Source organism: Diorhabda sublineata, chromosome 5 (assembly GCF_026230105.1).
Source record: "Diorhabda sublineata isolate icDioSubl1.1 chromosome 5, icDioSubl1.1, whole genome shotgun sequence".
NCBI classification, from domain to species: domain Eukaryota; kingdom Metazoa; phylum Arthropoda; class Insecta; order Coleoptera; family Chrysomelidae; genus Diorhabda; species Diorhabda sublineata.
This window is the reverse complement of record NC_079478.1, coordinates 17355606-17427694: the sequence shown is the minus strand read 5'-3', so window position 1 is coordinate 17427694 and position 72089 is coordinate 17355606. Positions and strand designations below refer to the sequence as shown.

General features: G+C 32.9%; 1 protein-coding gene across 1 annotated transcript; it reads left to right on the top strand.

The window, feature by feature from the left end:
- Nucleotides 1–30777: 30777 nt before the first annotated feature.
- LOC130444113 (homeobox protein Hmx) lies at nt 30778–50702 on the top strand. The gene is made up of 4 exons (XM_056779124.1): nt 30778–31112; nt 38141–38289; nt 49685–50151; nt 50237–50702. The coding sequence occupies exons 1-4, from the start codon at nt 30778–30780 to the stop codon at nt 50582–50584; spliced, it is 1299 nt and encodes a 432-aa protein (XP_056635102.1). The 3' UTR covers nt 50585–50702.
- The last annotated feature ends 21387 nt before the right edge of the window (nt 50703–72089 follow it).

Here is a 72089-nt window from a genome sequence, read left to right as displayed (position 1 = left end):
TGTAATCATCTAACAATTAACTATGCATACACCAGAGGTAGTGCGAGGCATCAGCTTGGATCCATTATTGTTTAATAACCACCTTAACAATTTATCACTCTGTATTCTGATAATTTGAAACCAGACAAAAACGTATAAACTGTTCTTCTCTTATTTAGTTCTTAGATGGTAAAAATACTTTCGCAGTTGCTAACAAATGTATGTTTTTAGACATAAGCCTAAGTATTGCAGATGTATAATGTACATTCAAAGGTAAAATATTCAATTAATTCATAATAAGATGAGAATTTTATGTTTCTAGTATCATCTTATATATATTATCCAAATATTTATAACAAACCAAACGATTCCTAGTTGGTAGTTAAAAATAATCTCGACTACTTCCATGAAGTTTTGATCCGATACATTTATTCCGCTCATCAGTTGAGAACAAATAATGGGAATTTGTAAAGTTCGAGCCCGCTGGTATAAGAATTGGTTCTGTTTTAACTCCAATTTTGCAGGTAATAGGAAGTAGACTGAGGATTACCGAGATTATGGTAAATGTTCATTTTTCGGTAGTTGAACACAATTCTTAAGTGGCGCCATCAGTTTCAGACTGTCTGTCGATCTCTACAAATCTTGATTTCAAAAAATACCTAAAATCAAAAGGAATCTTGAGTGCCGTCAAAGACATACACTTGATCACTTTACGTAATGTCAAAAATCGTACCTATAACATTTGAAACTTTAATATTTTGAGTACTGGATTATCTGTATTAAGAAAATTTCAAAGTGAATTTGTAAATATTGTATACAGAGTTATATACAAGGTCGTCCTTTAATGACATTCTTGCACCACTTTTAACTTAAAAATGTCAGTTTTGAGGTGCCGTTTGTGTTACTATATTTGTTGGCCAGAAATCTCAAACTATTTGAAATTTTGATTCATTACAGGATCGAATGGTAACGTCAATTTTGAGACAGTAAACAACCCCCCGCCCTAAAAAATACACGTGTCCTTTGGAAAAGATAAGGTGTTATACCGTTCCACCTGTCATAATTAACGAAAGAGACTAAATAAATATTAGAAGACTACGAATCGGACACACTAATCTCGCGAAGTCATTTAATACTTCGGATCAACATATTTTATGCCTTCATTGCAAAAACAGTCAAATATTGCATTGCATCCAATATAAAAAGAAGAAATCTGAAGTAACAAGCATGGCAGAAATTCGCAGCTCATCGAACCAAACAAACAAAAATTTATTCACATCTATTATCACCCATGAGTTTAAATTTTTTTCTTTGTTCAACCTATTATGGATGTATATAACGTAATTAATTTTTGAACTCGTATACTATTGTATATATGTCACTGGCCCATGATATGTCGAGACACATCAATTCCAACCACAAAACACAAAATCTAACGAAAAAAGTTGACAGTTGTAAATGATAAATACTTCAATACCTTCCCAGATACGAGTTTGATGAAAACGGACCATCAATCCTTTTCAAATCGCTAAGTATCTAATCAACTTCTCTCTAGCGTACTTATTGAATTTCTGTCTAGAGTAAAATTTTCAATTAGTAGATCTCTCGCCGAGTTACATAACATAAAGGCTACATTCAACGCTTGCCGTTAACGACTAACGGTTAAGGCAAACCGGATTGGTAGCCAATGTGATCCTCTCGGTCGCTTTCCGTTTTACTACTGACCTGCAGCAATTGGGTTCAATCAGCGGTAATTGATTAAGACCACGAGAGAAGCTTTAAACTATTCATTTTATCGATTATCCTAGATCTATTCTGCTCCAGTTAAAGATCAAAAGCAAACCCGTACTGGAATGAAATAATTGATAGGAATAGAAAGTACAATTCTTGTGGAACGATCATTTGCGTGTATTATATTGTAGTTTTTGAATAAATGACGGTTAAATGATTTTAATGGCGTCCTTCGGTGAGTGAAGAGACAGAAGCTCCATCTAGAAGAAGCATTAAAAAAAGTTGTTGCTATTAACTATAACATAATTGGGTTATATAAAATTATTTCAAAATCATGATTTCGGCTTCACTGTGAATTTATTGACTAATTTCGAAAGAATCCGACCATTAAGAAATGAAATTAATTTTTGTGCCGCGCTTTTGGCAACCCCGGAACAACTAAACTGAAACCTGTCGTGATGTAATTTCGTAGGAAATTAGGCAATTCGTCGATCAAAAGTATTACAATTGTTTTTTGATGATTCTATGAGCTGTGCACAGGTATTTTGTTCGGATACCTATAATGTTGAAGGATTGCATGAAAATGTGGAAGACGGAGCGTGAGAAAGAAGACTGGTCGAGCTAAGATCTGACACGACGGTATATCGTTTATGTGGCTTTATCTGCTAAAATCTTCGCTTAATGATTCGGCTGATAGCAGATGAACTAAATATCAAACCATCAGGCAGATTTTAACTCAACACGACAAAAAAGTTTAGTGATAGAATGGTCTGTGAAAAACTAAGAGCAAAAACAAAGTCGAATAGCAATAGTATCATACTGGGAGAAACAGGGAGAAAGTGAGCCCATGTTGTTCGATCGAATTATTACGGGCGATGTGAAGTAAATTGGTTTTTCTTAGAGCAACCACTAAACGAAGCGCTAGACTCAACAGGGGCTATCCCTAATTGAATTCTAGTTAAAAAAAGCTCATGTGAGCAAATCTAAAATAAAATCGATGCTTATCTGTTTCTTTGACAGCTGCGGGATGATCAATGAAGTTCGTTCCACCTGGAGCATATCGTGATTCAATTATTCTATCTTGATGGGCTCCAAAAGAAGGTCATGAAAGTGAGGTAAGGTATCATGAACAATTGAATAGTGCATCAAGATAACACACTCATCCAGAAAGATTCCAGTATTACCACAGCTTCCCTATTTAATGGATCTATCACCTTGTGACTTCCTCTTCTCCAAAATAAAATTCTGACAAGGGTGCTGTCGTCGATTCCAGCCAAAGACTTCCAGAATTGCTTGAAAAAATTGCAAGTCTTATTATTAGTGTCTAAGGTAATTACTTTTAATGGGATTATGTGGTTACCGAATAACTCTATAATGAATGATTTTTACGGCAACAGTCGTACTACTTAACAATATTTGACGAGACAAGATGAAAAAACTGGTGACGAAAGGAGATCCAAATAAAACGAGATTTGTTTTCTATTCAACGATACCAAGATGACGGTTTTAAAAGTCGATAAATCGGTAAAAGCCCTTTCAAGCTCTCAACTTCTCCAAGTTGGTGAAGTTAATAATAACGTAGTGGTGCACCGGTTGGGTCCTTGATTGCAATTGAACTCCAAACTGGCAGATGTAGAACTGCGAAAAAAATAAAATGAAAAAGGGGACGGGAATTCATAGGGAAATAACTAAAGAGGAAACGAGTAGGTAGAACAGATCTAGATAGAAAGTAGCTTATGCTATATTTTTGAAATATAACCATACAGGAATCTGTTCCATTCTTTTCGATCTGTTTTTCAAATAAATAGAAAAAAATTTGCTTCAAATTATTTTCAAGGAAATCATAGAAGCACTACATATAAAAAGAAAAATTGAAGAAATATTAGAAAACTTTATCAGCGAATATAAGGAATAATGTCAAAGCAAACTTACTAGGATTTACTTTGATTTTAACCTTTGGTAGGCGTGGATAGAGGACGTTTTGGAATCGATACTGAGATTTTATTGAGTGGGAGCTCGGCAGCCAATTAATGTCTTCAAAACTTGAACGTGATTATAAAACAGAACTGACTGCTAAGCCACAATAAGTAAACAACGGTATAGGAAAAGTAACAGGCTGATTGGCATTTTCAGAACAATCAGGTACACATTCCCGCAGAAGTTGTGACCTCGCACCATTTTGCCTCAGTTTTTCAAGCCTTTAAATGGTCTTGGTCTCACTTTTTTTACCACACCCAGTCTCGCACATCACTTAAGTTAGTCCGGCGATCGCTAGTTTAGATCTTTTAATGATCCGTTAAAAAATTTTATTGAACATACTTAATGGAATATGCATATTATTTTATTTCCATTATCGGAATAAATTGAATCCTTTGAGAAACCCGCCTATGTATTTCCTTCCATATACGTTTGCTAATCATTTTAATTTAAACAGGAATTTCTTAATGTTCGTAATTTACGAAAAGCTGAGAGAGTAAAATGAGAAGATGAAGATGATCTTCATTTCCGCGCAGAGGAGAGCTGCTTCTCAGTGCCATTCAAACATGATCAAAGACTTTCAAACGGACGACGATTCTCCGTTAATTTTACTTTTGATGTCTCCTCCTTACTTCCTTAGTTAGGAAGTTGACGAGTGACTTGAAAAGATATCTCTAAAATCATCTCCTTAGATTCTCATTTCATGGGATTTATTTCATCGGTCACTGTAAGGAAAATATTTAGTATAAATGAATTTTATATATATAGATTGGATAAACTCATGCCCTTTGTGAACAAAATTACCAAACGTTAATAAGTCGGCTCTCTTTGAACGTTTATTACTGCCTAGAGAAAATTTATCAAATTGGAAATAGATTTTATACTGCGAAATAAAATAAAGTGAAATTGAAAATAGTATTAATCATATTAATTCATAAGAAAATGGTTTCTGGGAATATATTTTTTGAATGAAAATAAGAAACAATAATAATGATTTCGTGTTATCGTGATTCCGCGATAATTGTAACTAGATAGACAAAACAGAAAGACTTTAAACAGCTCAGCGAGATCGAATAGTAGATATGTCAGGCTGGTGTATCTTTTACAGAGTAAATACAGTAGTAGATTATTGTCGTCCAAGAAGTGGTGATACTACATGTTCTGTCCAACTTCCTCTTCCAATAACACCATGCACAACCGCATTTAGTCGGAATAGCGAATTATCATTTTGAGGAAAATCACGTCTAATCAAGAAAAGTAAGTCAAGATGCAACAGAGTGCATTCGATTCAGAACCTCAGCCTCAGGAACATTTGTGAACAAAAATTATAAATGAGAAATGGAAATTGCATTTGTGCAGGAGAAAACTGCATCTCGAATGGTTATAAAATGAAAAAATTATAACTCGAAAAATATTACTCAATTTACTACTTAGGAGTTTTTCAGATCGTTGAACAAGAAAAGATCTAGGGGGTACCAGGTGCTTAGAATAGTCGACATCCACTTCATCAACTGGAGTCCTGTTGAAGTCTTTGCCAACTAGTTTATAAACGTCGTTATTGTGGGACTAGGAAATCAGATACCAAAGTGTAATCTTTTTTTTCTTGGCTGGTATAGAAAACAAAGAAGGTCTGGACGATATATCAATTATGACACACCTACATAACACTAAGAGTAATTCAATCAAATAGGTAAAAAATAAAGTCCTCAACATTTCTAATCTAATATTTCATGAAGTGAACTTGAGAAACTGTAAAAACTTTCGCATGAAATATTGTTTCCTTTCTTTATTTTAAAATGAATTCTACGAGGATGTACAATATTTTTCGAGTATTTTAACCATTCGAAATGCACTTAGCAAAATGCATTTTGTCTTTTTACAAATGCAATTTTCATTACTTATTCATAATTTTTGTTCACAAAGTTTCTTGAGGCTCTTACGCATCAAATGCACTTTATTTTTGTGCTCATAAATTCCTGAGCTTTGTCCTTTTATATGTTTTATTCCTTCGACTAGGCGATTTAACACCCCCGCCACATAAATAAAATGAAATTACTCCATTTATCCTATCCTCCTTAGATCTGATGTACAAGTTGTCTTGGATGAGATAACCCAAGAGGATACAAGGCAAACTTAGTAGAAATATATTATTTATATATATATATATATATATATATATATATATATATATATATATATATATATATATATATATATATATATATATATATATATATATATATATTTTGGGGGGAGGGGATTAGGAATCTGCTCTCAGACATCTAGGCTGATCAATATTGTGCCTAGATAGTGTCGGGTTGGCTATTGGCTGTTGTACTGCCGACCGACTAAACCCTTCCCCCTCATACGTGGATTCACCTACTGAGAAGAGTGCTGGAACTACCGTTAAGTATTAATTCAGCATTCCGAGCGTTGCCTTACACTTATTTTAGTCTGTGCTTACTCCTATCTTCTTCTTTTGTCTCTATTATTTTCTGGATCATAACCGATACTATGTTCCATTTTTTTTCATCCTGTAACATATGGTGTAAAATATTATCTGGAGTAAGTGTTTCTCCTACACATTGTTCAACTTCAATTCGCTGTGGGTTCCATTTTGCACATACGAAAAATGTGTGTTCCGCGTCATCCATTTGGCTACAGTACGTGCATTCAGTTGTATTACTGATTTTAAACCTGTGGAAGTATGCTTCAAAACAGCCATGTCCTGTTAACATTTGACTAAGATAGTAGTTCACCTCTCCATGTTTCCTGTTTACCCACGTTCTAATATTTGGAATCAGTCTTCTAGTCCATTGTCCAGTTACTGCTTGTTCCCATTTGTCCTGCCACCGATTTAATGTTTCAGTACGTATATCTATCTTCTCATTCCTTTGTTTGCCTTTTGTTTTGTATCGTTCCTCAGCCTGCAGTTCTATAGGTATTATTTCTGAAATCACTAACAGCGCGTTTGTGGAGACTGTGCGGAAAGCACTACATACTCTCAAAGCTAACTTTCTTTGCACTTTTTGGCAAATATCCCTGTATTTGGTATATTTCAGCGTTTCATACCATACGGGAGACGCATATAACAAAATCGAGTGAGTCACTGCACATAATATTTTTCGTTTACTTGCTGTAGGCTCATTTTTTTGCGGCGTTATTCTACTTAGAGACAAAGCAGATGCTTCTGCTTTCTTGCAGACGATTTCAATATGTTTTTTCATTGTAGCACCTGTGTCTAGGGTTACACCCAAATATTTAATTTGCGGTTTTGTAGTGATTTCGTTATTCAAGACTTCGATGGTGAGTCTTCTTGCTTCCTTTCGATCACCCAAAAGTACCGCCTCTGTTTTTTCAGGTGCAAGATCAAGTTTTTTCAAATGCATCCATTCAGCTATTCTTTGAATAGCGATGTTAGCTTCTACTACTACCTGTGTCTTTATCTTTCCTGTTACTACTACTGCAAGATCGTCAGCGTAGGCCACCAATTTTACGCTACTTGGCATATCCAGTTGCAACAAGTCGTCATAATATAAGTTCCAAAGGAGAGGGCCAAGTACCGAGCCCTGTGGGACACCGCAGATTACTTCCATAATGGTATTACCTACAAGTAGTGTCCGGTCCGTTAGATAACTTGTGATCATGCGCATTAGGTATGGCGATATGTTTCGCTTTTTCAAGCTGTCAGCTATTCCTCTCCATGGTGCGGAGTTGAATGCATTTCTTACATCTAACGTTACAAGTAAGCATATCTTACGGTTTGCCCATGCCACATGTTTTGCTTCTTTTGCGATTTCTAGAACTCTAGCTAGTTCATCCACAATGGAAATACCTTTCTGAAACCCAAACTGAGAGTTGCTAAAACCTCCTCTTGCTTCTATTTCTGCAAGTAATCTATTTTTGACGAGGTGTTCAAGAATTTTTCCCATGCAGTCCGGGAGACATAGTGGCCTGTATGACGTTTTTAAATCGTCCGTTTTTTGGGCTTTTCTATTAGCACTAGTTTCGCCACTTTCCATATTTTGGGAAATTCCCCCGCATACAGTTGTCTGTTCATCACATCGAGGCACTTTTCTGGCAGGTATTTCACTACACACTTAGTTATCTCTGGTGATAGATTATCTGGTCCAGCCGCCTTCTTTGGTTTTATTTTATTTGCTGCCGTTACAAGTTCTTCCTGTGTCCATGGTATTATATCCGTCCTCATCATGTCAATATGTGGCCAGGTGGTTATTTCATATTTTGGAAATAGTCCACTTGCTTCCTTAAGTATGATATCCTGTGAGATTTCTGTTTTCGGTCTTAGTAGAAATCTTTTTGTCACTATTTGGTAGCCTTTTCCCCAAACATCGTTTTGAACTTCCTCTATAACAGTTTTCCAGGAGTGTTTCTTCGCGTCTTTTATCATTTTTTTCAAGTAATTTCTTTTTTCTTTATATTCGGCTCTTGCTTTCTCTCTTTCTTCGACTGTGCTTCCGGATATTCTGTTTGCACGTGTCATGTATCTCTTTTTACAAAGGCATTCTTTTCTGGCCTCACTGATCTGACCACCAGTATACTGGTTTTCTCTCTCCACTATAGTTGTATGTGGGCTGAAATGTGCGTTGACAAGCCTTTTTAATAGCCGCCATGAGACCTTGAGGGTTTAGGGTGTCTGTTTCTTCTCGTATTTTTTGTTTTATCTCAGATATGAAGTATTGGATTTTCTTTTCTTCTATTTTCCATCCTTTAATAATTTTTTCAGGAGCTACTTTTTGTGTTTCTAAAGACGGTATCTCAAAGAAGATGTAATTGTGATAAGACAATGTTGCTTGGTCCAATACTTGCCAACTCCCAAACATTTTGTTTATATCATTTGAGACAAAGGTGACATATATATGTGATGAACTGTTTCCTCGGGAAAAAGTAGGAGTATTTCCATGATTTAGTGAAACCAAATCTAGGCCTGCGGCCCATTCAGACAATATATCACCCCTTTTGTCATTTTCAATCGACCCCCATATTGCCGCCTTCGCGTTAAAATCTCCAGCTATTAAGCATTTCTTATTGCGCGTTCCAATGGCGTCTTTGAGTTGGTTCAGAATTATTCCGAATACTTGTAATGTAAGGTTAGGTGATATGTGACAACTAAAAACGACTAATTCTGTGTATTCAATCCACACGAATCCCTTGCCTCGTCCGCTATTTAGGACACGAATATCGTTATTGGTAATGCCTATAGCTGCATCAAAATTTTCATCAACGTACCATTTTGAGTCTTTTATGAGTATTTTATTCGGTTCGCTCACTATTGAAATGTCTATATTGTTCACTATTATTGTTTGCTTTAGCAGATCGTGTGCAGGTCGCCTGCGACCTAGATGTATTTGTACAAATTTAGCCATTTCTTAGCCTGTTCCCACGATATCGCCTTTTGTGATATCTCTTCGGTATCTTGGGCAACGCATGGTGTGTGGTCTGTGACCAGATTCACTACACATTAAACAGTAAGATTTCTCAGTGCATTTATTCTTTTGGTGTCCCTCCTTTCCGCAGTTTTTGCAGCATTTGGATCGATCAGGTCCGCTACATTGCCACGTCGTGTGTCCAATACCCCAGCATTTGTAACATGTTAGCACATTAACACTCTGCCTAACGGTGCAGCTTACAAAACCTATTCTTATATTTCCCTTATCCGTAAGTTTTTTACCAGTTTTTTTGTCAACTAGAACGGTTGCGATCTGAGTCTCTCGGAAACCAGGACGAAGATTACTGACTGAAACATAATCTGTTTCGCTTCCGGCCATAAGTGACTTCACTGCTGTTTCAATCTCTTCTTTACTTGTGACCGCGTCGATATTTCTGACGTGTAAGACCGCTCGTGGTTCCTGTCCCCCAAGTTTTCTTATCTTCCCTTCTCCGTTTATATCTTTTAAGCGTTAGCTATGTCGTCTGCTCCTCCGCTATTTCGCTCCATTGTAAGTAGCAAATCTCCGGCCTTTGTCATTCGGGCTGCCTTTACTTTATTGTTCAAGTTTCTATTATGTACTTCTTCTTTAACTGCTTTCAAAAGCTCCGCATAAGAACGATTTCCTCTCTCGATATATAAAGCTTCGTCCCTTGACTCTCTTCGTTTATTTTGTTTTTTTAGTGTCATACCGTCTGAGACAAAAATTTCTACATTTAGTTCAAACTGCATCAGAGCAATTTCTACTGCTTTACGTATTTCAGATAAATTCAGTTCCTTCTGAAATATTACCGTAAGTTTCTTTATATATTTTTTCTGCGCAAGTTCGGCTATTTTTGCCGTTAAGCAATATATTTCAAAAAGCACTTCCATTGTTTCTTTGGATTCGTCTATTCCGGCTACAAATATACTCTTCACAATTTCTTGTAGTTCATCGGTTTCATCAAAGTGTACCTTACTAGTAGACTCAATATAAGCTACTTGTTGTGGTTCTGGTTTGTTCATTAAACCCAGTCTTTTAATTTCAGGCACGGCTTCTGCAACTTTACGAATGGCCATTGATTTTCCTGCCGTTTTTGGGTCTAGATACACTACAAGGTTATTTGAAACCGCTATCTTCTCTAGGTTATCTTGGATAACATTTGTATGGACAAAACACTTTTCGTCCCAGGGTACCTCAACAATGCTTTGCAAAGAGTCTTTATTTATGCCAGGAGCAGATATCTCTTGTATCTCTTGTAGCGTCATTTGTTTTTCTTGGACATCCATATTATTAGTCTGCGCTTCCTTGTTCTGCTTCATTATACTAACAGTCTGTACTCCTATATCTGTGCTACTTCTAGCAGCTGGTTCTATTTTAGCCTCTTCGTTGGCGTTTTCTTTTGTCTGCTTTTTATACAAGAGGCTTCTTAGGGCCTCCTGAATTTCATATCCTCCGAATTGCTCCGTTAGGCGTAGTATTTTCGCAGATATTTCCCTGATTTCCTTCTTAGTATTAGAACTTTCATGGACAGTGCGATTTAGAGCTTTTGCTTCCTCTGCTAAGTTATACGCTATGTTCAAGATTTGTGCTCCGACGTCTTGAGTAGTTTTCTTTGCTTGTTTGGTTTTAGACAAAAGGCTCAGAGTGCTCTCTTCCCTTTTTCTCTTATATTTTTGTTGTATAATCAGCGATCGATCTCCCAGTAATCCCGGTGGGCTGAGATCAGGTAAGGATAGAGTTCTCACCTTCGATGGGGTGTCCTGTCGATCATAGAACTTTTCTCGAATAGGTTTTTCTCAGCTCTTCCAGTATCAGTATCCAGCAGCCCAGCCTGGTCGCCCTCTTGGGTTGCATAGCGGTAGTTGGCTGACGGTCGGTAAGAGCCCGCTCTCTCACTCTCTACACCGACCGGTACTAGGGTGTCCCTCCCTTGCACCGTAAACTTTGTTTCATTGGGTTGACTCATATATCACATTTTCTTTTTCTTCTTTCTTCTTTTTTTTGGGAAGGATAGAAAGAGGAGGCCCCTAGCCCTCGTAAACCTAATAGCATCGGGGAGGATGAGAAAAGGGAAATTTGAAGGTTTTTGGGAAGGATCACAACTTGGGAGTGAGATGTGAGCCTAGCTAGAGTACCTCGGGCTTGCCACGCCCGTATTCGCAGTGCGACCCCCTGAGGTATATATATATATATATATATATATATATATATATATATATATATATATATATATATATATATATATATAATATTCATTCGTCATTTTTTCCTCGCGGGTGAATTTTTATCAGATTTTTATCGATTACTCACTTTAACTCAAGAGAAATTTATATGTGATAAATTTCTGTTTTCTACATTGTTTAGTTTTTATGAATAACAGGCAATTTTCCAAATGTTTGAGTGAGCTTAGCATTCAAATTTAAGAAAGCTGCCACAATCATGTTTCAAAAATTGCAAATTACCAAATAAATACGTAATTATTAGACATCTCGAATTTGGTGTTTCGGCTGCTTATTTCATGGTTTTTAGAATAACGTGAACTACGTATTTCCGATTAAATTTACATTAAAATACTATCCAAAATGTTGGAGGTATGGAAAAGATTTTCTTCGCTCTAGTCGGTAATCATCAAATTCAATTAGACCTTACTTCCCCGGTAGAAGACTCTTTCGCAGGAAGTAGTATTCGGGCTCAATTAATTAATCAATTAATATAAAATTGGACGACACCGACTTTTTAACGAACGACTTTAACAATTAGTAAAAAAAGACGGAAAAGCTGGAAACACCTTTTGAATTCAATTAAAAATAAAAATCTAAAACTATCCCCGAACACCTTTATCTAAATTAATACATATTGCTAAGATCAATAGAAAGAGTTTCAGCAACAAATAAATTTATAAATAATAAATTTGCATTAACTGCGAATCCAAAAAAGCACGAACAACAATCAGTTATAAATTAAAAACAACAATTTATTTATATATTGAAGATAAGTTTGTAATTTATCTATATGGAAATTAAGGATGATTACAGCCCATAACTGAATTCCCAGTTGTTGGAGTTGAGTTGAATTTGTTTGTTTGTCTTTTGGATGTGGTTGAAACTCCAACCTGGCAGTTGTAGAACTGCGAGAAAAAAAATGAAAAATGAAAAGAACATATTTGAATAAAAGAAGCTTATGCTGTAACATAAAAAAACTGAATTTATATTTTTTTCAATATACCCAAACCGCAATTTGTACTGTTTCCTAAATAAATAAAAATATGAATTTATATGAAAACTATTATACAAAATAATTTGCTTAAAACAAAAGGAAGTCCATAGAGCTAACTTGAATTTTTGTTACCACAATGATACAAAAACAAGGAAAAACTTACCAGCGAATATAAAGAATCAAATCACAACAAATTTACTGAAATTTCATTTGATTCTAGGTGTAGATAGATAGAGGAAGAATTCGATTCAATTTCGAGATTATTTTAAATTTCCCAAATAGAGTAGGAGGTCGATAACAAATTAATCCAATGTTATAATAAATAAATCTGAAGAGACTAATGTGCATTAATACATGAACAAAAGAATATTCAAAATGTTTGAAGTAAAAAAGTAACAAGCCGAATGGCATCTTACACTCAACATCACTAAAGTCAAAGAAATAGTGACATTGTAAAGAGGTTTGAGAGGAATAGATTCTTAAATATATTAGCCTGTTGAATTTGCGATGTCTTTGAATTGAGAAATGCCTAATTGCGATTGATGGTAAAACTCACTGTATAATCGATAGGAAATTTAAAAAAAAAACGAAAGAGGCACCCGAAAGAATTTTTATTAAAACCTTTTTGAGTTCAATGTTGTTTCTTGATAGTCTTTAAAAAACAATAAAAAATAACAAAAGTATTGTACGAGGATAATCTATACGTTAGCAGAGGACCAATGAGAAACATTGAAATTTCCAGAAGTTAATTGAGAAAGATTATATCATAGTAAAGCAATTGAAGGATAAATGTAATACTAGTCGTAAATATAATACATTTCAAATAATTTCTATATTTCACTCTTCATCATATAATTTCTTTTTTTTTTCTATGTGAAAATTGAATTGTGACGATTTTGTTGAAAGGTTTTGGCATTCACTTAATACTCTTCAACTGCAATCAGTACTATGAATCGCCAATTCTAGAAAAGATGTTCGGCAATTTGTCACTGCATTGAATGTAAAGTGATGGCGAGGGGTGCTTCTAAAGGTGTACTTAAAACCTCATTGATAGCACAAAAGGTGACAATGGACGTGTTTTCCTAACTAACGATCTCTTATATACGCCTGGCTTGTTAACAACTTACCATTGTGCCAAGAGGATTAAACGATTATTTTGAAGTGTAGACTTGTTCAGTCAGGGACAGTACTTCAGATTTATTTCAGCAGTGACAGCCAGTTAGATATAATTAAAATAAAAACTTCAAGTTTTTTATCTTCAATAATAAAGAAAAAAATCTATTGAATAAATAATATTATAATAACATTTCGTCGCCTAAAGTGTCAACCAGTTAGAATCATTTTACCCAACCGCTGTAAGCGATTTCGCAGAGGTTTTTTAGAAACGTCTTCTTGAACAGTTAAACAATTATTTAAACCTTAAAACTATAGTTATCAGTTTTTTTAATATTAAAATTATAATTTATGTGAAAGATCATCATAAAACTTGTAGAAGTGTACCGCATGTACACATTTTTGGCAGAAAATTTCAATCATTAAGGAACGGTCGCTTAAGAATTTGGGTTGATTTTGCTGTACTTTCATTAAAAAATCTTTTCCATTGATAGACAAATCTGAACAGATTTTTGTCCTTATCCTTAATCCTTCTTTGATGAATTGTTTATCTTTTGACCTGAGTGTGCAAAAAAATCGTTAAATATTTGACATAAAACGAATCAATCATGTGTTTGTCCAGTCATCAATCATCGTTTTTGTAGTATTATTGACCATAACAATGTTTCTTTTTTGGCATCCGCAACAATTCGTTTACATCATAATATTTTTTCAACAGTTTCTTCCAATAATGAGTAAAATATTCTGTTTTATAGAATACATTCATATACTTCTCAAAACATAGACCTTATACCAATAAAACCAAGTTATTGAAAAAATATTTGTTGTGGATCGTTTACTTTCGGACCATTCAGACTGCTTCTGAGTCTTTCTTCTCCATAAAGAATATTGCAGACATCATGTAGAAAAAATGCCAGAAAATAGTTGGGCAAAACGAGAAAGCGTTCCAAAAAGTAAGAGGAAAGGTATTTGAAATGTAGAGAATATACAGTAAGCACTAATACTGATCTTTGAAACTATGCAATCCATTGGTAGATTTGTGTAGTATACTTGTACCATGACTTATCCAGTGACTAGTCACAATAATATGAAACATTGTACTGCAAACTGTAAATTGTTTTCAACAAATATTTTAAAGATTATCCTTCTTACGTCTCGTTTTTTTCTTTTTGTTTTTCTTGATCCATACGAATTTAATCTGATTATTAATAAAAAGCTTGTTTTCCCTTCAAGCTTTTTATCAAAATAACTCTTTCTTTCGAAAGCGCTGATTAAAAAACATTTGATAGTATATCTTTTTTTTTATTTGCATACACACGTGGATTTTATGACCCGCGATTCATTGAAGACTATCTATCAGAGGACAATTTTTCATTTTGTTCCTCTTAATATTTGAGTTTCAATGTTTAACCATATCCTTCAGGATAAATAAATGATTAATCAATTCATTATTATATGAGTAATAAAGACAAGTGGCTTAATTTAACATAAGTATTTCCTTTTGGTTTGAAATATTAACTGACGTGTTTCAAACTATAAATGTAAACTGAGTACCCATTCCCTTCGCACCAATTTCTTCTAAACTTCATTTTTTAAACTTGACTTGATAAACTGTACGATCCAGAACAGCAATTTCAATAAAATTTAAATCCTTACTGAATTAGTGAAAATAGAATGTAATTGTATTATTTTATCAAAAAAATTCTTTTAATATAGTCATAGAGACCGGCTAGTTAAGTTTAGAAATATGGCAACTTTGGGGAATATGTCAAATCTGATACTGTCATCATAAACTTCAACATTTTTAATTGTGAACGTACTGAGAACGTGTTGTCATACGAGTGCTATTTGAGTTATTTACAGATACTTGGAACATTCATCTTGTTCAAAAAATAGAATTAAATCGCGTATATTTTCTTGCGATGCTTTTATATGACTTTCGACGTAGATTAAACCACAGTGCCAATCAACTCGCTTCGACTTTTGGTCATGGAGCACCATCTTGAGCCACCGAGTCTAAAGTCAATCGTGGTCGCACTTTGCTACAGGATGAATTTCGTGAAGGTTGTCCAAAATCTGCTGTTCTGCCAGAAAGCATCGAGCTGTGCGCAATATCGTCATGTGACATACCTTGAGCTTGAGGTATACTTGAGTATTAGCTCCACTCACATAAATTCATAATTGCATGAACACGTGGCTGTCAAAAAGTTTTTTTTCACGTTGAATGTCACATAATTTGAAAATCGCTCAAAAAAGCTCGTGTCGATTGGTCCAAAGTAATGCTGAACAAATTAAATCGCGGCTCTTCAAAGACGTCTATAAGATTGTGACAGGCGACGAATCATCGTTATATGCATCTGAACTCGAAACTAAACAACAATCGATCGTATGGTTCTTCCAAGACGAGTTAAATCCAAAAAAAGGTTTTGGCGCACGAAACACTTCGAAGCAAATGATCGCCTGTATTTTCGGAATAATTGCAACGTAAAACGGTCAATTCTGAATGGTACACACACACACACACATTACTTCAAAAAAACGTTTTTGGACAGTCAAAACATTGAATTGATGGGTGATCTGTCGTTTGGCAACCAATGATTTTTTTTTATTTTCGCAGACCAAAAATAAATTGCGAGATCAACGTTTTTCTACACCCGAAAAAATGCTTCGAGAATTGCTTTAAATGCATGCAAAAGTGTTTGATCTTAATGGAAAATATTTGGAAGAAAAATAAGTAAAGCCATATCCAATTACAGTTATTTGTTTTTATTTGTCTATATCGAAACTTAATTAGAAATCCTCGTATTATTGAATTACTTTTAAAAATGATAAAATATCCACCCTTTTTGAATCTATTTGGTAAGGACGTCTATGTTTCGTCTCGTAAAGCAAACATTAGTATCCAGTAGCAATAAGATGCCAATGAAATGGGCGACAAACATTTACAGTGTGAGATAGTGACAATGAGCAGGGGATTATGCGATTAGAAAGAAGTGCTTTTTTTTCTTGAAACCAACGATTGTGTCGGCATTTACACTTTCTTAACAGGTAAGCACATATTCAATAGACCCCATTAGCATTGTGTAACAGATGAGATTATACTAATTCTGAGGATTTTTTCTCTACGCATTTGCACTTCGTTTTAAATTCAGATTTATTTGTGTTTTTCAAATGGGGGCAACAGCTGCTTTTATATAACTGAAGTAGGGATTTGACCTATATATTGCATTTACCGAGATGTCAATACAAGGATTAGGGTACTTTAAAATATATTGTTACTTATACTCTTCTAAAAAATAGTTTAACATAAATAATATCATTATTATGACAATTTCGTTCATTGAAGCAAAATGTATTAACTATCGATTGCAAATACACCAATTAATAGTTGCAATAATGTTAAAAAGTGTAAAATCAATCGTATAATATTTTTCACAATCTACAGAAACCTATATAAAATTCGACACCTAAAGTCGTAAATTTAAGGCTTCTTATTAGAAAGGTATTGTGCAGGGCCGTACTATTATAATATCTGTCATTTCTCATTTTTAATTTCTGTCTTCTCTCAGCTTGATCTGTGAATTATTCTGAGCACGTACATTAGACTTCAATTTATACCAACCGTAGCCGATCAAATGTACCCTATGGGATTACCGGTTACAATGTTTTACTTCTGTTCAAGTACTGAACATATTAGTGCTGTATTAAGTATGTAATGGAGTTCAATTTTATTTTTATAATCCAAAGTTTTTTAACGATCGCTAAAATATTTGAACATACAGAGGAAGCAAAAAATCTTCCAAATAATAATTTGTATCGGCGACTTATCACCGAGACCGTTGTTTCCGAAAGAAATATCCTAGAAATTTTCAGAAAAAACGTTAAATAGTTGCCGGCATTACTTCATATCTTTTCGATTACTGAAAATTCAAAACCAACTATGACAATGCGAATAAAAGTGTATTACGTTGAATAATAAAACATACTTGTTATTGTTCACCAGCTGCGCTTACAATTTCTTTTTATGTCAATGAGGATTCGACGTTTCTCTTTCTCCAATTTTCCTTATTTGGTCTATCCCATCTTCTGCTGCTTCAATCACCTTTCTTGTCTATCTGATTTTATTTTGAAGATATTTTCATACTAATTCACCTGTTTTATTTTTCTCATTATTGTCAGGTAACCCTGGGAAAGAAAGAGGTTTTAAGTATATAGTCTCAATGAATAAATCATATTAAACAGTTCAAAAAACTATTATAACATGTGTACAAATATTTATCAGATAGTATTATTATTATTAGTAACGGCTCTTTTACCTTTTCATTGGGTGTAATCATCCCAGATATAGTTAGAAGCTAGAAAAATAAATATAATGATCTATCATATTCTCAGGGTTTTGTATTGAAAATAGTGCAAATACGATGCTAATATGGCATTTACTTATAGAGCGGTCTCTATTCTTTGTGTGTGCATCTCAGAGTCAAAGAGAAATTGAACAAGTTGTGAGCTTGAAAATGTAAGACAATACCCAGTGCACATCCATGAAAATAAGAATAATTTGTGTTATCAGATTAGATAAAAACAAACTATTCAACGGTGAAGTTTCATTTAGCATTCTTTTTTGGCTTCGTTATTTTTTTCAAAAAGTTTTCGTATAAAGTTTTTTTTATAATAGGATCCTCGACAAGATAGTAATTTATAGTAATTTCGAAACATTTGTAGCTATTCCATAATAATTTTGCTAATAACTAATAACAAAGATATAACATTGGAGAGGTTCTTATGTTCTCTTCTGTATAGAGTACTATTATCGAAAAATCTAGTGACGAAAAAGAGAGAATCTTACAGCTTCGTCCTCAAACAAAATTCTTAGGGCTTATTGTAAATAATTCATTGAAATCGGAGTTAAAAATCGCAACTCATCTAAACAATTAAGTTCTGCATGTTTTGCGCTAAGATCAGTTACCAAAGAACTAAACTTATCAACCTCTATAATTCATTATGCCCTTTTTGAGTTCTTTTGTGTTGTTCAACTCAATTAGAGGTAATCTTCAAACTACAAAATAGAACTGTTAGATATTACTCAGACTAAACAGTAGGACTTTAGAAAATCAAAATATTGACATTTCCTTATTTTTTAACAATAAAGCATTTTCTTTCTCTCTCAAAGTGATATTTGAGGTTTCAAATGTGAAAGGTTTGATATCAAACCTCGAAATATGTATTTGTACAAAAAATATCAACTTTGAGATGGAAATTATGGAGTTTATTTCATTGAGTTATGTTGCAAAAGTGCAAAATTTATTATCATCAGTCATCATCATAACTATGTTCATGGCGGCATGGATCCACTCTTGATGCCAAAGTTGAGTATCACTACAGGACTAAGAAGAATGGTTCCAATAATTACTCTTCAGTTTTTCGGTAGCAATATTTAATTTTCTTCTTCTTCCACGGCGCTATAGACCACTTTCTATTGTTTTCGTCAGGTGTTTCTATCCAAATCTTCTAATTGCGTATTTCTGGAAGATTGATTGCGTCTTCTGCGACTTGTTTTTGCTACTGTTTCCAAGATCTTCCTGGCCTACGCCAAAACAAGATTAATCACTTTTCTCAGCACTCTCTTTTCATCCATTCGTCCTACATAGCAGTCGCTGTACCCTGAAAAATTCCTTGTTCAAGACCCATAGTTATCTTGTATTGATTGGTTAGCTGATTCTGTATACGTATAATAATTTTAAACTTTTTTAATCAAAATAGAATAATGAGAACAATTTATTTTGAGTGAGTGCTGGAGTCTTAAAATGATTAGATGTGTTTGAGTACCTCAAAATTCAAATAAAAATTATTTCACGAGATTACGGAATGATTACGAAATGATGGAAAGAATTTAATAAAAATCGCCTTTGAGAGTTGATTAAAGATGTAACTAGCTGTGTATTAGAGACAACGAAATTGATGCTATTTTGCACATATAGTGTGAGAATCAGCATCTAGTTATTTGTTTGTTTGATGAAAATAGTTTTTTTATCAAATTCCTCGACTTTTTTCACATCAATGACCTAGGAAAAGATCAAAAAAGATATTTGGAAAATGAATAATACTGAGAATTTCAGTTCGGGTTGCCGATAATAATCATGTCTGTTGAATGTCTAATGATATGGATCGTTTTGATCTCTTCTAAAGTTTTTTCAGAAAAAGAAACCAAGAATTTCAGACTAGTTAATTTTATTCACAATAATTTTTTATATATAAAAATACAAAGCTATATAACAATAATATTCAGAACAATAATTTCCATCAGCGCGCTTCCTATAGGGCATATGTATATATATATAATGTCTTTGTATCCACTTTGTTGCAATTCAAAGGCACTTGAGGTGCTATAAGGACATACACATAAGAGATTGAAGGTATTAGAGTTAAGTATTCTAGAAGTGCAGAAGAGGATTCTCAAGTAGTTTTGAGAGGTATTTAGTAAAGGAGATTTGGGATTAATTTCAAAATATTTTGAGAAATTTACGATTTTGTTTTTAAAGAACCTGAATATTATCTGAACATACATGTTTGTTAAATGTCTGGGACAACTCAATTATTTTGAAAATTAAGCATAATATAAGAAAATTTCTTTACAAAAGCTGTAGGAAATTTATTAAACAAGTAAATAATTATAGTGCATGGTTGAAAAAGCGTGGTAAACATTCAAATGGATTGATCATTTTTTTGTTACTTTTGTGTATTTCTTAAAAATTATTAACAAAAATTATCAGAAATAAAGACATTAAGCAATAATAATTTAGTAATTCAACACAAACTGTAGAACTATTGGAAAGCTATGGAAGAAAATTAATAAAATTGAGTTGTTGCTTAATTGAATGCTGAAAATGTCTCCTACCACAGTTTAACAACGAGCTAGATTATAATAATACTTTTTACCAAAATACTATTACAAGAAACCAATAGTGTTTAGGAGTAATTCCCAGTCTCCCACAAAAATAGAACACAGATTCTTCTTCTTTATGTGTCATGTCCATTTAATGAAAGTTGGCGACAATTTCGGCATACTTACTTCGGTCCTGAAGGTTGCAAATTAAATATGATGTGTTCATACCAGTCCAATCGCGTTTGTTTTTTAACCATAAATGTTATCTGTGACAAGGTCCACGTTTTCCTTCTATTATTAATTCCATTATATCTTACTTGTTGCGATATATGTGGCCCAGATAAGCAGCCTTTCTTCTCTTTATTGTTGTGAGTAACTCTTTTCCCATACGTCTAAGCACTTCATCGTTAGGTATATGTTGAGTCCATGATATTTTTGGTAGTCTACGGAAGATCTACCATAGATACTACTAAAAAACAAGTTTACAATTTACATAGCCTTTTTTCAAATTTGCAACAGTGATAAGCGGTGGATAGCTCATGCTAATGAGCTATCATTGCAACTTCTTTTTTATCATTTAGTTGGTGGAACAAATGATCTAATGAGTTTCACCGCCCAATACGTTAGCAGCTATAAAATTGTGCTAATCTTGCTGTGGTTACTTTCCGTTACTGCTATTTCAACATTTCAACGTAATTTTTTGATATGTGGATTGCTGTTTTGAGTAGAAATGACTCACAGCGTTTATTAACCCTAGAAAATCTACTTACTTCAGGTTCACTGTGTACTTAGATTGTGTGAGGCAACTGGGAATCTATTTTTACTGATTATATTGTAAACACTTTTGCCTCTGGTGGTTTAATGCTATTTTATATCAATCTTGGATCTATAATAGTGAATAACCTTCTAAATTTATGGTCACGCTGTTTCTCTAGTGATATCAAAACGTTTTAGTTCCAGAAATTCAATGAAAACTTGGTCTATGGACTCTTGTGAAAACATCAATAGGCAGTAGGAACGGAATCAATTCCAAAGATGAATTTTATATTTTATATTAATGCAAATGATATGATCTTTTGGCCTGAACGTCCATCATTAAAATATGTTTCCAGTAACTTTCTCAATGACTTTATATTAGAGGCGTATGAAGGAATAGTAAAGTTGATACGGCTATTGCCTTTCCGAGGTTTCCCCGCCACACGCTATCTCTGTAAAGAACTGTGAAACTGGTGGTAGAATTGGTCCAAAATGACTATGGCTCATTAGCAAGAGAAAGATACTTAAAATAAAAAATTTACTTTCGCATTATTTATAATTACTAAAGGTAGGTACAGAAGTAAGATATCAAAATATATTGTGATGTTTAATTTTGTTATTCATTTTGAAATTGATAGATATTAATATGCAAGTGCAAAAAAGTGCAATAAAGCAGACAGCTATGGACCCTAGTCTTAGGATTGAAGTTTGCCAAGGTGTAGCACAATAATCAACGTTCAATAACTACTTAAACTTACTAAATAAACATAAGTATCAACAAAACAATATACACTAGGATATATACGAAAACAAAGAACTGAACATACACACGCGTGCTTAATCTCTAGAAGCGGCGTAGCTTCGCTGAGATTTAGGCGTTTGGGATCTGCTAGTTTCGCTGTCCCAAGAAAGAGTGAACTTCTATTCGATTCAAAACGTCTCGCCTGTGTCCGTTTAAGTATGTTGGTTTCTCATAAAACGTGTACCAGGTATATCGGAGATTGTATACTTTAAGGATATTAAGAAGGTTATAAAAGAAAGGTTAATTGAAATTTTCAAAAGTGGATTTCCCCGAATTATTATTTTATTGAGGAAAATGTGTACGTGTATCACGTATTTTTAAATGCGAGAGCGTGCTTGCCTCATAGCCTTCCTAGATAACGCCTTCATATTTTGAACCAGAGCCCTACTGACCATGACATATCACATTAATAATTAACTGAACGGATGGCTAAATAATCAAATGGAGTCTCACCGGACAAATACCCCAGGCCTAACACAATCCAAAAGATAAGCTTATCAGCTGTGGAAGTTCTTAGTCTGGAGACTACAGGGCATATACTCTGCAAAGGTCACGCCCATTTCAGCTCAGGTACCTCGAAGGACCAGTGCTAATACCTTGTGAAATGGGAAAAAAACCTAAAGAATGAATTAGTCTTATTTGAAAATAGTTCACGTATTATGGACGCAGGATAAAGAAAGACAGAATCATGCACAATATATTCTGATATACTCAGACCGATTGGAAAGCAAAAACGACTTTTCAAACAGTCTAATCTAATCGACTATCATTCAGTACTTGCAGTAAAAATTATTTTTAATAAAAACTCGTATTGAAATTCATCCAACAACGAAAATAATTTTGTTTATAGTACCATTAAAGCTAATCTATCTACCATAGGTATTTATGTGTAATTTTGACAGATAACATCGGAAGCATAACGAAAATTAACAATAACCGTAGAGAAAATGTAAATCTAAAATTTATGTTATAAGAAATATATATGATAATCAATGGAAAACGCATTATTCTCATCGCTATCCATAATAAACAGCCTCTATTGTTTAAAAATGATATTCAAACCGTATTTTAGGCATAAAATTGCTATAAATTAAGCCCTTAATCGAAAATGCTCGTTTAAAATCAACGTCGACCCCCGCAATAAACTCAGTTTACCCGAATCGCCTGTTCTACAAACACCCCTCGCACAAAATCCAAGAACGCTGCGAAAACATCTGGATTTACTTTCCCCCTGTTCAATTTTCCGGCTCGAGAGACCATACATCCCCACTCCGACGCCGAACCAATGATACCGCACCACATTTTCCCTTCCCCTCCGCGCCAATTTGTTACACACCAATCACATCTCTGAGGTTTTCAAGTCGATATTTGTTACTTTATGAACGATGCATTTGTCCCTTTTGTGTGGAGTGAAATGATCAGTATAGTAGAGCGATAAATGGCTATAGCTTCATTGTGTTCCAGATTTTGTTAACATGCCACCGCTGAGGTGTATCCATCTTTTTCTGGCGCACAACTTTATTTCTGCTCTCGCTGTCGTTATCGATCTTCTTTCTCGGATTTGGATCATTCATATAATTTCTTATTCTATTTTCTGATGTTCTAGAACATGACACATTATAATTAAAAAAAAAAGTAAATGATTTTTACTAATACGATAAGATACCTCGAGTTAGGTACTTGGATTTTTATATTAAATAAAGGAGAATAGCTTTATACAGTAGTGTAACTTTTCTAACTGCTATACTGTCCTCCAAAAATTGTTGTCAGGAGTTGGTGGTTCACTGGACTTTGAATCTGAAGATTTCCAGTTGTTATATTTGAAGACCTCGTTGTAATTCTTACTTCACAATTCAATACTGAATTCATTGGAATACATTTATTATTATGCTTAAAGATTACAATATCAATTGTTGTTTTCTGTAAATTTCGTTTCTATCAAACATAATGAATATTTTTAATTGTCTATGTCTATGTCTTATTTTCTCTTTTATGTATCACTATCTTTTATGTATCACTATATTTAAAATTGTGCTGCGTCGTATGTGTTTGCAATTATCTTTCTCTGCTACATTTGTATTACCAGTGGTAATATTTAGACTGAGCACACTGTCTCTGCTACCTACGGTAAAGCTATCATCAAATTATCGTCTTCAGACATTGAAGATGTTTTTATGACAATTGGAAAAGCGCAATTTTAGATTCCATTTTCGATAATATATGTACTATTTCTTGTTCCATTTTCAATTGTTTTGTAACCTTGAGGCGTCCACAAAAATACTCAACACAGGTACACATTTCTCCGATAAAACTTCCTTAATAATACGATAATCCATCCGCCCCTGACTGACCGATACCTGACCCAGGAAATTCCAAGAAACCTTCGTACCTTCGTAATTTTCTACTTGCATACAATTAAACTTATCCTCTTCGATTTATCTGATATACTTGCTCATTGTTCCATAAATACCCTAACCCAGGCGAGGCGTTTGGAATTGAGGAGAAATTTATTCTGTCTCGAACCAGTGAAGAAATCAGATCAAGAACTCCGAGATCTCAGCGAAACTGCGCTGTTTCCAGAGATTTAGCTTGCGCAACGTAGTTTAATATTTAGTTGTAAATATATATAGTTTTCTAGATATATTATAGTAAGTTTAGGTTGTCGAACTTTGTTTATTGTGGTACCTCTCCATTAACATCGACAATAAGACTAGCATTCATAAACTGTTGACTTTTTCGTTAGCCAAATGCCCAACTAGGAAAAAATATCCATAGCTATATTCTTCTTTCACTTCATTCAGTGTGTTACAAACCATAAAAACTTACAACTACAACAAAAATACAATACGGTCTTTACATAACCACAAAAACATCAAATAGAAAATATACTCAAAAGCATTATTAATATTATCGAATGCAAAATAAACAAATGTCCTGTCAAAAAATTATCAAAATCTACGGAATGGTAGTTCTTTAATTCACAATTGGTACTCAGTCGTCCTCTTTACATAGTTTTGCTTCGGTTTGTTACTGATTACATAGTTTTTTGTTTCCTTGTACATAGTCATCAACTTTTCATTGTTTTTTTGTAATGCAGAGTATTTTCCATTCTTTTTCCATGTTCACTGCACCAAACGCATTTTCTATATCAATTGTGTTTTGGACAGGTTATACTTTTTCTAAAACTAACATGCGTGTTTGTTTGAGAATTTTATACATATCTTTTTAGTCTTTTATCCAAAATTTGTTGATATAATTATAACGCTATGCAAATCTCGTCTTGTTTTACAAAAAAGTGGAAAGTCTGGTCTTGATTCTCGTCCCGCAGTCAATATCAGTACAAATTTTTATTTTAATGAACAGAATACCAGAGAAAATCAAAATATATTATGGTACAATAAATTATAAATATCTACCTAATATCGCATTTATCAATAATTCGATTCTTCTCTCAAACTTCAGTGATCATAATTATTGTATGCTGGAAAATGGGAGAATGAATTAATTGGCATTATATACAATTTTTTTAACATTGGCGTACGGTACTAGAGAGTGAAAATGAGATAGATTTTTCCATCATACATAATGATGATGTTTTGGGTCGAATCATGAAAAGTATATCTTATTCTCTTTCAATATTTTTATTATTCATTCAATCTCTTGAAATTATTATATCGACCTGCTATTTCAAAACAAATATTAAAAAGGACCCAATGATGATGTATTTTTCAAATTTCTTTCATTTGTTTGAGCAAGAATTATAGTACACGCGGTCATATATCGGAAAGGTTATGGACACTAGTCTTAGTATAAAGTGGAATTAAAAAGTACTCCTTCCCTATTTTCATTATCTGTGAGAATCACCCTCTTCTTTCATTTTCTGTACTTTGTTGTATGTTATTTGTCAAACCCATTTTTCTCTAAATTCTTCTCATCAATTTTTTGCTACTTTGTATCTACTCTACTTTTTCCATTTTTCTTTGTATGCATTTTAATCTTAATCTATTCTTGTTGACAAATTTTGCTTTTCTCATTGATGTTTATTTGTTCTTCTATCTTGTTTGTCCAATAAACTGTTTGTAGTCAGGCAAAATAACATTTACATGCTTTTCTACTTTGCATTGTGTACGAATCAAATAGATTGAGTTTAGCTATTAGAACAAATTAAACATATAATCAACTAAAGAACAAGTATGTACATTTATTTTATTTCACTTTGGAGACTACGAAAAGAGTAAACAAAACAAACTACTATCCATGATTATAGTCTCTGACAAGTATATTGCATATATTTCATGCAAGATCTCGCACTTGCAACGTTAATAGATTGGTACCATATTTATTGTGTGCTAGCTGCAATTCTAGGGAGAAATCTAGTTACTTTTGGTTTAGCAACCAACATATCAATAGGCTCCAAAAGCAAGACTGCAGCATCTGCAGATCATTATATCTATATCTATAATGATCGCCAATGATCCACTCATTACTTTTTTGTTTAATTTACTTGCCTTTGGCAATAATGATATCTGCTGCTGCATTGGTGTTAAAGCCTGATGGACAGGTTGGTTGTTGCCGTTGTTATCATAAAGTAACTAGAAATGCAACGCGATAGAAATGGCACCAAGCCGATAATGTTGCAAGTGCCAGTTTTCTCCATGAAACAATAAGCTCAAGTATCTGCGCAAGCTTTTGATGAAGAAATATTGCGTTTTGCATTGAATTGCACGTTGTATTGCATCATGTCAAGCGGCGAGATATTTATTCAATTACAAATGTCAAGAGATTAGAAATTAGAAGTAACTCGTATAGATTCGATAATAAGATGAAATTTACTGCTTACAACTAGTGTTGAACAATAATAAATATACAAGAAAGGTCAAAAAGCATCTTACAGCATGGCAAACCCCATTAAAAACCTCATGAAAACATCATTAGATGGCACTTTATGAATGGGTCGTAGAATAACTTTATCGTTTGGAGAAGCTTAATCCAACAGCTTCACCCTTGTTATTTGATAACATATCAAGAGTTCCTAGATGATTATTATCAATGATGAATATGAACTAACTTTTTATTACATTCTGACTAAATTAATTCCAATATATACGTCAATTTATCTGATTACATTATTTTTTAACTATTTTTGTGTCAAAATACACTTCTACTTTTTTTTCAATAAATATATGTTTTTTAGTGTATATAACGATGGAACGCTTTTTTACAAAAATCTAGTGCAGACAGTAAAAAAGATACCCTATGTATCATCCAAATTCATCCACCTACCCACCTATTATTTCTCTTTAGTATTTTCGCCAATTAACTGTATCACAAAAACTCTCCTTATGTAGCCCTCAAAACACGCCTTCCACATCACATTCTGTCAAATTACCTGAAATCATTTGTTAACTTGCGGGATTACCTCAACATTCACTCGTGAGAAAACACATCTTGTGACGGAATCAACTACTAAGAAACAACAGTTTAAGGGAGCTCATCACCCCCACCTTCTATCGAGGGAGACACGTTGCAGCCCCTACAAAACAAATTTACACATAGCGACACGGTTTAGAAGTATCACAAAACCGTTAGAGATATACGAAAAAGAGATGAACGGTTAAATAAAGTGAGGTGGAAAGAGAGTGCGGTAGATTTAGGGGTGTTTCTGATAGAGTCGGGGAGTGTCTAGGGTGGAAACCGCCCTATGATGTCCACAGAAACTCAATTCGAAATACTTACAACGTATTCTGTCATAGTCCAGCTTTCGGTTCGCAGATATTTTATTGTTTTGCGAAAAATACGCGAATTACGGTCGAATTTGATTGTGTCGTTTCTGTGAATATTTTAGTGATTACAGATGATTTCGCAGTGATTTTCTATACTATTATTGAACAGCAAAAAACGGTGAGTATCATTAATATCACAAGAACTAAGTTTAATTTGAAACGAAATGTTTGAAATTGCATTTTCGTATCAACGTTTCACCACATCACATTTCAAAATATTCTTGCATACAAGAAACAACATAAAATAGAAATCAATTTTTGAGAATTGGTTTTTATTTCGGTGCATCTTTTACATGTTTAGAGTACTGTATCATTAAACATGGTAATTCTGCTAATAAAACGAATAGAATGATTGCTCAGGGAAATAATATCCCATCCAAATTAAAATAACAGATAATAAATATACAATTAAATACCACTTAATTGAGCGAACGCTCCGAGCTAGCACATTAAATATACGAAATTGTTTTGATTATTGTTCATTATAAATTGGATTTTAATTCAATAATATTGACCTGAAAAAATTAGATTAGATTTTGAAATATTTTTTTCCTGAATCGATTGATTGAATTTAGTGGTAAAATATCGCGGGATTGCGAAGCAAAATGAAGGAAAGAACGTAATAAATACATTTGAGATAATAATCTTTTATTCTGTTGATTCTATCTATCTATATATTTATGGTAACTATTTTTTTAACGTTATTTTTGTGGAACTGTTGCAATCAAACCCCACCGTGGATTCCGTTTTAATAGATATTCCAAGCTTACTATTAACAGAGTATTCGTCATCAGAGAATTAATTAAACGAGAATCGTGGTAATATATTTGTAATATTTTGAAGGTTGTATTGTGAACGCAATTATTTTAAAATGGAATAATTTTGTAAAAGATGTATTCAACCGCAATTCTCGTTGAATTAATTCCCTGATAATGAATACGTAGTTATTCGAAAGATTTTTAGAAATAATTTTCTGTGTGATGATTGAGAGTGCAACTGATTCACATATTTTGATATACTTGACTCGGAATTTTTGATTGAGTCAATGTTATCTTGGTCATTTATTTTCTGTCTTAATATTTATCATTGTTTGTTAGTTCATTTTGAGTGAAATTGGTGATTTTCAAAAATTATATTTTCCTGGAATGAACTATAGACTGAAAAAATATTAGGAAATTCGACCACATCCAAAAAATGAACCTCACAGAAATGCAGTTTTTTGTTAATTGAATTCTTTGGATTTCAGATTCAAGGGATTAAAGGTGGTTACAAATTCTTTTATCTCTCCAATAAACTGCCATTCTTATTTCCGACTGTTCAGATATATTTCATATATTCATTTTACAATGACAGTTTTGTAGCTCTTAAATGAAGGCTTGTGTACTATCTATATCTAATAATATGCTTTTCCTTGACTCGTAGTTTCGAATTGAATTTTTTTGGTTGATCTAGGATATCAGATTAATAAGCTGTATTTTCTACTAAAGACTCATAATCAAAATCAGTAGAGTTCCTGTTTTTATTTATAAATATTTTCAATTAAAATACGCGACCAACTACATTACCTTTTGATAACAAGTAATCAAAGTTAATAATAAAAAATAAGCTAGCACTAATATATATTTTTTAGACTTTTACATTTAACACTCAATATAGGTATATATATTTAAGAAATATTTCATCTAGACTCATTTCCTTTTAATTAAGCAGTTCTCTTCTTACTACCAAAAAGAAATGAATCCAACTACTCATTTTCAAAAAGTTGTGCGTAATTGCATAGGTACTTAACACATGATATTTTAGTTTAGGTAGAAAATCAATTCCTCAAACACTACTTCTGTATTAAGATCAAAATTACTTTCTTTATTAATATAGAATCATAAATTTAATTTATTCAACTTACTTATTGGAAGCATATAAAGCTTAAAAATTTATTTTGATACGGTTATCTAATTTATATTATTAGTACAATTGTGCATTAAGTCAACCAATTGGCGCTACGGTCCTTGAACAGCCTTGGACTCCCGGACAACCGTCCACAATTTTTATAGTTTCGGCCCAGCTCTTTTAGGCCCTGTTTTACGTCGTCCTGTCATCTTATGCGTGGTCGTCCTGGTAGTCTACGGTCTTCTGACTTTTGCCGCCATGCAAGTTTGACTCCTCGTCCCTCCGGCATCCGTTCGAAGTGATCGAGTCATCTTAGTTCCGCACTCTTGATCTCTGCTACCAGGCTGGGCTCTACATACAAGCCTCAACGTTAGTACGAATCCGCCATTCCCCTTGGTCTTGGATTGGGCCATAGATGCGAATTGAGTTTCAGTTCGGCAGTCATGGTCAGTCAGTGTGGGCACTGTAATACGCCTTTTTTCCAGCTTTCACTCCCCCCTGAATCTCCAATGCAGTCTCGTTGCTTTCAGTTATGAGAAATCCAAGATATTTGGAGTTGTCTATGCGGCTTATAGTATCTGCTTGGTCTCTGCTGCACGTACTTTGTCTTCGCTTCGTTCACACCGAGCCCAGCTCGATTGGATTCTTCATTGCATGTAAAAAGTCCTCTCTAAGTTCTATTTCTCTTTTGCTTAGCAGATCAACATCGTCTACGTAGGCCACTTTCTGTCTTGATGGGCTGAGTAGGGTTCCTTCCGGGTTGGTCTGCAGCCTCCTAGCTATTCTTTTCAAGGTCATGTTGGACAGAATACAAAAAAAGATCATCCATTTGCTTCATAACTCTTCTGACATTGAATTTTCGTGATGTGCCGGCTACCTTCACCTTGCAGTTAGTGTTGCATAGAGCATTACTTGCCCTAAAATGAGTTCAATATATTTTATATTCGGGGAATACATATCAAAACGTATTATTTTACAAAAAAATTTGTGCCAAAAAATTTATTCTTGATTAGATATTTGCCATTACAATGCAACTTTCATACAATTAAACAATATGTTTTTATTAATAAAATCATATATTCGCTTTCGAAAACTATCAAAAGCATTTCACGAAGCATTTTCTTTCAAAATCTTGCAATTTTTTATACTTATATATCTGTAATTTTTTAACCTGCAAACATATGTTAAGTAATATTTTCTTTCTTTTAGTCTTACAAAATGACATCACCTACTCGTGAGGCAGAAATTAATGTAGTTTCCAGCCCTGAATCCACCAGTAGGAATAATTCCCCCGAACCTGATACCTATCGTCTCATCAATCATAGTTCCGGTTTGTCGTACCCAGTGATAAAAACTAGTGAAGACAATGAAAGGACTGATAAAGATAATAAAAAAGGTGTGGGGGGATCAACGAATTTTTCTATATCAAGTATATTATCGAGAGCCGATCCGACGATAAAGAAAAATGGTGGATTTCTGTCAGGAGTACAAGGAGGAAACGTTTTAGAAGGAAGTGGAATTGGGAGTGGTCCTGATGGTGGAGTACTTTCAAGGTTAGTACTGAAAATGTTTATTATATACATTGAATGAATACAACTAAATAATAATTATGCACTTATCAATATACATGTTTGCGTAAGCGTTGAGAGATTCTCATTAAAATTTCAGTCATTTTGGATATTTGGTGTCTGTTCGACAGTCGTATTGAGTTGTTGTGAAAATTTTTCGAAAAATAGAAACATATATTTGTTTTTGGAAGGCAATGCACTTATGTTACATATTCTCAAATTTCTCTAATAATTATGACGTGGGTCACAAAAATTATATATATATATATATATATATATATATATATATATATATATATATATATATATATATATATATTCTATCATACGCGACAAATTGATATTTTGAATTAAAATATGTATATTAAAACTCCAAATGAATGCGCATTATCAGTTTTCAAACATTCAATTACCATCAAGTTCTTTGAATTATATCGTTACGATTAAGTTCGTGAAAGAGAATGGTAGAAGTCGACATGCATTTGAAGCGATTATACGGAAGACGCCTCGAGAAAGCTTATCCGTTGGAAGCATCTTATTTTCTCTGCTTTATTTACTCTGCTTATTCTCCTTTTGTGGAATTAAGACAAATATTTTAACAATTTGACTACTAACGAGAAAATTCTTTGAGATAAATATAACAGGCTACCCACTTTTCAAGAATATTTTAATTCAATAATTACAGCAAAATTAGTAAGACTTGTCTTCAATACAAATGATGAGTAATTCATAATGGAGATCTTATACATACTTATTAGTTAAAATAATTAGTTAACCACACTTTCTCGGATGGGGTGCAAGGAGCGCACAAGAAAATTCGATCTACTGAAGTGAGTCCTAGAGATGGGCGAACATACAAACTTTGAATAATTATTGTCATTAAGACAAAACGAAGAACCATCAGAGTTTCGGTGTAAGGTTCAAAATAATTAAAAAATTGGGTAGATATTTTGAATTTTCCACAAAAAAGGTAAGGTTAGATTAGGTAAGGGTAGGTTAGGTTAGGAGACTATGACTACAATCACATTGATGAGAAAATATGAACTCTTTGTTACTCTGTTTTCAACTGTTTCATAATTTTTTTACTTCTATTTACGGTAATAAACATTCCACCTAAATACAGGGAGAGAGGAAAGGGGATTCGTTGGTAAAAGCTTGGTTATATAAGGAGGATTTTTGTAAGGGAGGTAGTTTGTTTGAGTAGACCCTGATATAGGAGTAGCTCCTCTACAGGGCAATAATACAGGGATTGATGATACAATATAATATGTGCGCTTCACTCACGTGCGCTCGATGCCCGCATTTTTTTCTTGACACCCTGCATTTTAAATTACAATTCAATACAAAATATAAATTTTACAGTTAAATTATCATCACATTAGAATTATTATTACGAATATCGCAAACTAATTTGATTTTATTTTAATTTGTAAAGATAAAAATAATATTTTCGAAAAGTATTTTTTCTGTAACTTTTTCATATTTTAAAGCATTTCGTTCATCTGCAATATTTTGAGTACTTGTTGGCTATACTTTTCACTTCAAAGTTGTTTACTGATCATGTAGCAATATCGAGGCACTTAAACGAGGCTGACTAAGCTTCTTAGGGAATACTCCGTCGGAAGTCTTGAACTTTTCTTCCGCTCCAGGAGTTCTCTTCTGAAGAGAAACACTTAACTTGATGCAAATTTAATGGGAGAGACTAAGTTAGTATAGATTGCCACGAGGGAATATTGAAATATGACGGCACAGACCGACGGCAACGGCATAGCAAAACGGCAATGAAAATAAAAATAAAAGAGGAAATCATATCGATCTCATTTTCCTAATAAGTACGTCTTTCGACGGCTTGGATGAAAAGTAACGTCTGATTATAACATCAGTATTGATGTTTTATTCAAAAACAAAATACAGAAAATTATAAATTCTTAATAATAGCATTTATGACCGTTTTTTTACTCGTAGCTATTCTTTGGTTAACTCTTTCAGTCTTGGTGATTATTGTCACTATTCACCTATTTCTAATTTTTTATAATCTACGCCATCTAACGACAAACGGTTGAATAATAATGTACGCTTTACAATTTGCGACGATTGGCGGTATATTGAATGAATGACATGTCATTTGCGTTGAAGTTTATATTGTGCAAATAGACTTTTATACGCGTGTTTGATAAAAAAATCTGTGAAACGGGTAAGTAAGCTTATTTCTTTACCTTTTACTTTTTATATAAATGTAATATAATATATCTAATTCATACATATTTACATGAAAATACTTCTAGTTTTTCCATGCTTAATGGCAAGAAAAATAAAGTGACTGTTGTGGGTTACGTACATGAAGCTTTTGAATGTTACTGCTAATATCTTTTTCGTTTTGTTTTCAGTACGTCGCGTCACTCACACAAACTAAAATATAGAGAAATTGCAGAAAACTTGTTAAAAGATATTCCTTCAAATAACGAAAGTATTTTTGGTGCTGAAGAAAATAGAGAGTATCAGCGAAATCCGATGGTGAGAGGTGATGTAATTGGAGAAGTTCAAGTAAACTATAATGAAGACTTTGATTCCGATGATGACATCCATCTATCTATCTCTAAATGAAAAAACAATTATAGGATGGTAATACTCGATGAATTTATTGAAAGTGTGGAAATAATAGATGAAAGTCTAAGCACGGAGAACGTTAGTGCTCTTTCACTATTCCTTCTTTTTTGGATCGAGCATTTACAAGAGATTTTATGTTTTCATACTAACCTTTACGGAAAGCCTTTAAAACCTACCACAACTGTAAAGCTTGATGTTTTTATTGCCTCAAACTTGGTGATGGATATAAAATAATTGCGGAACCACAAACATTACTGGTCTTCAACACCTGATTTACATAATAGCTATGCTTCGAAGTTCTTGAGCTTCAACCGTTTCTGTTGGATTTTACATAACTTGCACGTGAATGATAATAGTGTATTTCCCAACAGAAATAACCCAGATTATGAAAAACTTTATGGAATTAGGCCTTTACTTGACATTCTGCGAACAAAGATTCAACAAAATTACAAGCTATTAGGAAGAATTTCTATTGATGAGAAACAAATTTAAAGGCAGAAACAAAATATGCCAAAAAAGGCCACTAAGCGAGGGTAAAAGGTTTAGTTGATGTGTACACAGTCAGATTATTGCCCCGATTTTAATATTTACGGTAAGAAGGTACTAGGGTAGAAACTGACTTGGATGGTAGAAATGTAAAGAAATTGTACCAAAAATTTGGAGGGTGAAATCATAGTATATTTTGACAATTCCGTCAATAGTTATCCTCTACAAGTGAAAATATGTGAGGCTAATATTTTACTTTTTGCATTTACGAAGAGGTAAACATGATTACCAAGTTAGTAATAGAAAAATAAATTTGCAAAAATAGAAAGATAGGAGATCAGTATTTATTTTGTCGAAATATATGATCCAAAAACAGTCTGAGGAAATGTTGACCGCAGAGAGCGCGATGGTACTGGTACTGAAGTATCCTGTCCAGAGCTCGTCTTAGACTACAACGCTTTCATGAATTTTGTCAATAAATTTGATTAACTAAAGTTATGTTGATGACAGGAAATCCCAAAAATGGTAGCAACTGCAGCCTTCTTCACGCCCGGATTTAAGTCTATTAATAATTGCATATGTCAAAAAAAGACCTGAATCGGCAACTAGTAGCCCTCATAGCACCGCTGCGTCTTCTCCAGGTCCTGCAATTAACGTCACAAACGAACAGTCCCCCAATAATTTTGTCTAGAGTGCAGTCGCCAGCAACATGACAGGGCCACTTCAAGAAGATGCTGCAATTGTAGCACTAGGGTATCTCCAATCCCTACTATATAGCAGTGCAGTACAAGTACCATTTTTCTTACTCAAAAGACACATGTTTTTCAGATTTTCACAAAAAATATTTTTGGGAAATGTTAATTAATAATTATAACATTAATAAATAACACACATAAGCTATCATTATAGTTTTATTTGTATGAATGGTCTTTGTGATCAGCATCACTAACTAACTCATTTCTCGAAAGTCTTAAACCTATATTTTTTTACCACTAGTTAGTATATTCCAGACCTAAATGATTCTAAAATAAAACATGAATGGCAAAAACTTTCATAATGTTGAAGCGCGACTAACAGAGTTTACGAAAACGTTATTCTTTAAATAACAGATAACGAAACCATTCAATATGCCCCATAAAAATCTGTTTTTGGTTCTTTTATCCTGATTCTGAATCTTAAATCCATTGCTGTAAGTTTCAGTTTATTTAATAGCTTTAGCATTTACCTTTTTTATCTATGGTAAATTTACTATTTCGAACTCTTGAGTTTGTCCAATAAATAATTATTTTCCTCTGTTTTTCTTATTACTGGCAGTTGAAAAGAATAGTATTGAAGAAAGTTACCATTTGTAGTAACTAAGTACGTTAGTACTTTATTTCAGAAATTCTGATCTGCATAAACGTTGAAAATGCAAAGTTTTTACTTTCTTTTTCAAACTTCAAACTCACCTTTTCTTTTATAACATCTGATTTAATACCAGTTCCATAGCCAGGGGGTATCAAAAGGGTTAGATCCCCGAAATGGAGAAAATATAGAATAATTCTTTTAACAAATACCTAGTGCGACTAATGACAATGAACATTACCTACTTGAAAGAGACATACAAAATGTAGGTAATTACAATGTAAGCCAAATACTTTTGCAGGGTTTGAATCAAAATTTTTCTCACTACTTCTTCACGAAACTACTGATGTTTCACAAGAAGATAATCTTGCGTGAAGATATTTCAGCTTTTGTAACTTTCGAGAATACAAGAGGAAAATATTCAACTAATGCAGTTTGATCGGATATGAAATTTTTGTGAGTTAATTACGAATATTTGATCAGACAAAAATATGAAAGTTTTTACTATGGAATGAAATTTTGCAGGCATGCAAGCAGTTGTTAGTGCCTTATACGTTTCTTTCAGCTCAAATTCATTAAATTTAGCTCTGGGTCATTCTTGCCAGGTTCAGCCTATTGTAAATACTCTTGAAATAATAAAATCGGTAGGAAATTTCCTCCGCAAATTGAATCAAGCGGTTTAATGAGAATATCGGAGAAACTTCTGAAAAGCACTATAGAAATCTCCTCGATCAGTTAAAAATCATTATGGATTGTTAAGATTTAAGGAAGCTATTGTTGGTACACTGGACGACTTAAGCTCTAGCGTGGATTCTGAAAAATATCCATAGGAAAATTTTTTCAAATTAGTCATTTCGAATGATATTGTTATGAGCTTGGGTTGCTTACGACGGTTGTTTCCAAACACATACACTAGGCATAATATTTCAATCTCCCTTCTTCGATTTATTAACAGCTTTACAAAACGTCGATTCAACCACAAAGACGGAACTAAAAAATTGATTAAACATCTTCTGAAGTTTTCAGGAAGCTTATTTCAAAATTGCCATAATGATATTCCACTTTTGGAAAATTGCATTTATCAGCTTCAGTCAAGATTCCAAAATCATAAGGCCACTTTATCAACTCTCAACTCTTTAATTTCGACTGTGTGTTGTAAAGAACACATTAATTTTGGTAATCAAAAACATTACTTTGACATTTATGGAAAATCTTTGTAAAAGCTGAATTAGATTTGTGGCATATGGAATAAATACTAGGGATGCTCTTGGAGAATGCAACCAAGACGTATCTACAAACACACTCAATCTTTTAAAGATCTTGGCGATATTGCTCATTTCCACATGTACTGGGAGGATTTTTTCTTCTCAAAATAGCCTCGAAACTTATTTAAGGAAATCTACAGAAAACAAACAATGAACGGTTTGTCGTTAATATTGATCCACCCCCACACCGAGGAGGTAATTGATTGATCGCTGTAAATAAAGCAAGAAGACTAAATTATAATGTATGTTTTCTACGCCCTGTCTCTAAAGTAACTTATATTCCACCGGATTTTAGCGCTTAAAGCGGTTGTTTATGGTTACAGTGAAAAAAAGTAAAAAAGGATTCAAAAAACAGCCACGTTAACTTCATGTTACGCTTTCCATTAGCCACCACAGTTAATTAGTGTTTATTGCCGGAAAAATTCAAAGAACACTATCTAAAAGAATATAACACTTTCATGAAATGGCGGAACCAGATTAATATTCACAGCTTCCAGAACGCATCCTATTAGCTTATTTTGAAGGAAGGTCTAAAAAATTCAAGTCCTCTACAGTTATTAGAGAAATTGAAGAAACCAGTTCAAATATGAATTTAATACATTTATATCAAAAAAATGCTAATCTAATACCGAAAAACGCAACCAGCAATCACTTTTTCCTATCATATAGAAATGGAAAATGTACAAATCAAGTTGTTGGTATAAATACTTTTTCGAAAATTCCATCGTTAATGCGAAATATTTAAGTTTATCGCATCCAGAAGAATATACAGGTCATATGTTTCGGCGTACTTCGGCATCGCTTCTAGTTGATTCGGGTGAAGACATTATTCAATTAAAACAACATAGAGGATGGAAATCCACTGCTGTTGCAGAAGGGAATGTGAGTGAGCAATTCTCTCAACACAAAAATAAATTGTGCTTTACGAATATTACAAGAAACCAATCTTCTGCATCATATAAGAATCAAGAGACCAATTTGACTGTTACAAATATTCACCATTTGAATGAAGATTTATCTGGTAACAAAACAATAATCCAACAATTGCGTTTTCAATATTCAAATTGCGAAGAAACAAAATTATATCATTTACAATTAACTTTCAATCTAAATCAAGGAGCTTAATTTAAAATATCGTCTATTTCATTTTCATTTTTTTTGTATAAGGCTGTAGAAAAAATAATGTATACAACATGTGCATATAACTCAAAGCGTATCAGCTTGTTGAGAAAAGATATATTTATCTAACCGCAATTTCTTATTGGATAAACTAATCAGCTTTGATAATGAAACAAGTTTATATTGTTACAGGTTAGGTTTAATGTCTCATTTTGGAGCTCTAGCAGCAGCAAGTAGTAGATATGCCGCACTATGTGTTAACCCTACGGATCCTAGAACGTTACCTTGGTACTGGGGAAGAATACCAACTCAAGTTCCTAAAGAACAACAAAGTCCTACCGGTAAGTCATTATTAATCAACAAATGTGATTTCTCTCGATAGTTTTCAAAATCTCAACCACAAAATTTTAAATAGTTAGTAGATTATCTTTTCTAAACGAGTAAAACAATAACACAAAACAATTAATTTCTAGTTGCTCGTTTACCGGATTTAAAATTTATTATTTCTAAAAATAAAATATTCTCATGTGAGGTTTCTCAAGGACGGCCTTAATTTTGTCGTCGATGTCCTCGTCTTATATTTCCAGATTTTCCTTCAAATTATCGACTCGCGTTATTATGTCAACAATCTCAAGTGACAGGTCCGTGACAGATTTACTAGCATATTCGAAGATACTTAAAACAGCACCAAAATGGTTTCTTGAAGCCATATAAAACGGAAAGTTTGATACTAATCGACGAAAGCCCTCCAAAACAGAGACGGCGTGAAAATCGGTGTTTAGTGAGGCAAATACATTCAATACTCTAACTAAGAATGTAATGAGCTGGATAAAATGAGGAAAATAATGCCCTTCAATTAAATATTAGATTATATCCTTTCATTACATCAAAATTAGAAGCATTTAATCAATTTTGTTAATAAAATAGCTATTTATATACCAAGGGAGAGAAATGATGCGTTTCCTTACGTGGATATTTTGAAACCTGACGTAAAGCGCAGGTAAGATTGCCTTTTATGATGTGCATATATTATATATTATACTTCAACAAGAAATTTGTGAAACTTATGCAGTCGCGGATCATACCTAATGATGGCACATACAAATCAAATGAGGTTATGCTTGATATAAAACATGACCTAGTTTTTGTAATTTGAATTTTAATCAACAAATCCAAGAATAATTACATCAATTTTCCGTTACCTTGGTTACAATTACCTGGTTTTTGTGCATACTGAGTATACATAACTGTCATGTAGCTGCCATGTAGTTTTAATCAACATTTAGAAATAATAGGCCAGTCATATTATGGGTTTCACTTCAAAATGGAAGATAATAAGCTGAAAATTGGTATAAATCTTTTCGTTTTTTCGTTCTAAATATTGTCTCAAAAGTCACCATTGTTATCGTGTCCGTGTCTTACGATATTGAAGGTCAAAGGTCATCAAAATCGGTTTTTTGCGAATAACTCGGTTTCTATTGCTCAAATGAGATTTGTATTCATTTTAAAAGTTGTAGAGTATAAAATTCTTTACATCTTTTGTTTAAACTTAAAAGTCAAATACTTACTAAAAAATTATAATTATTGAACAATGCCCATTATTTATGGACTAATTATTAATTATTTATGTTCAACTATTTAACTATAGTATATTATTAATTCTGGATTATATATTTTAAAATAAAAAAACAGTAAGGTAATAGATTTTATACACATTTTTATTCATCATTGAGTATGGTATTATACATTTATTAAAATGTAAGTTTAAATATTAAAATTGATTGTCAATGGAAGCTAGTTCTTCTTCTTCTTTTTCGTCATCTTCTTCTTGTTGTCGCTCAAAAATGTTCAATTCATTGTCATCATCCTCATTATTGGTCATATTCATCTCCAAACTTGGGCTTGTTTAATGATAAAAGGATCTGGCTGTGGTAACGAATCTTTTTTCTACGAAATCAAAACGGAGATGCGGAAAGGGAGATAATTTTTTTAGGATATCGTTTATAGAGACAGTCAAAAATAATTTTGGTCATTTTTCACCCTAATTTAGAGGTCGAAAGTGTCATCTGTCATTTTTGCAAATTTGGTCAATTATTTTGCCCTTCAAAGCTTTCTAACTTTAAACAAGTCACTAAGTTTCTACGTCTGGTAACGTCGCCTAAGAGCTAAGAGTACGCTAACTTTCTCTGTGCTATACATTAGTTATACTCAATCAATTTTCGAAAATAAATATTTAATATTTGAGTGAGATATATATGAGAATATAAAAACAAATCAAAACTTAGTGACTTCCTATTATGGTTAACGAAAAATAAAATAAAAAATTTTCAACATTCGTCCTCTTGGATCTCACTTTCCCTCAAAAGTACGTTAGTTACAAGAGTACGAAGTTAACCTAAGAGTTCGCAGTCAACCTCTTTTCGGGCACAAATCGCAAAAATAATTATACAGTCCTTCATATGCGGTGCAAATTTCATGAAACCATTTTTTATAGGTTCTGTATCAGGTTTGTTTCTAGGGGCTCATAGTCCACTTCATTACACGCAGGACATGTTTCACAAATTTCTCTTGATGGTGATGATTTTCATTTTTTCAGAAGCTTGGGATAAATTTACTTCTCCTTTTTATTTTTGGTCTTTTGCTCAAGTCTCTTTTAACAGTTTGTCTATTTTTCACTTCAAATTCTGATCAAGTACTTATCACTTGTAGCTTTCCTTTCACCGCCTTTTCAGTTGCTTCAATTCCGCTATGTTGATTTAAAATAAAATAACCACATCCTTGTACTTAACTATAAAATTTACAATCTTCTACTTCAGATTAGATGTGGTAATCACCAGTTATAGTTAATTTAGATTGTGATTTATCTGTTATCAATTTGTTTGTCGCGTCTCTGAATATTTTGGTAGAATCATTGGTTTTCGTAGGAATGTAATACGGATAAAACTCATTTCCATTACTATAAAGAGACAAACCACTTGGCCCAGGTTGTAGTGATTCGTTTACGAATGCTGAAACTATCGGCACGTTTGGTGCATTTTTCAAAAACTCTTGTTCCACTTCCTCACCTTCTATCACTATTTCAATTTCTATTACATTATCTAAGAAACGCTGGCAGGAGCAAAATCAATATCATTGGAAATATGATGTTTCTAAGGTCATATTCTTGTTGCTGAGAAACAGTGCTCACCATTTTTGATTGAAGCCGTCTTCGTATATGCTTTTCCAAAAAGTGAAGCCACTTGAGATATAGTAATGACTTTTCCTGGATTCATAGTCATCCATCTGTCACTTTTCTGGCTGTAGGATGATTTAACTTTATTTTCTGTGTGAATTGATATACAACTGCTCGTAATTCTTTGATTGTCAAAAAGTCCATCCAACTGTTTTATTTTGTTTACTAAATAACGCTTTTGCTTTGAATCAAAGACGGGCTTAGAACTACCTAAATATGTGGGAATATGTCCTGATTTCAACCGTTTCCTAAGTGTTGCTTCATTTATACCGCATTCTCTGGCTAAGGATCTTTTGGACTGTCCATTGTTACTGTTTTCTTTTATTTCATCCCAACTTTTCTGTGTACATTTAATTTATTGGTCACGTTTTGTCTTATAGAAAGGATCCATCCACGACAAAATCCAAAAATAGTAAACTGTAAAAAAGAAGCATCAAAGAGAACGCACGCGTACTCTTGGAGAAATCGTCGTTGCGGACTATTGGATTTCAATCCATCTCGAATTAAAACTGAATTATCGCCACTAAATAAGTCTATTGTAGCGTGAAAAACCCATAAAGTCAAACTGAAGATACACCACGGTTCAGGATACCGGCGTGAACATAACCTTTTATCCAACTTATACTTACGAATTAAATGCATAAAAAACTACAATAAAGATAGCCGAAACATTAATAATTCACTTTGGGCTGGACAGATTTCAGTAAAATTTTTAATATAACTTACTTTTGACATGAGATATTGGAAAATGTGTATGAAAACACTTGGACATCACTTACTTCTTATAAACTCACGATACTTACTCTTAGGCGACCTTACCCTAATACTTAATTCTCGTGACGACATTCTTACGATAAATACAAAATACAAGAAAACTATGAATCTTCTCATTTTTTGAAATGTTCTCAAAAATGGATTGACCACTTGAAAGTTTCCTTGGGCTGAAAAATGGTCAGAAATCACACATCACACAAAATTGACCCAAGAGCTGTAGATGAACATTTTGTGATGTACCAGTTTGGTGTACGTTGTTCTTCAAGCTTAATTACTTTCACTATTCTTGTACAACGAAAGAAAACTGCGTACATAAGTTCCTTGATTTTTCACCATTATTAGTGTTGGTAAATCTGGTGAATCCACACAGGTTTTTCCAGTGGGGTAGGTTTATGAAAAAATTGTTTAGAATTTTTCTCACTGTATCCAAAAATAAGCGAGCAGGGACCTGATTAACTAGCAATTATCCAACCTTTTCAAATTTGCAATAACAGCGAAACACAGTTGCTCGTGAAGAACTTCTAAGGCTTTGTTGTTAATTTAAATTCACCTTGAAATACAAGTAGAGCATAGATCGCACATGCTCTCTCGATAAATTTATATTTGAATGACAAATCGTTCCCACAAATGACTATTTACTCTATAATAGTAGCGACTCACCTGTAATCACAGCTCCTTACTTAAAGATCGTGGTACTTAAAAGTGCAGTGCCAATTCTAACTACTCTAATTCCATGACATCTCAAAATTTACAGACTGGCTGTTTACGATTACATTGATTACAAGTGGGCTTAATCAGATTGACTAAGACCACAAAATCAGTAGTGTCAAATGTGAGATCGCGGAGTATGATCAACAAATCTAGTCAACTAAAACATGATATTTATATCTTTGATCGACCTTATTTATCTAAAAAAAAATACTTCAACCACATCATTAGCTTGTGGTAATGATAAATCGAAGTAAAATCTATTTAGAATTCGATTTTATACCGGTATATTTGATTTTGATCATTTACATCACGATCTTTTGGTCAGGTTTATCATTCCCCAATACTGACGTTACCTCTGTGAGAGCTGGTCTATGAATTAAGGAATTATCAACCGCTCTACATGCAAAAGATATGAATCATTTTGTAATGTTTGTGTACTATCATATGATCTTAATAAAAATGAAATAGCTGTTATTGTTACCCCTTAATATGTCTACCATTGGTTTCGTCTTGTGCTAATAATCGCAAGCCCCTCAACTGCGACGCATTAACTCTGAAAATCAGTCCTAACAATAAAAATACTTTCCAAACCCCCCGTAAATACCCGGTTTCTAATCGCCTTAAATTTGATTACGCAATTCTTTGTAAGTCGACTGAAGCCGTTTCACAATTTGCTGCAATTACTAGATATCAGTTTTCAGGTTTTAATTTGAACATGCAATTCGAAACTAAATTGTTGTGGGGTGTTAAAAGAATAAACTTCTCATTCAATAATGAAAATTACAATACAATACATCTATATTATATAACATATTCAAAATATTACACTTTGATGATTCATGAATTTCTCAAATTCTATGTACTTATGAGATATAGAAAAGGTTTTCTTAGTTCTTAGACCTTTTGATATATTAATGTTTCTGAATGTTTTTGGTTTTAGGTCTTTTCTGTTTAAAAATGAGTTTTTTTTAATAATTTTTAAGAGATTGATAAAAAATCGACGTTTCCACTTAACTCGAACTGGTGCATTTCCATTCTTTAGATCTGTGATTGCATGTTGTATCTCTTGTCTACTAATTTTTATTTCTGATTCTTCCGTTATGTTAATTTATACTATTTCTTCTGTATGTTCTGACTCATTGTTGTGTATTTCTTGATTGAGAAGATTAGCAAATTTATCTGATTGACATTTGGAAGTTTATTATGCCAAACGTAACTAGATATTTTTCTTAAATACAGCACTTGTGCGACAAAAATTGTAGCAAACCTATATTTTTCTGTTATTATTTTCTATAGTTTATTCAGTCATAAATAGCAATTGGCTTGAAATTTTACTTTCCTTTTCATTATAAATTTATTCAATCATAGGTACTTTGAATCTCGATTCTCTGTGTTTTGAATATTCCCTACATTACTTTTTGCAGTTGTCGGTACTTCAATTTTTTCCATATCGATATACGCAGAAACGACATCCGTTCCTTCTAATATACAGGGTGTTTCTATATTCGACCGACAATCTAACCTAACCACAGAGAGATCTCAATAAATGATTTCATTTTGATATAGGAATACGAACCCTTACGGGGCCCAGTTGCTGAATAAAAATAAAAAATTTGCCATAAATCAAGAGCACCTTTAAATTTTATTCTCAAATTTGATGACCAATATGCTCCTGAATATAGTAATATTTTGACACAAACAAATTTAACCAGTGGTGCGCTGTCAGTGTTAGTTATCACTTTTTCCCCCTATTTTTCACCCCACTGGAACAAATTATTTTTTTTAATTTTGTTTTAAATTGCCTGATTATTTTTAATTAAGAAACTAACAACCTTTTTGGAGCTAAAATGAACAGTGTTGTAGAAATTTACCTTTAAACAAAAGTCTGCAAGAATTTACAAATTAATTAATTATTCATTTAATTTCGGATAATTATTAAGCGTAAGTAGTTCAAAACAAATAAAAATTATTCATAATCTCAATTTCAAACCAAAATTTCTTAAAACAATAACAAAATTGACAAAGTTACAGTAGTTGTTCAAACTGTTGGTCGCTTACTTCAATGCATTTATTACACCGTTTTGTCATTGAAAAGCGTGTCTTTGTTTATGTCAAAATATTACTTTATTGAAGAGAATATTGGTACCATTTTTGAAAAAAAAAATTTAAAGGCGTTCTTGATTTACGGCAGTTTTTATTTTGATTTAAAATGTTCGTAAGGGTGGCCCCGTAAGGGTGGTTCGTATTCTTATATCAAAATGAATAATTTAGTGAGATCTTTCTGTAGTAGAGCGTAGTCGGTCGAATATAGAAACACCCTGTATACTTCCTAGATTTTATCAATCTCCTGAATACATGTGTGCAATCCCAACTTCACCTAAAAAACTGTTTTCTCTTAGTCTTTTTCAAATAATTCCATACACACTTTGAACCAAATTATATTCAGAAGAATTTTATACACAAACTGGGCACAATTCATTTCTTGTACCTCTGCGATTTGGTTAATTTCTGGCTCTATGGGATAATTTAAATAAATACGATTATTTTATACACTCTAGTGGATTTTGATCTCCAACTCTGTTGGGGTGATAAGTACACATATAAAAGTTTCAAGTTCTCAATTGCATCAAAATTTTACTGTTTATTCGAACTGAGAACTCGAATGAAACAAAAATTTATATATTCCATCAACTGAAAATATTAGCAAAATATTGGTAAAAATTACTACAAAATACACAATTATTTTGATATTATTGAAGTCGGTAGTGCAATACCCCGCATACTTTTCTTACGAGAACTGTGTGAGGAAAAGACTAACAATATACCATTTTTTGATTTTTGGAGATGAATATTAAAGAACAAGATAATGTCATTGAAGGATGATTTATTATGGGTTGCATATTATAAAACTTTTCAATATCAGATTTTTGTTGTTGTTGATCTGGTATCACTCTGATGAAAATGTTATGCAAATCAATGACATGATAAAATTCTGATTTATTAACCGAATCACAATTATATATACATCACTTTTATGTATCCAAAAATATTCAGTATTCTAAAACCAAAAACTACATTCAGGGACGTTATTTAATAAATGGAAATTAATTCGGTCATCCAACTTATAAAACGTGCAAAAACATTGGATACCAGGTGTCTCACGGGGTAAATGCCTTTGTTTGATACTCGTAAATGACCAAAATGTCCATTCGTTTGATGGTTATCCCGTTAGCTAATAATAACACTTCGCCTCACTTAATGAATGAATAAATATTTTTGCAAAAAATTAATGTTTCAAATGTAATCGGATTCTTATCTCAATGGTTAATTTTCGTTGATTAATGATGTCTTTCTTCGAAACCGTTATTGTACATGAATTTGGGGTTATACGGGCAATAGGGAATAATTTTTTTTTCATCTGGATATATACTTGACAACGGGTTTATTAGTAAATTTTAGTTCTCTAGATAAAAGTGATTTAGATGAATTTATCAACAACATTCACAGAATCTATGGATTACGAAAAGAATATTAATTCTTCGTACTTTTTTCAATTGAATAATATTGACATTTGGATGTAATATTATTCGGGGCAAATTATATCAAATGTATTAATTTGGTGCAAGTAGATGATATTTAGCTACTATTTGTTTTTAGAAATATCAATTGTGCCGTTTGGTGCCTCGCGTGAATTTATAACGTGAGTTCTGTTTGTTTCGCATACAAGGTAAATACTACAAGTACTACAAATTCATTAAATGAAGACGAAATGCGTACTCTTGTTAACATATTAGAGTTATCCGCATGCTAAAGAGAAATTCTGCTACCTACATAATCAAACAGAAAGATTTTTATGGATTGGCAATCAACGCAAAAAATCACTTCTTCTTCTCCATAATATCCATCTTATATGAAGCAGCAAGCGTTCCTTAAGGTAGTCACGCACTTGTCGTCATCGGACAGAGCACACCCACGCATCGGACGGATCGGATTTTCCGAATCTGATTAAAAAAATTGAAACATTGATTCAAATGAATTCATTCCGAATCATCCGTACAGAGTATCAACAGTATCAGGAATTCCTGCAATATGCGCACCCCTTCTTTCTCTGTGTACGGAGCCGATTGTAGTTAGAATATTCAGTTCGACGTTAAGCACGTGCTGGACTTCGTGTCGTCTATCTGTATATTATTTATTATAACTGGATTGTTACCTGAGATGGATGCAGCTCAGTTAATTGTGATCGTGCAGGAGTATGAAGAGTTATATAATCTGAGGAACCCTCAATACTCCAATCAATAACGCAGAGACAATATTTGAGAAGAGATAGGAAGGAGGATGAACCATCGCAGTAAGTAACAATACATTTATTTCAATGATTTCGTTCCATACTCCTGTCTCTTCTGATTGATTTGATGAACCCAAATTGAGAGCTTTCTGGTCAGCTCTTTCTCTTCTTCTTCTGCCAGCAAGCAAGAAATTATTATAATTCCTTCAATATTCATACTGTACATTTCACAAAAATAAAAATTTTTATAATAAAGGAAGTCAAAAACCAAACGTACGAGAGTTCCGCAGATACAGGATGCCACTCAAACTCACTATTGGCGAGAGACCTCGGAGTCGGTAATTTGTGGAGCTCGCTGCGTGCGCAACCGAAGAAATAAATCCCATCCGTCCGTTGCGAAAGCTTCGTCCAATACACAAGTGCGTGACTACCTTTAAACACCGGTACGTCTACAAATATCCTTATACCGGAGGAATTATATAAATTTCTTAAAAAACAGATCATCCTTTTATTCTGACCCTAGTTAATCATCAAAAACTAAATTTTGAAATATTTCATTAGTGTTTTAAACAGGTTTTTCACTCATGGATTTAATTGCAGATATAACTGAGCTCTTTTAGTCAATATACGTGTTAAGAAAACATTTATTTATCGTTCTAGGTGAATTATACAAATAGAAAAATATTAAATTTTTCATTTACATTACATTTCATACGTAAATACTAATAAACGTATTATTTTTTCAATGAAATCATACTAATTGGAACTTTCTTACGCACTTAACGCCATCCCAAAGGTGTATATGGAATTGATTCGTTGTTGTTATAAATATTTGAGTGAAAATTTCATATCGAAAGTCCTTTAGGTAAAAGAAGAAGAGAATTCAAGCAAATGGACATTTAAAGGTAACATGTACTAATTGTCGAACTGCCTTCAGAATATCAAAAAAATCTATCACTAGTTCTTCAAAGAAACCCTCATAGGTATCTCTACCCAACATATATAGGATAACTGTAGTATAACTATAATATAACTATAGTATAACTATAGTTATACTATAGGAAGTACTAAAAGCTGATCCTGATAGAAGACTGAAGTATTGTGATCAAATTATAGAGTAACTAAACAAAGCAATAATTTCAAATGGCGAATCAAATTAACAAAATTCTTTTATATTGTCGGAATGAGATAAGGGAGAGCCATATTCAACCACACTCAACAAAATGGTGCGTTTTCTCATCGAGATGGCCAGAGCTTAATCATTTCACTAATTTCCACATAAGCAAACTTTACAAAATGGAACAGGCTAAGTATATACGAGTTTTGATATAGAAAAATAAAAAAGAATATTTATAATTGGATATGGCTTGATTGTTTTCCAAAATATTCTTCTGTGAGATCAATATACTTTTGCCAAAGTATGTGATTTTAACGAATCAACCACCTTCATGTGTAGAAAAGCGTTCATCTCGTAATTTATTTCTTATCAGCTATAATATTGGATGTCTAACAAGGAATGTATTGCAGATGACTCATCAATTCGATGTTTTGACTGTTCAAAAACGTTTTTGTTTGAGAGCTTGCATTGTTGTAGTGATTTTCTTGTGGCAACATGTCCAGTTATTCTAAAAAAACAGGCAATCAATTGCTTCAAACTACTTCATTCGCGAACAACTTTTGTTGGATTTGACTCTTCTTGAAAGCCCCATACAGTTGATTGTTGTTTAGTTTTGAGTTCATATGCATAGATCCATAATTAGTCGACTGTCAAAATTTTATAGACTTCTTTTGAACATCGCAATTGAATTTGTTCAGCATATCACGGTATGTCCCATGAAGATCTTGCAATATCAGTTTACGCACAGCATGGATGTTTTCTGACTTCTAGCAGCCGATTTTGGATGACCTTCACGAAATTCATCTTGTAGCGAAGTGCGGCCAGAATGGTATCTGGGAAACCTTCGAAACACGGTAGCTAAAGATTGTGCATCATCATAATTCGAAGCGAGTTGATCGGCACACTTCTGTTGATTTAATCCACGTCGAAAGTCATAGAAAATCATCACAAGAGAATGTTCGCGATTTAATTCCATTTTTTGATCTAAATGAATGCTTCAAGTATCTATAAACAACTCAAATAGCAATCATATGACAATACGTTCTGAATACGTTCACCATTATAAATGTCAAACTTTATGATAGCAATGTTAGATTTGACATATTTATATCAGTGATGCCATATTTCAAAACTTAAGCAGCAAGCCTCGTATAATTTGTACACCCTTCTACCGCTTAGTAGAATAGGGTATTAATGATTATGTTTGTTCCAATTTCCTTCATCTATTCCCTTGCTTCTTTCCAAAGCAGTGATTGCAGCAGACGCTTATTAAAGAGAGAAATGAATTATTATTGCTTCAAGTTAGGAATATTCAGAAAGATTTAGTTCGCTTTTAGGTTATTACATAATAGTCAATGGAGAACATTATAAGCATTAGCTCAATTGAAATTATCAATATCATCATCATTATTACTTCTTTTTTTTTATAAATGTACGTGGAATTCGAAACCATCGTTATAATATCATAGTGTGCAACGGTTTTTTTTAATAATATACTCAAAGCAACTGTGTGCTGCTAAACCCATTTTATTAAAGTTTATTACTTTACAAACAATAAGCAGGTTTTCAGAAATTGATATTAATTTGATAATAATAATTTCGTATTTTTTACAGGAGGTTCAACTACTGAAGATCAAAGTCCGCCAGCTTCTCCACATGCTCGACCACTTACAAATCCAGAAAGTCGTTCTTCTCGCCCATCTTCTCCATCAGATAATCCTAGATCGCCTCCTTCCAGTCCGAACAACTCAAATATCCTATCTTCCTCCCATCCAGCTTTCCTAGACCAAAACTACATAAACATCAGATCGAAAAGTCCGTATCGAGAAAACGAGAATCTTGTTATCGAAGAAGACGTCGAAGATGAAGAAAGTGATTACGATAATGATAAAGATAAAAAGAGTAACTGTGCTAGTATGAGTCCCGGCAATTCCATGTCTAACAAAAGGAAAAAGAAAACGAGAACGGTATTTTCCAGATCACAGGTGTTTCAGTTGGAAAGTACCTTCGATATGAAAAGGTATTTGTCTTCATCGGAGAGAGCGGGGCTGGCTGCTAGTTTACATTTGACAGAAACCCAGGTAATTATAATTTCAATGTGAAAAAGTGACCTCCTTCTATAATAAAGTGAGCACAAATGGATTAAACAGCTCTTTCTCGTTACAGGTAAAAATATGGTTCCAAAATCGACGAAACAAATGGAAAAGGCAACTAGCTGCCGAATTAGAAGCTGCAAACATGGCACACGCGGCGCAGCGTTTAGTCCGAGTTCCAATTCTCTATCACGAATCAGCTAACTCCTCAATACGACACCCTTTCGATCAAAATCATCCACTAAGTCTTCATCATCAATTAGAAAATAGAGATAGTGCGAACAATGGAAGTGGTTCCGTAGTATCTTCACCCGCATATCCAAGTAGTTTGTATTATCACCATCAAGCTGCGGTAGCTGCAGCTGTACATAGTTTACCTTCTAGTCCTGTGAGTAGGCCGCCTATGTCTGGATTAGTCTGAATTAGAGAAATTGGACATTAATGTGTAATCTGGAAATAGTGGTGAGTCTATGTGACAAAAAAGTTAAGAACTGGTTTGTGTTTCACTAATATTGATAAAGAGCAAAAGCAAATCCAATCATGCTTAGAACGTAAAATGATTTTTTTATATATGCGCTTAAGTTTGAGGTATGTGGTAGATAATAACTTTTTTTCTTCTTATCCACGGTAACATCAGTACAGCAAACCAGTGATTTGTAAACTTTTTTTCATTTAATTTGATCTTCTTTAATACTCAATTTGTTTTTGTAACGAAATAGTTCTAATGTTTCAGTTCAACTTGAGCTACATTTTTATAATACCTGAAAAATAAAGCCTCCTTTCTATCCGTCTCCATAAATCGTTATCCAAAATAAGCTTTATGCATAGCCTCTATGTATTTTATTTTCCTATACCATATATTTCTGATTTCTCTTTCCATTTATTCTATCCATACGCTTTTAGATTGGAGTTGGTCTCAGCTAGGCTATTCTAACAACTGATTATTCTCTTAGCGCTGATAATACGACTTCTAATTATCTCTGTACCTAAGCTGTTCCTTGTGCTAGTTGTGCCAAAGCATTTAAAACTATTCATGATTGATGGTACCTCATCATCCACGAAGTTATCTTCTATATTTGCTATTATGTATTTATATATTTAATTACATATAAGGAAGTTTCTTTTTTCATTTCTTTCAAAGATTTGTACTACAATGAGACATTGTTATAATGGTACAATGCAAAGTACATTTGTAGTACTTGCCAGATCGTCCTTATTGGATTTTGTAACACATAGTTTTGAATTATAAAATGTTTTGTGAAATTGGTTAGATAAATGTTACAAAGGACGATTTATTAGTGTGATAAAATTCACCTTTATTCTTTGTAGCAATTCAACCAAACAGCGATGATAAAATATTAGTTTTTGACAAATAAATCGTAGCCAACGCACAATTAATTGTTAAATGAATAGACATGGATACATAATCAATGTTTAGCTCAGAAAAATCAAAATAAAAAAAGAAGTATGTTACTAGTACTTTCCGATACTCACACAAAATACAGAGTGATTCAATTAAAAAGAAATCGGGAAAATAATGTATTAGTATTTGGATTCACCCTTTATTAGATTTGATGAATATTGAAGAAATGAATAAGTTTCCAAAATTTCCACTACTATTCGAATGCTTTGACCGGAGCAGATTTTGATTCTTGAATTTCTCTTATATTTTACAGGGTATTGCACTTGTTACGATTTTTATGGAATACTGGTTTTAACTTTAAATACCGTACAACCCATCACAACTCTACATTATTGTTATAAGTCAAACTAATTGCAACTAAACCATTTAAAATTGAAAATAATTTTAAAATATGAAGACTAATGATGTTCACAATCATTCAAATTTTTAAATTGATATCTCAAAGGACAAAGGAGGCACTGAATTTTATCTCACTAATCAATCAGTACAGTCAATTTGAACTAAATATAAAATATTGTAAAGAGAAAGCAGAACAATTGGAAAATCTCAAGAGAAAACTGTGAACGTTACAAAATGAAATTATGCGTGTCGCAGTTTTCATATCTCGACATGCATCAGAAATACTACGAAAGGGATACATTAGGATTTTAAAATATCTTGTTCTTGGAGACAACATCGCTCATGAAAGACTGAAACGCTAAATTTCTCTCAGCTACATTTCTATACAGTTATTTTTATCCTGGCATATAACTTTCCGGTATAATTAAAAAATTATACAATAAATTATGGGTCAGTAGTTTTGTATGAAATTTTTTTTGTCTAGCCCATTTATGGTGAACAGTAAACGCATGGGGGGATTAAGCAAAGGCTTTAGTAACTTTTGCAAATGCAATGTCAACTACATTAACAAATGTTGTTATTCCATCCACGACTGCAATGTTCAATGAAGGAAACTTCGAAATACGAGGTGTTTCAAATACATAGGAAGACAAAAACATAGGAAGATAATATTTACTTGAGTTTTTTTTAACCCAATTTGCGATAACTCTCCTATATTACCATTTCCAGAATACCAATTGTTATTAATCAACAAAGTGATATGTACATTGTAATTAATTGTAAATTTTGAAACATGGGTTTACGTGCAAATAGATCTTTCATAACTTTGCGCTTGATGTTTAATTTTTTGCAAAAAATTACAGAACATTTTATTTTGCTTAATATTGAAGAACAATTATATTTCCATGTGCTTTTATGAAATGTTGAAGATATATTTTTGTAGCATTCGAAACATACACCAAAATTATACTTTTGGCTTGATTTTAGATTTTGATAATCTCTTATGTTCGATCCAGATTCTCACGAGGCGCCTCTTAGAGGCTCTCTATACGAGTCTTGGCAAGCGAAGGTAGTAGGAGTGCTAGGCATTCACACTCTCGATTTATTCTGTGTTCAATTCTCGCTTATATACTATGCGAACTTACTTTTGACCGTCTAGAAAGAAAAATAGTATACATTGCACCAGCAGAAGTTTGAGAGCAATGCAGAAATCTCAAATTATCTTCCCTAGTTGTGTAATATACTCGTACTATTGATTCAGAAAGATTGAGCTCTGCTACGAGCAGAAAAACAACGCATTCATCAATAATGTAAATACTCTTAAGCATTTCAAATTCTTACTAGTGAAATATTCAACATCTAAAGAATATAGAAAAGTTCTACTAAATCTCCTAAATTTTGGTTTTTGTTACAAAATGTTCCTGACAGAATACAACGGCTATAAACTTAATACTTTATATTTTTTGATATGATGTCTATCCTCCCAAAATGAAATATCCACAGAATCTGATTTTATCACTGCTTTCATCTGGAAAAGTTGTAAACCTACACTTGCTTCTCCGTTAACATTTCTCAATACATACCATACGACTTGCCCTGTGCAATATGTGCAATACGTCGAAGATTAAACCTAAATACAATTATGTTGATTGAGTTAATATCAGCAAATAACAAACAAGATTTCTTATTTGTAATTTCTATATTTCATTATACAATAGATTTTATAAGCCACTAGGCTACTTTATAAACATGAACCGACAAGGTTTCTTAAAAGATCTCTCTATTATCACCAGTTTGACGAACGTGAGGCAATTTAATGCATTGATACCAACTTATATTAAATGTTTTTAAGTCCATGAGGAGTTACTCGGGGAAATAAGTTCGGGGCTCCCTCATTATTTAAAGTCTTCGTTAAAGATACGTACCAGTAGTAAATCTAAGGTAATGACATTATCAAATTTACTATACTGTTCTTGAGCCGTATTATTACTATTAAAGATAGAGAGAGCAAGGAATAGAAGCTTATTAAATGGGGTCGAACTGCTGATGGAGAGAGCAAGAATATCGGCATATAACTCTTCTTCTCCCTATATTCTCATTGGATTGTCACCACGTCGCTGTAAGGATTAGAGAGAAAAATAGAGAGTGGTAAACCGATGCTCTTTCTCTCTTTCTATATATCACTCTCTCTATCTGTAATATTAACTCTATCTCTTGACCGTCCGATGATATTTGTTAATATGGGTCTCATTTTTAAGTCTAATCTATCTATAATATTTCATATTATAGCGATATAAAGCATACTAACAGAATAAATGACTTCTTGGTTCGAAATTCACTTTACTTCACTGATCTTAATACTTTAAACACATTGCAATATCTATGTCAAATCTAAAATTGAGTTCAAAGAGTCCATTTTATTAGGTAATATTCAGGAACCAGTTCAGGAATCAGTTTCAAAATAATCATTTTGTTGATAGCTCAAGTTCTCATATGACTTGTCTCCTCCATAGATTTATGTTTAATATTTTGAGAGTGGCTAAGTTCTATAATTTTTTTAAATATTAAAATTGATATTTGTTATTTTCGGATATCTGCGATTTGTCTTTTAATGAATGATGTTATTCATTGAGAATAATATACATTGATTTCTGTTTTACGTAGTTTAGTGATAAAATAGATAAAATATGTCAAATAACTATAAAATTGTGATTTATTATCATTTATTTTCGCTAAACTTATGTTCTGTAATTTTCTTGCTACTTGTGCAAACTGTATTTATATGAATAATTTATTGTAAATAGTTTTTGTAAATGTATTCATTCCTTTAGGTATTTGTATATATTAAAATTTGTATGCATCTGGTTACATAATATGCCAAAAATTATTAAGTTATTAATACATGTGTAATTGTGTAGTAAAATTGTTGTTATCATAAATGGAATATCTACTTAATATATTTCGAATTTTTTCAATTCAACCATTCCCCTCAACTTCCATTCCTAATGTTTAAAAAAAGTTACAAGAAAAAGAATATAAAAGAACTGAAACAAGATCCGGAAGGTGTAGATATTATTCATCAAATATACCTTTGGTTGAACTAATAACTCTATCAAGAAAATTTATTCAAAGGTTATACCGTCTATAGGCGGTTTTTTGGGATGCGCGTAGGATAATTTTTATTGACTATCTTGAAAAAAGTAAAACTATCAGCGGCGAGTATTATGCCAACTTATTGCAACGTTTAAGCGAAAAAATCAAGCATAAACTTAATATATTTCGTATTTTTTCAATTCATCCATTCCCTTCAACATCCATTCCTAATGATTAAAAAAAAAGTTACAAGAAAAATAATATAAAAGAGCTGAAACAACCTTAGGTTGAATTAAAAACAAGAAAGAAAATTTGTTTTTATGTGTTTTATGTTGCTTATTCACGCCACAGCGTGTATAACGTCACTTTCCAAAAAAAAAAAAAAAATTTTTAAGCTTCTATCATTAACCCGAGAAAGTTTTATTTCAAGTGTTAACGTTCAATGATTGATCTGGCAGAAGTAGGTACCTTGTAACCAAATAAAACTACTAACGTATGTTTTGAAAGCTTATTCAAATATTCAACAATATTGATTTTTCAAATAAATTTATCATTGGCATTGATTAAAATGCTATTTAAACTAATACTGCAAACATTTCCAATAGTGGCATTCTAATGTCTGTTGTCTGTTTCCATTCTACTTTCCGTTGTATTTGATCCAGACCACTTCATAATGGTAGACACACGTTAAAACGCATGCGTGTATTTTATGGAGTCACCTAATTTAAGGTAACTCACAAATTGCAAGGTACATCATCCAAATGTATTAATACCAACCACTAGATTAAATCATTTCCTTATCATACCGTAAGAAAGATTTTAGATATACAGACAGAAAATGAATTGCAATGACTTTTAAATGGCTATAAAATGGAATCACTGTAGATTGATAAACAGATCGACGACAAGCAGTATATTTAACTGAACAGAAGGGAACAACGAGTGGTGGACGCGTGTAATTTGAATCTCTATTAAAAGTATGTGAGCGAATTCAAAACGATTGGCACAGGAGCGGATCATCAAATTTCTCATTATCTACATGGAAATTATACAATTTTATGAGTTTGTTCTATCACATATATCTATCATATATTAGTAGATAATGAATAAATCAATTGTTCTCACTACCGTTCTCTTTAAACGTAACTTTATCGACTTCTATTATTCATTATTAACAAAGATTGAAAAATACCTTGAACTAGATCTCAATCCATTTGAGAGAATTCATTTGGTTAGGTTAGCAAAATAAATTTCTTTATGTCATCTCTTGTTAAGAAATATCAATATTTTCTTTAATGCTAAGCATCATTCGTTTGAGCTAGATCTCTTAAAATTAGAGTACCATTAAGTTTTGTGTTGTATTTACGAATAATACGCATATTTTTCTCATAGCCACAGTTTTTATATGCAATGTAGATTCTTTCGCACAAAACCTGTGCTGTTTTTGCAATTATTCCACTTTTTCGACCTGTGCTTTAGTTTCATGAGAAACATAATCACTAAAATCGCTCATTTTCAAAAATATCGACCCCCAGCGAGCGATGTGATTGTGGTCCTGAACTTAATTTTGCAAGGACCAGTCCTGGTCTTGCATATGCGGTCTTGCATATGAAGTGCAATGCATATTACAGAGAAATTATTGTACAACTTTGTAGTTTACTACACATTGATGATACAAATGGGGAAAAGTCTTCCTGGTGCCATCAAGTTAATCATGAATGTGCTAACAAAAAATCTTTATTGTTTTTCTATTTTTCGTATGTTTAGTTAATTATATTTGAATAAGCAATTTTCTGTAAACTGTGTTTTACTAACCAGGATATTATGTGAGGTGAATTGGAATATGAAAAGTAATTTCAAGGAAATAAGATCACCTCCGAAAGCAACATTGATTCTAAAATGAAAATTTAAAGAGAGCAAAACCTTTACAGAAAAAATAATACACAAAATAGGAATGAACGAAGAACAACAAGGCTTCAGAGAAAATAGATCGACCATAGACGCAATTTACATCCTCAGACAAACCGATTTTGAATATCTAAAGCCCCAGTTCCTTTATTTTGTCAATTTCAAGAAAGCAATTGATAGAGCACTAATAGCTGACATCATTGATATACTAGATAGAACTAGTGGTAGTTGCTTGGGTGGCAGAGTTTAAATGAGGCCGTAAGACCTGAGAAGACCAGCATCGCATTGGTCGACCAAAAGAGGTGACGACACCAGAAATGAGAAATGGAGCATAAACAGCGTAGTGAAAATGTTTCCATTGATTGTTTGACTATGTTTCATAACTATGGATGAAACGTGGGTCCATCACTTCACACTTAAAACAGAAAAACAATCAAAAGATTGGACTGAAAAGGGAGAACCGGCTTCAAAGAAGGCAAAGACCGTTCCATCTGCAGGCTAAGTCATGGTGTCAATTTTTTGGGATGCGCGTAGGATAATTTTCATTGACTATCTTGAATAAGAAAAAACGATCAACGACGAGTATTATGCGAACTTATTGCAAACTTTCAGAAAAGAAATCAAGCAAAAATGGCCGCACTAAGACAATCTACTAGGTCAAACATACGTTATTGCAATGGCCAAAATTAATGAATTAAAGTTTGAATTGTTGATTATTTTCTGTTCCCAGACCTGAAAAAATGGCTCGGTTGTTCAAAGATTTTCTAATAATGGAGAGGTGATGTCGGCAGTTAAGGCTATTTTGAGGAGCTTGACGATTCTTAGTATAAAAAGGGTATTGAATTTATTGCATATCACTGGGAAAAGTGTATGGAGATTACGTTGAAAAATAAAGTTGTAAACTAGCTGTGAACGACAATTCTATCACCAGTGTATGCACATATTTAGGAGTCGAGACTACAAGCGCCAGAAACTCACATTATGAGGTACGAAACCAAGTTAATAATGTCAAAACAAATATATGCCCACCGGTAGTAGAGTACGCTCATTTTTCTACGGCAATTATATACTAAATTTCTTACTGGGACATCCGATTTCTATAGTTGATAAATAAATATATTTGATTCCTCAATTCGGCCCTGTTAACATTAGGGATAAACCTTCATATAGGGCATTGTGCTCGTCTCCAAAAGTACCAGATGTTCGAAGGGACATGATTAAAGTTAAAATTCGAATTAAAGCCAATGGTTAATCTGTTAAAAGATTCGATAGTGACAGATAAGTTAAATCGCGGGGGCCCAATGCTGTTTGTCCTCTTCCCCTTCGGTTTTCTGTGTAGGTCACTAAACACCGAATTATTGTTATTGCATCTATGTTTGGTTAAAGATTCTCGAAAGGATAATGAATTGATTATTTGGATAATTAGCTTTTAACTTTAATTGTAATATCATTATATTCCCTATACAAATCCGAAGTTACACTAATTTACGAATAAAATGGACTAAAAAAATGAATTTTTTAATTGATTCATACAATATAAAAAGCACTTTATTTATTTAAATAGATCTAAGTCCTAGCTGAAAAAGGATATTGTTAACAAATAGGTACAGAAATATAAAATAAACTATAGTTCAAATAGAAACTATTACTTTATAATAACTATCTAAAAAATCCTATTGGTTCTTGTAAGGGTCGTATATGAAGATCGTCCAAGGAATGTTGTACTAAATTCTTCTGTAAACTAATTATATTTCTTGGGATTATCGATATCTAAATATTGAATATAGGTTAACCATTTTCTTACCTGGAGCTTAAGTAAAATATATTTTATAGTTCTTCCTATATCAATTGCAGAAGGCAGTTATGCGAGGAACAATCAATATTTCATAAATACGCTCGGCACTCATATCAATTTAAGAAATTAACAATAATGTTTACTCCCCGGTTTATTCGGTAAACAACTAGCAAACTGTCAGTCCACGTGGACTCATCATCTCCACTGTTTACCAATGAAAATCGAATCGTAAACATAAATGTATTTCTATCAGCCGAAGCTGTCGGAAGGCGTATGTACACAATTTCTTCGAAATATTCCTGCCAGACAATATGCAACAAGCAGTGGGATCGTTTGGGGCGAATGAAGAGAATGAAATTGCACAATGCAGTGAGAATAAAGACAGGCATGAATTTAGTAAAAAATATTTAGAGATACACATAGCAAGTTATTTTAAATATATTCGAATGTTTAAATAAGGAAAATATTCAACAATCTGATAATGCAATCGTAATAAGAATTGCTGAATTAACTAGAGTAAATAGATTTTCTATTAATCGAGTAGTCATGAAAGGGGTTGCTGTGGATCATTCACAGAACCGAAAAACAAGTAAAGAAAAACTGAAAGCTACTTAAGATTTTATTCGTAGGACAATATATAGTTTATATAAGAAGAACAGGGCTGCGACATTAGAAGTAATACAGCAAAAAGTAACATATTCTCGAGAATACAATTATACCAGATCAGAAATATTGCGTCAAGGTTTGTCAGCATGTGGTTTTAAACAAAAAAAAAACTGAATAAACGGATGGCATTAACCGAATCGTCAAGGATAGTTCGATGGCGTCAAGATTATTTGGGTCAGATAAAAGTCTACTGAAGTTCTAATAGACGTAAGGGGTACAAAAAGGGCTCAATTCACGTCTGATAACCTGTTTAAACCAAACTCCCTTACAGGCAGGTACATTTTACTCGTCTATTCACGTTTTATAATTTAATATTCAGTTAACGTTAACGAGGTATAATAATGATTTTTTTCAAGTATCACGTAGGACTACAATTAAGTGCATCTCTCTAAATAACGACGTATAATGCCGTCCAATTTATAATGATTCGATTGCTTTTTAACGGATACTTTCTCGCGTAAGATATACATATTTTTAAAAGTATTTATAAAAATAATAAATTCAAAAAATGACGTATCTACGCCTATGGTAGATCAAACAAAATTTTCGGCGAGGGTTTTTATAATCTGCAACTGATATTGGAAGAACTATACCAACTTATTAATCATAACACCTTCTATCATGTTGGGATAACTACCATGGATGAGGATAAATATAAAGTAATTGGTTGCAACTTAACCTTACCTAACCTAACCTTAGTCTGTAGATAGGAAAATGGTCAGCTCGGACACAACTAGAATTGACCTTTACAGGTCCGGTTGATTAACTTAAGGTGAAACGTAAAATGTGATGGAGTTCTAATTATCACATAATGTGTGAAAATAGTTAAAATGAACATAGTATTATTACCACAGTGCCAAAAATCAAATTATGAAGTGAATTTTAAATGAAGTGTGATTCTTAAAAAAATTAGACTAAAAATAGTTTTAAAATAAACATTTACAAGTTACCAACCATGGATTTTAAACCACCTAGACGAACTATTTTTTTATTGCCAACGAAGCTGATTTTCATTTAAAACCCTCTTTGACTAAAGGCTCATATAAATGATTCATTTCACAAAAAATCTTTATGAAATGTTTCAAGTTAATTTATTTAAGAATTTTAATATAGAATAACAAAAATGTATATAATTCCAAGTGAATAGAAAATTGGATGATGAAATTCCATCCAAACAGATAAATTTTAGTAAGAAGATCAAATAATGAAGAACTAATATAATCCCATTGCTTTGCATTTTCCCAGTATCTGTACAATTCCAAAGTTTGGCAACAATGTTTGAATATAACCTCTCTAAATGACCAAAGAAATTGAATTAATATCTCTTTCCCGATCTTCTCTTTCGGTACTTTATCAGTTTTATGCTTGTAATAATGTTTGATTTCTATACATATTATCTCATGCCATTTGATAGAAGTGGTTGAGTTTTTTCAACTATTAATACCTAAATTTTACAATAAAGCATTCAAAATAAGTTTATTAGCTTATATTGGTCTATTTTTCTGGACAATTTTTAATTAATTGGTTAATAACGTTACGATTACCACAAACGGCATCTTATCTACCAAGTCAATCAATAGAAAATCCTACATCCAAAGCTAGATACACATTGAGTACAATAATAATAATATAACCAACAGTCTTCTGAAAATAAATTGGTATATTATACGAATGAAAGGGCGCGTGTAGAGTGCCAGATAACGATCTCCAGATTGTATCTGTCCCTAAAGGGAGTGCATGGCCAAATATTAAGGGCTAAGGGTCTATTAAATGATTATCTAAGCAAACAAAAATAATCTATTTAATTAGGATCGCGCGTTGAATGCCGGAAATTCGGTTTTTGGGGGTCGCGTGCTCACCACAAAAACATAAAATTGTTATTTGTTAGCAAATTCGAAGAGGGGAAGCAGCACTTGTTGGTTCTGACCAAAGAATTATAATTAGATTAAATTATGTTCACTATTTTACCTTTGGAAGTTAGAAAGGTAAATGACAAAAACGCATGCTCATTTATCATCCAGAAGTGTTCAATATATAAAGGCTATGTTTTTATTGGTAACGTCAAATGGCACTGCGATAAGTTGAAATTTCTGGAATCGTTACAGCTTGAAGTTACACTGTGGAGATAGACAATATATGTTTAAAGAATGTGGTTTGATAAAAATTTACAAAAAATTTCCATCTCCTAAGAAGATGAAGAATAAAAGGTATATTTCTTCTACGCCCTCCAACATGTTACAAATCAACAAGGACAAATTTTCCAGCAATTTTTTGTATATTGCTCAGCAGTCTACAATTCATCAAATTAATTTTAATTTTTACCATTCAATTTCATTCATTTATCTAAAATGAAATTAATGGTAGCAAAATTTTTATCATTCTGTATGTCACAATATAACATCATAAATGGAGTTATGGAGAATTTATCAAATAAAATGCTTAGCGTCATAATTAGTACAAAGTATTTTATATATATAAGAAGTTATATTATATATCAAGTATTTTATACTAATTGTGATGCTGTCTACATAGGCACATAGATACATCTCAGTATCTAGAAAATAGACTGATCTTTTTTCTATTGATTCAGTCAAAGGCTTGTTGGAAATCTACAAACAGTATTTCAATATCGATCTGATATTACTTGTTTATTTGTTAAAATGTATTGCATCTAATGTGTATCTACCTTGCATAAAACCACACTGGTAGTACCGTATAATCTGTTTTACTTGCTGGTATATCTGTATTGTTGACATTATTTTGAAAGCTAGGTCTAGAAGTGTAATTCTTCTTTAGTTCTGGCACTGTTGTAATATTTTTTGTGAGTATTGTGACCATTTATCCATTCTTGTGGCATCTTTTCCTCTCTCCATATACTTTTTAACAATTTATCTAGACCATCCATGTTTATTTCAACTTTTCTAGATGTTCCCCATTCTTATACTGTCTTATACCTAACTCTTCGACCGAAAATCTAAATTTGAAGATGGTTCCTAACTATGTAACCAAAAAATTAGCAGAATGATGTAAAACATGTTATAGAAGACGAAGATAGATTCTGAGACTTGATATGTTGATAAAGGAAGCAAGTGAACCAATTATCATTTCTGTGGAAATTAAAAAAACTGATTATGACTTCTAAGCAGATTATTTATTTAAATATATAACTTCATATTTATATTAATTACAATAAGTACATGTTGCGCCTCAAGGAAATGAGCTAACCTTTTTTATAGCCTGAGGTGGGGGGAAGCTAATGCCTTCCTCACAGCGAGCTGTGCAATGCTGTGAGTTTTGTGTAGGACTCTCACCTCACTAACCACCCTCCTCTTTTATCCATCCTTGGGAGTTGTGTACACCGGAAGGACAACAAGTTGTCATATCATCGGCGCACCTCTCGTACTTCCTTTCTCCTATAATATATTTAACCATGTGTGTTCCTGTCCTCTTCCCCCTTTTTGGTCATAACGTCGGTCATTAATTTCGTTACCACATTCCAGGTTTCCTTATTAATCATATTTCCTATTATCTCACCGACCTGTGGCAATTCTCCTATTTGGTTTTCGAGTGTTTTTCTTTTCCTCCTCTATCGAACACATTCGTACAGGAGATGGCTCGGGTCGTCCCTTTGGCCACATGTTACACATATGTCATCCGTGGTTTTCTGGATTTTTTTAGTGAATGTACCGATTGAACCATGTCCCGTAAGAACCTGCGTGACGTAGTAAGAAGTAGTAGCTTCTAATGTCTTTTATTAGTGTTTTTGTCCACTAGGCCTTTGAGTCTAAACTTTCCCACCTCTCCTGCCACTTTCTGTACGTTTTTCCTTTTGCCATTCTTCTGTTGCCGGCTAGCTTGCTCCCTCCGTTGTGCTGTCTATTTGTTTGCTTTTTCGACCGCGTATTTGATATGTTCCGAAAAGTTGAAATTTTTTGTTATTATGACTCTTAAATATTTCATTTTTTGTTTGACCTCGACTCTCTGTCCTTCGACCAGCATCCTAAAAGGGCCGTTTGTTTTTGTAAGTCCTGTTATTACCAGAATTTCCGTTTTTGCGGAGCTATTCTGAGGCTATTTGTCCTAATCCATTGGACTACTAGAGCCAGAGTATTTTTTTCTCTATTCCTAATCGCAATTTCCTTATTTCCCTCAACATAGTATATGAGGTCGTCTGCGTAGTGGTCGCCACTTTTGGCCCGTAGCTCTACTCTTGGATTCTGTTATACATTATTTGCCGAGCCCTTTGGGACACCCATCGAACACTTATGAGAAATGATGCCAAATGTCACCCTCCTGCCACTCTGATAGTTCTGTATATATTTTACCAAGTATGATCGTTGAGGTCGGAAGCGTGCTTGTGCGGAGATAGTAAGTTTCTGTTTCCAATCTCCTCAGCTAGCCCATTTGTAATCATGCGTTCTAGTAGTTTACCAAAAGAGTTAATCAGGCATCTGTAACTACTTGTGTCATTTGGGTATTTTCCCTCCTTCGAGAGTAGAACGATTCTAGCTGTCTTTCAGCTGTCAGGAAAAAGATTATATATTATTTTTTGGAGAAAAATGAAGGCATTTAATATTGACAGTATACTATTTTCTATACTATATTAATTTCGTGTTTCTCTGCTGAAATATAAAATAAATTATTGGTTTATTCCTCACAGGATTTGGGGATTGAGAGTTTTTGAGGTGGTCATACTAAAATCTTGTTACAATTGGTTATAACCATAAACATTTATATCTCATACTTTATACAGAATCTTCCTGGCGAGTGAAGAGCTGAGCCCGAATACAAAGTTGAAAGTATACAGCACAGGAATACACCAGTCATAGCATATGGAGTCAAAACCTGTCAGAGAAGGACGAAGAGGATCTTCGAATATTATAAAGAAAGATCTTAAGGAAGATACTGAGATTGATCAAGACTGACGGAGGATACTTAAGAAGGTTAATAAATCCGAAGATGAAGAACGAAGTGAATGAGGGTGACATAAAGACAATGGTAAAGATCCAATTGCGTTACTAGTTTAGGCATATACCTATATAAATGAGATCAGAAACCCCGATACGGAAAGTAACAGATGCAAGCCGGCCATAGAACTGCCAAGAGGTCGACCAAAAGTACGTAGGGAACAACAAGCAATGCAGGATATAGCAGCGATAATTCCAAGGATTGGACATAAATTTTTGAGGGTTAAGAATGATACATGATAATGAGGTAAGCGAACAAGAAGCTGTGACAGGTTCGAGAGTCAACGCAAAAGACGTATCAACAGTGCCCGAAACGCTCTTCACTTCTTGCTAATAGAGATAAGTCAAAAAATTTAATGATATTAAAAACAAATAATTTTTAAATTGAATCAGTCTCAATTCTCAAGATTTCGACTGATAGTATACTTTATATTTCACGATCTGTCATTCTTTTCAACTTCTCACAGGAATATGCAAGTTTTGTGTTAAGTAGCCCTGTGGTTTTTTTTAGAGCAAACTTTTAATAACACACATTCTAAAACTAAAATTATATATTAAACCTCAGCACGCTCGCAGTGAACGACAATTGTAAACGATGATATTGTACAGTGTGTTCTTATTAAACACATGGGTGGTATCAAAATTGATTATAGAGTAGAAGCTTTTGTGTGAATGTTTTGCAGCTATTCTTTGAATGCGGTGCTAGAAATGGGAGGAGCAAAATAAGAATGGAAAAACATGGCTTCCGTATGAAATAAGTGAGGTAGTTTATATTATTTCTTTAAGTGATGTATGGTATGAAATCTATTCAAAAATTCTATAAAGTCAGTGAAGAAACTGGTAAATCTTTGGAAATGTAGCCACACACGGAAGGGATTTGGGAAGAAAAATAGCTTCACAAATACAATGTTGAAAAGAAATTATGGCTCTTACAAAGTTATAGATTTTTATAGTTTTCGAAAACACACACCGATATTCCTAAAAAATTACCATAAGTGGTCATTTTTGTATTTAGTGGTGGAAACAACTAAAATTACCAAAATCTGAGGCCTACACTGGTTATGACTTTGAAAAATTCCAGTTAATTTTGTTAATATTAATATATGTGTTTTTAAGCGACATGGGGGATGGAAAACTTCGATCACAGACATGAAAGATTATGTAAAATGATAAAATACAAATATACAAATAAAATTTTCGATTGTGAAATTTCTATAGCAGTTGCTTTTAAGTCAGAAATGGATAGTCAGTTTTCAAAACTATAATTTCACAAGCTATATTGCGAACGACTTATTTAATTTTTGTATATAATTAAGTCACTTCTGTAACATATTTTTAATACCTTACTCCTGACAATTTTGGCATTCGAATGCACACTTTGTAACTCAATAGTTTTCATTGATATTCTTCAAATTTATAGGTCATAACAACAACCTGACTTAACTTAAGATAATGTCTCTTAAATTATTTCTACGAAAAGAAACTGAACAGATTATTTGTTTCTCTATCGCATACATCGCTTTCATGTATATAAAATCCTATTTCTATCTGCTTACATAATAAATTCAGAGCAAGAATAATTCACTGAAAGAAATGGCATGTATCAGAAACAATATTTTGGCATTCCAAAAAAAGTAAACTCCATTTGAGGATGTGAATGGATCGAATGCGTAATTTTTTCGAAAACAGATGAAATTATCGTTGGTTAATACTATGTAGAAATGATGCTAATGTCATATTTTATAATCAAAATCCGTAAAAAAGTTTGTCACCACTTAATATCATCATCAGGAAGAATTCATTTGGCTCCCCTATATGAAATATGTGGAATAATACATTAATTTATATTTCTTATCCAAAACTATGCTTCTGTGTTGATTTTCATAAGAATATACAAGGACATTATCAGAAAAGATAACAAACTTTCATTCCACCGGTATATATTTGGTTCAATTTCCATATAAAATACTCTTAGCCGATGTTCCAATAGCTATTAAACATATAGAAATATTTCACACTTAATTAATTTTACCAAACTCTCAATACCGTTTCAATGAGTTTCTATAACGTTTTTACTCGAATTATATCACTGAAGGAGTCCAAATATAATAGCACTCTTTTTTTAAATCATAACAATAATTGCATTATACTGTTTAGTTTACAAAAACACCCAACTTCATTTGTAATACACTCTCCTCTGTACGACCACCCTCTTTTTATTAATATCCCCTTGCGAGTACTTGGCAACCCCGCGGTCTTAACACTAACACAGTTATAATTAACACACTTCCAAAATAAAACGATCTCAGTATGAGTATTCTCATTTAACGGATGCATTAATGATGGAGGTAAAATTATTGTAACGTGGTTCTTTTAAATGTGATGTCCATAGAAAGACAAGAAGTTAGTTCATATTTAAAAAACTGTTCAAAGTCTGTATTATAAACCTTTGTTGTCTTCACTTAACGCCATTAATTTTGAACTTTTTGTGCTTTTACAAAAGTCACTTTAGCTTCGTGCTTTATTCAAAACTTTATGTTTTTCTTTTTCATACCCTCATGCAATAGATTTAAGGTGTTTCAATAATTAAATTTGGACAAATTTCTATAACCAATAAACTATTTTGTCGGAAAGTGTAAAAAGTTTAGAATCGCAAGTTAGGTAGGCTGCTCTTACAAATTAATTAAAAATAACCATGTACGGGGTATTAGTAACTTTAAGATTCAAACAAATGTAATAACCCATCAGCTAATCGCATTTACCCATAATACGAGTATATGGTTGGCAAATAAGAACTTTCTCTTTTTACTGATAGAGAGCGTTGCTTTATTCTTTGAATAACTTTTGTTAGTGCTGTACTTTGCCGTTTGTCACGTGATACTAGTCACATTGACGTAACTTTGGAGTGCAGAAACGAACGTTTTTGGAATATTTTACACTTTCATTTCCGTAAAGGAAAAAAAGTTGCTGCGGCTCACAAAGATATATGTGAAGTTTATGGTGCTGATTGCTTAACAGAGCGCACGTGTCAGAAGTGGTATAAAAAATTCCGTTCTGGAGATTATTCCCTCAAAACGGAGCAACGTTCTGGTCGGTCTACTGATGTTGATGATGACCAAATCAAAGTCAAAGAGAATCATCATATAACTGAAAAACATTTAAAATGTCTTGGGCTAGTTAAGTAACTTATACCTCACGAAAGGAATTATTTAATACAATCTTCGATTTTTTCAGTTTTTTAGTAGTTTTCACATCACCTCACACAATCATATTTGTAGGCTTCTCCAGCTGAATCTTCACTATCCAAATATACTTTACATTCTTCTTTAGAAGTTAATTCTGCTTTCTTTTTGTACAAACGAGGCTTGGCATTCTTAATATTATGTTTCTTTTCTATTTTTTGTTTTCTTTTTTTTTGCTACTTGTTTTGCACGTTTTCTTGCTGTGTTGTCAATTTTTGGGTTGGACTTAACTCACAAAGAAATTTAGGAATAAGGAGTTTCAATAGTGTCACAGATTTTGAGGTTACTGGTTGGAATGACTTCAACTCACCCCCCAATGGTTCTGCGATTTGACTTCCATTTGAAACGTTAGTTTGTATTGGTCCTTTATTTTGCTCTTCATAGATGTCTGATATGAAAGCATAATCAGGAATAATGGAAGGGTTATATGGATATATATTCCAGTAGAGCTGAACCCAGGAGAAGCATTCCTTCAAGACGAAGATTTTCTCCAAGAGTGCCAAATTGTGGATATCCAAAATATCCATATCAAAAATATCCATATCCAAAATTTGGATATGGATGTTTCTGCCAGAAGGCATGTACATGATAAAAGAAAAAAGGACGGTGCACGAATGAATTTATCAAGGACGAAAAAACCAGGAAAGGACTATAGAAAGTCGAGATCTTGAGGAATATGGTCTGCCAAAATTTGCTGATATTTTTCACATATAATATCTTGGTTTACGTTTTTCATTATATTTGATAAATTTTGGAATAAAAGTTGAAAACAGTTAGGAAGAACAGAACCGTGAACCGTAAATTAGTTGATTCCAAAATAATGAAGAGGTAAGGAGCAGATTTCTATCATAGATTTTACAGTATCTCCTAAATTGATATGGAATTGAGCTATCTAAAAATTACAAGACCTAAAAGGGCTCCTATGTACTGTATCACTTCGAAAGGACCCCACTCGATAATATGCCAATAAAAAAGTAGAATAACGTCCCTGTAAAAGAATGAAACAACTAAAACGTGCAAGACTTAGCAGTTACATTACAAGATAAATGTTTTGATGAATTTGATGAATTACCTAGAAATAAAAATAATATTCTGTTATCTTTATTTCCATGGGTGCCCAAGGTGTCATTAATGATCCAAGATCAAAATCAAGAACCACAATTCAAAGATTATAATCAATCATTTTTTAGGACATTCTTCATTTTTCAACACCAAATTTTTACTCTAATCATTTGAAAATATTTTTATAGATCTGGGTGCTAATGGTTTAATTTTGTTTCATGAAAAAGCTCAAATTTAGTAGCAGCTCATTTCAATTTAGTTCTATATACTTCAACTGAAGGGACAATACACATGAGGAAGAGTTTACAGTTAGCATCTGAGTTAAACTAAACATTCAACATATGATTAATGCCACATAATTACTAAAAACAAATCTTGACTGTTTCTATTTACTACAAAGACTTTACAAACGACTAATTGGGAAAGAAGTAATTGGTTTATGTAGAATACAAAATCAGAGAATCAAGTTTATTAGCTATAAAATTAATCGAAAACATACAGTGCACGCTAAAACAGAGATGAAAACTGTTAAGTACACTGCAAATATTGACGTCAATTATTTGAAAGTTGGATACAGAAAAAAGAACTATGATAAGCAATCAATTCTGTGTGTCAAGTACTTAACATCAGTAAAATAACTAGAACAAGTAGAAAAAGATACGTAAGTTCACAAATAACTGAAGTAAAGGAATTATGCAAATAAATTTATTAAAAATATTCAAACTTATATCATAGATGAATTCAATTAAATATTCTGGTCAAGATATGCTGCTATTCAAATTCGCACTTATAAATATACCATTAAAAATAACTGGCATCTGCCTCCTGACACTTCACGACAACTCGTGAAGAGGGTCCTTCTCACCTAAACGAAAAACCTATAAAGTTTTGAATTTAACACCCCTGTTTTTTCCAAACAACGAAATAAAAGAAGGTACTAAATAAAAAAATTCAACGATTATCATTTTGACCTGACCCATCATTACAAACAGTTCGTTTTATCTACCGAAAGTAGTTCTTGTGTGTCTTGTTCCTAAGAACTAAATACTTTCGTTAGTAATTTGCTTGGTTGTAACACAATAATGACATATTCGAACTGTTATTCTACACCAATGTGTATAAAGCCCTTAAAACGAGATCCCTTTTGTGCAAATCCTCCCTAAAACTTCTCATATTTCAAGGACCTTAATAGTCCTGTTTAGCTCAATAAAAAATAAATTTAGGGCATTAAATGACACCGAAATCAATAGACATTGTCTAAACTTGTTAATGTTTCAATGTAGTTAACGAATAAAGAATAAATCCATTAAAAAAGCTTTCACTCCAATAAAATTTGTTTTTTTTTTTATATAAAATACAATAAAACAAAAAGGTTGTCCGAATAACAGGAGAAAGTTATTTTAAAAAGACTCTAGAAGGAGTGAAATTTCAATATCATACAGAAAAATGAGCTATTTTAAAAATAAATGCCGCTTTCAAACACACAACCAACAACACCACTACTATTCACGTCTCGTTATATTAGCTAGATGTAATTACCCATCTATGTATCTGACAATATAACCAAGTATCTAACTATTCCGTAGGTTTGATTCCGTTTGATTCCGTTTCCTGGTAACCTGAAGCATTCGTTTATCAACCAAATCACCGTCGATATAGAATAATGTAGTCGTAGGCTTAACCCTCTAACTATTTACATAATATACTTTCTACTCCTAGTAACAAAATGTAATATTTTATTCAAGCGTATAGTAATATCTATATTATTTTCGGCAACTCAGATCGTGTATTCTTTTACTAGTAAAATAATGAACGCTCATTATTGTACTAGTATCAAAATAATGAGAAAGATAGCAACGTCTTCTATGTAAAAATGTCTCAAGAAGAAGAATTCCAATGTATTATTTTTTCGCTTGAAGAAAAAATAGTAAATGTCACTTGGAGCAGAAGACCCATTATATGCTTCGCCCAGTTTGCACAGCTTCGGCAAACGCCTCGTTGGTGCAATAATCTAGGCTCAACAATAATGATAGTCTTCTACTCCTAGTAACATAATGTACTATTTTTTAATGGCGCCATTTTCACATTAAGACAACATTCGTTACGTATCAACGGATTTTGCTCTAAAAAGCATTAAATTCAACAGTTTTCAGAAGAAAGAATCATATATTGATGCCACTCTAAATCATCCTGATTCCAAATCCAATGAAAACCACAAACTTAACGTACATCCCTCTTTTTCTCATTTGCTCATTTATTTATCTATCAATCTATTACATGATTAGCTGTATTTTGATTTACAGTTAAAAGGAGGAACTAATTCGACTTCATTTGCATATTTTTAGTTTCATTTCTTTCTTCTTCTACTATATTGATTGGTAATGAGCTACTCCTATGATGAGATGATATGAAAATTATTTTTAAGACGAGGTTCATTGTAAGTCTAGTCCCTCCAGGAAACTTTTAACCAAAAAGTTGTAGTCGACTTTATTTAAAGTATATGCAAAAGTTTTTAATTTTTTCAGATGAGGAGGATCTGGGCATCTGCACTATCAGTGGCCATTCGAGGCCGACCGGTCTGTGACACTGTACTACACTTATATGACCCACTAAAACCCCTTCTATTAAACCTAAACTTTTTCAAAGTTTCCATTTTGGACCCCTCGGAAGAGACCCTCAGAATGGCTGTTCTTCGCTCGATTTGCGCTTTATAAATTTATTTGTCGCTCCGTGATCTTTTTAGCTGTTACCTCACGGGGTCTGGTCATCGACCAAATTGTCATGTTCCTTCACCCATACAATAATTTCTACGAACTCATAATCCCAACGATATTCTCGGGAGTGAATTTTCAATTATTTCATGAAGTATATTACTTTGTACTTTCCAATTACTGCATATGCAGAATGTGTAATCTTTGTTGTAAGTAGCTTGTCCGCAAGCAAGACAAGTAAGTATCTCTACCTTTCCTTGTTGTTGGATAAAAAGTGCCCGTGTCTAGAGAGTAGTAGGGTCAAGTAACAGTTCACCTCTATTCGGCCTTTGACATGTAGTCCTTGTTGATTCGTATCACACTTCTATTGCCACTGGTCCATGGTAATGGTTCTTTCCTCGTTGGCTTTGTCGATGATTTCACCGGCCTTTCACGCGTTACGTCCTCTTTTGTATATTCTCCTGCGTTCAAGTGCTAGCAGATCAATCGGTTCCCGCAATGGCTACTACTGCTGGTTTTGAAACAGAGCGTTATGCATTGTATATTCTAAGAGTCTTCTTTTGGTAGCAGTCAAACTCCGATATTTCCCATTAGTCGATTGAGTGATTATGTGATTGTAAATACTTCATTTGCTCCTTTTCTTATGTTTTTTCATTTTTGAGTCTAGGGTGATACTGAATATTTCAAGAAGAGCTCTTCAATTTTCATTGTCTATACAAC

Bases quoted from the DNA above. Each gene is read 5' to 3' on its own strand.
- LOC130444113 (XM_056779124.1), top strand. From the start codon at position 30,778: ATGACATCACCTACTCGTGAGGCAGAAATTAATGTAGTTTCCAGCCCT. The intron at 31,113-38,140 runs GTTAGTACTGAA...ATATTGTTACAG, and splicing joins GATGGTGGAGTACTTTCAAG to GTTAGGTTTAATGTCTCATT. The intron at 38,290-49,684 runs GTAAGTCATTAT...TATTTTTTACAG, and splicing joins AGAACAACAAAGTCCTACCG to GAGGTTCAACTACTGAAGAT.